The 70,433-nt window shown below is 42.1% G+C and overlaps 6 protein-coding genes across 13 annotated transcripts in view; 1 reads left to right on the forward strand and 5 right to left on the reverse strand.

Moving 5' to 3' along the window:
- The window catches only part of LOC117839185 (flowering locus K homology domain), a 5,170-nt gene extending 4,430 nt beyond the window's left edge, over positions 1-740 (reverse strand). The window contains exons 1-2 of the mRNA XM_034719461.2: positions 567-740; positions 1-91 (exon numbers count right to left, since the gene is read on the reverse strand). The exon at positions 1-91 is cut by the window's left edge and continues 409 nt beyond it. Of these exons, the coding sequence (XP_034575352.1) occupies positions 1-91; positions 567-726 (251 nt within the window). The 5' untranslated portion in view covers positions 727-740. The remainder of the gene's footprint in view (positions 92-566) is intronic.
- Positions 741-3,350: 2,610 nt separating this feature from the next.
- Positions 3,351-7,319, reverse strand: LOC117839785 (iron-sulfur protein required for NADH dehydrogenase, mitochondrial). Of its 2 annotated transcripts, none has more exons than XM_034720202.2 (8): positions 7,146-7,319; positions 6,897-7,020; positions 6,266-6,388; positions 5,355-5,452; positions 4,738-4,822; positions 4,524-4,609; positions 4,112-4,237; positions 3,351-3,820 (listed from the first exon to the last, which is right to left on the reverse strand). In XM_034720202.2, exons 1-8 carry the CDS (start codon positions 7,167-7,169, stop codon positions 3,650-3,652), a joined length of 837 nt encoding a protein of 278 aa, XP_034576093.1. In that variant the 5' UTR covers positions 7,170-7,319; the 3' UTR covers positions 3,351-3,649. The 2 variants fall into 2 exon arrangements, with proteins under 2 accessions (XP_034576093.1, XP_034576092.1); XM_034720201.2 differs by having other exon boundaries at positions 4,696-4,822; positions 7,146-7,316.
- Positions 7,320-17,610: 10,291 nt separating this feature from the next.
- LOC117841019 (calcineurin B-like protein 3) lies at positions 17,611-25,744 on the reverse strand. Its single transcript, XM_034721586.2, has 8 exons — positions 25,247-25,744; positions 25,041-25,123; positions 24,872-24,931; positions 24,208-24,316; positions 23,301-23,353; positions 21,969-22,049; positions 20,628-20,740; positions 17,611-18,040 (listed from the first exon to the last, which is right to left on the reverse strand). Exons 1-8 carry the CDS (start codon positions 25,365-25,367, stop codon positions 17,983-17,985), a joined length of 678 nt encoding a protein of 225 aa, XP_034577477.1. The 5' UTR covers positions 25,368-25,744; the 3' UTR covers positions 17,611-17,982.
- Positions 25,745-26,675: 931 nt separating this feature from the next.
- On the reverse strand, positions 26,676-34,973 carry LOC117841018 (lysine--tRNA ligase, chloroplastic/mitochondrial). The gene is made up of 14 exons (XM_034721585.2): positions 34,532-34,973; positions 34,180-34,392; positions 33,636-33,747; positions 33,006-33,114; positions 32,702-32,759; positions 32,323-32,391; positions 32,106-32,213; positions 31,466-31,558; positions 31,172-31,276; positions 30,662-30,868; positions 29,437-29,531; positions 28,078-28,168; positions 27,238-27,408; positions 26,676-27,102 (listed from the first exon to the last, which is right to left on the reverse strand). The coding sequence occupies exons 1-14, from the start codon at positions 34,757-34,759 to the stop codon at positions 27,010-27,012; spliced, it is 1,752 nt and encodes a 583-aa protein (XP_034577476.1). The 5' UTR covers positions 34,760-34,973; the 3' UTR covers positions 26,676-27,009.
- Positions 34,974-48,599: 13,626 nt separating this feature from the next.
- Positions 48,600-55,180, forward strand: LOC117840959 (protein DETOXIFICATION 33). The gene is made up of 7 exons (XM_034721504.2): positions 48,600-49,019; positions 53,084-53,625; positions 53,711-53,797; positions 53,941-53,997; positions 54,099-54,456; positions 54,629-54,715; positions 54,811-55,180. The coding sequence occupies exons 1-7, from the start codon at positions 48,819-48,821 to the stop codon at positions 54,961-54,963; spliced, it is 1,485 nt and encodes a 494-aa protein (XP_034577395.1). The 5' UTR covers positions 48,600-48,818; the 3' UTR covers positions 54,964-55,180.
- A 7,207-nt stretch (positions 55,181-62,387) lies between these two features.
- Positions 62,388-69,604, reverse strand: LOC117838883 (protein DA1-related 1). Of its 7 annotated transcripts, XM_034719073.2 has the most exons (16): positions 69,367-69,601; positions 69,036-69,171; positions 68,809-68,903; positions 68,287-68,432; positions 67,062-67,201; positions 66,520-66,610; positions 65,836-65,889; positions 65,321-65,486; positions 64,537-64,657; positions 64,376-64,459; positions 64,140-64,259; positions 63,689-63,901; positions 63,552-63,611; positions 63,329-63,447; positions 63,146-63,204; positions 62,388-63,042 (listed from the first exon to the last, which is right to left on the reverse strand). In XM_034719073.2, the coding sequence occupies exons 5-16, from the start codon at positions 67,167-67,169 to the stop codon at positions 62,720-62,722; spliced, it is 1,518 nt and encodes a 505-aa protein (XP_034574964.1). In that variant the 5' UTR covers positions 67,170-67,201; positions 68,287-68,432; positions 68,809-68,903; positions 69,036-69,171; positions 69,367-69,601; the 3' UTR covers positions 62,388-62,719. The 7 variants fall into 7 exon arrangements, with proteins under 7 accessions (XP_034574964.1, XP_034574967.1, XP_034574966.1 ...); XM_034719076.2 differs by lacking the exon at positions 68,809-68,903 and having other exon boundaries at positions 63,344-63,447; positions 69,367-69,603; XM_034719075.2 differs by lacking the exon at positions 68,809-68,903 and having other exon boundaries at positions 66,520-66,607.
- Positions 69,605-70,433: the final 829 nt, after the last annotated feature.

Below are 70,433 nucleotides of genomic sequence, written 5' to 3' on the forward strand. Positions count from 1 at the left end.
TATGGGTTTGGCTGTTCTCCATCGTAAGGATTTACAGCCATCCCGCCATCATCATGTCCCACAATGTTCTCTACTGGTCCATCCATGTTTTCTAGCCACAAACGAAAAAAAAAACAGTTAGAAATCACAAGTCATGTAAGTATCTAAGTTTTCAACGGACCCAAACATACAACCGCATCAAAACAGTCAGTGCCACCCGGATCAGAACAGACACAGCCACCTGTTAATCGATCAGAGTAGCAAGTATTGGGTGGCGGGCGCAAAAGCAACTCATGATCACCTGAGTTAACTCTGCCTGGACCTGGCATCTCGCCATGAGCCCATGAGCCCAAAATCAACGCGGGGTACACTCACGCCGAACCCTAAACCCCAAGCAGCGCGACGACCCGTCCCGGCAACAGCCTGTCCACCCCTTCGCCAAAATCGAACCCGCGCACCCACAAATCACGAGGCGCGGCGCTCGGAATCTGCCTAATCGCGTCCGCACGGGCACGAGCACCGGGCTCCAAATCACGAGGGGGCAAGCGACGCGGCGGGGGGGCGGGCGGGGGGGGGGGGGGGTGTACCTGATGGTGGAAGGGTGGGTGGGAGGGGAGGCCACGACCCCGGCGAGGAATTGCCGCCGGTGAGGCGGGATTGGGCTCTGGCGGCGGCGGATTCGGGTGCGACGAGGGGAGCGCTCGTGTCGTCGAGACCGGAGAGGAGTCGTCGTGCGGCGTTTATCATCGGCTAACGGAATAAAAGGTGGGATGTCAGGGTTGGTGGTTTCCCTGGCCGTTCGATCATGGCAACAGACGACCCTGATCCATTCCAAATCTTGAGCGTTGCAGTCTGTCTGTCAGTCTGATCAAAATTATTTCTGTAGCTGCGTGCTGACGCCACACCATTTTGGGATTCGATCTGGGAGTAGAGATGGATTCGCACGGATACGTATGGAATTCATTATTTACCGTATTTTAATTCGAATTCGAAATGAATATGAATAATTCTAATTCGAATACGAATATTGTCGGTGTCAAGAATCACGGATCAAGACTCCGGCAAGTAAATTTGTTTTCTATGCGCGTAAGGCTCGGATGGTTGCACGAGACGACACGAAATTTATACTGGTTCGGGCAGGAATAGCCCTACGTCCAGTGTTGGAGGCCGTTCGTATTACTCGTGCTAAGTTTGTAGTAGGGGTTACAAACGGGCGAGAGAGGAAGGCTGGTCCCAAGTCTCTGTGGGTGTGCACTGATGCTCGTGAGGTTGGATTGCGGTCGGGATCAGATCGTTCCGCTCGAGCGCCCCCCTTTCTCGGGTCCCCTGGTCCTCCTTTTATAGCGTAAGGAGGACACAGGAGTTACAATCGAGCCCGGAGTAAAGGGAAGTAAAAAAGGTAAGCAAGGAAGGTAAAGCACAGAGAGATGGGCTGAGCCACCGGGGTTGCTGCCTTCCCTTCTGATTTCTGCGTCTTGTCAGCATGGCCACCGAGGAGGGGTTGTTGCCGTTGGGTCCCATCGATGACCCAGCGGTCAGCCACTGTAGCCGAGCACGCGAGACGTGCGTGGCGACCGACCACTGTAGCTGTGCAAGTTGATGATGATGACTGGCCACTGTAGCTGTGCATGTCACGGGCGACGGGCGACCACTGTAGCCACGCGTGATGACCGGGGGGCGCGGCTGACACGCCCCTGCCGCGAGGCCGAGCGGGAAACCGGGCGGGCACCCTCCTTCGTTAGGCAGCATGGGCGATGAGTGCCCTATGACGAATGTCACAGGGGAGGGTTAGGACGGTGCAGCTGTAGCCCTGTGCAGTCGTGGCAACAGTGCGCCGTCCGAACACTCCGGCGGGTCACGTCGAGGAACGCGGGCGCCTCTCCGTGTGTCAGAGCCGTATTCTGGACATGGGCGTTCCATCGGTTGCATTTATGGCGAGATCGGTAGGGCCCACAAGATCTGCGCCCTCGTCTGATGGTCCGCGCACGTCCTTGGGCGAGGCGAAGCTCTGTCCTGTGGGTCGGGCGCGTCCGACCCCTTGCGCCTGGGGTCGGGCAAGGCGGAACCCTCGGGCGGTCGGGCGTGTCCGACCCTAGGACCATAGGTCGGGCGAGGCGAAGCGGAATATTCCCTAGTCATGCCAAGTCGGCGGAGGTCACTGTCGCTGGAGGTGGGCCTCGAATAAGGAAAATAACAAAGTCGTTAATATTTCTCTCGACAAATATGAATAGTTCGAATTCGGATACTTGCTCAACCTGACGAGTATCAATTTGTTTTATCGATGGTTTTATAATTATCGAAACTCATGTTACAAATAGTGAGTAAATTATGAATATAGTACATAATAGATATCTTATTGATAATAACAAATTTATTAATAAATAATTAAATATATCAAAAAAATATATAAAAATAAGCATTTCCATAAATATATTAACATCATTTAATAATAAAATAAGTACATTGATACGTTTAAATATAATTTATTCATTTAATAAATAATGTAATGTATTTAAAATTAATATGATTAGGCATATTAAAATTACCGAAACTTTATAATTATAAATCACTAGTAATATTAGGTTAACATAATTAATCATTTGTCATATAGACATTTTTTTAATAGTTTAAATGGTGTAAAAATTATTTCATTAGCAATATTAAAATATTTTTAATTATTATTTAGTGATATAAATAAGTTCTAGATGGTTTCATTAGGTACTTTATTCTTTGCGGATACGGATAATGTCGAATATTTTGCATTTTTATTGAATACGAATATGGAACCGAATAGAGAAAAATACGGAAAATCGAATCCGGATACATCCATCTGGTATCCATATTAAAAATGAATACGAATACGGATAATTTGGATTTCCAAACATCCATATCCATCCTTAGGTGGGAGGATTTCATCTCATCCTTTGAATCCAACCCTGAGTAGACTCAGTAGTAGTACCGAAGAAGTGAAGATATTCAGTCTAGTTCGGAAGAAAGTCTTCTACTCCTCTCATTTCAAATTGTCGATCGTTTTAGCTTTTTTAGGCTTATAGATTTCACTATGCATCTAGACATACGCCATATCTAAGTGCATAATAAAAATATCCATATAAAAAAGCCAAAACTACCTACAATTTGGGACAGACGGAGTATATAGTATCGGTGTATTCGTAGCTAAAGAAATGGGGTTCAATGTGGGCTGCTCATTTTAAATTGTATGGCTGAGATTATCACCATACGATGTGCTGTAAAAGTGAAAATGCTCATTTTAAATTGTATGTCTGAGATTATCACCATACGATGTGCTGTAAAAGTGAAAACCAGTTCACCTGGTGTTATAACAGCAAAATGTACGTCATAAACCCTAGCAGTGATTAAACAATTGAGTCACTTTGCCATAAATCAATGAAATAACCTAGGCCATGATGAAGCCAGAGGCAACACTGTGTACTCGGGGCATTTGACATCGCCCAAAGATATGCCAGCATTAATAAGTTAAAAACAGAGCTGGCACATGCTCGTAGGCACCAAAGCATTATTTGAGTAACCTTTCCAGTCCAACTACTTGCAACAACACTCTAGTCACCATTCACCACTGAAACCAGTTCAGTACACCATTCACCACTGTAAACACAAAATGGTTGGACAAGAAACAGGGCGGTCTGTATTCTCAGAGCAAGATTTCTGGACCCTTCAGTCGCTCATTTGCTAGCTCCTTGAGCCTCTCAGTCACCTTCTCAGCAGCATGTACGTATGCCTGCGCTGAAGCCGAGTTTGGTGAAGATATGACAATAGGGTTGCCTTCATCTGAACCTGTTCTGATGCTGATTTCAAGAGGTATCTATCAGGAAAAAAATAACAGTGTTGATCAGAGATCATAGTATATTTACAGACGTAACATAGATAAACTATTATCTCCAACATTCCATCAGATGTAGACAAAATTAGGCCAGTCACTCATCAACAGAATGTCCCCTAAATCATGTTCATGGATATCTAATAATAGTCAAAGCAACTGTTGCATGCTATAAAAGGATCATACATTTTCTAATATAAAAAAGCCAGAGAGCATAGTTGTCACAACTGAAGAAGTTTGTGCATATTCCAATCAATCCTGACAAGATTCACTCACCTCACCAAGCAATTTCATATCCATTTCCTCTGCAGTTCTCTTGGCTCCACCTTCCCCAAAAATGTACGATTTCTCACCACATTTGGGGCACTTAAAACAACTCATATTCTCTACTAATCCCAAAATCTGCCAAAACAATAAAGTCAGTTTAGCTAGGAAGACTAGACATGGCAAATGCAACATGAAACTAAATATTTTCCATTAGCAAAATGAAATAGGCCTCTTTTTAGGTGAATGTGTGATCCGTTCAATTGTTGAGCTTGTATAAAAGTGACTACAAAGTAGCATCTTGTTGAGTTTGGCAATGAAAAAAAATGAATAAGAAAGAAAATGTAAGTTGTAAGTTCAAAATAAAATTGTATCTGAAAACAATACTTAAAATACAATATGGACAAGCAGTTAAGAACTGTACAGGAACTTGGACTTTCCGAAACATGTTGGCTCCTCTTCTAGCATCGATTAAAGCAATATCTTGAGGAGTTGAAACAATTAAAGCACCTGCAGAAAACACATGTGAAAAAGAAAAATTCAAAATCTGTATATGAAAGCAACATTTGCAGCTTCATAACCAGATGTAGATATACCAGATAATTTAAGCCTTTGTGAAATTGATAGTTGAGCATCACCAGTGCCTGGAGGCATATCAACAACAAGAATATCAAGATTTCCCCAAGCTACTCCCCTTGTCATCTTCTCGAGAGCACTCATTACCTGATACCAAGAAAAAAAAGTAGCATTGAGAACGTAGAACTTAAACTTGCCAAAAGAACACAAAACTGGAAATACAAAACCACAGTTTCGTTTACTATACAAGTAATGGACTCTCCATGATCAATGGATTCCAAGATAGCATAAGTCAATGGCCATTGCTAAACAGTGCAACAAAGAACTGTTCTGTAAATATTCTGAGTAAACCAGTAACTAAGATAAGTTTGAATTAGTCACTTCAAGCATCTATAAGATTTCAACGGGAAAACATCTGTGGCATGGAATAAACAAAAAGGTAATGAAATTCTCCATGTCCACGTCCACGTCCACGCTCCCCAGAAACTATCCCCAGATCAGTTTTGTTGACCTAAAGGTACACAATGGAAAGCAAGACAAGCTGCAACAGCAAGTATACGACACATTTCAGTTGATGTTTCTTAGGTGTTAAGAATGCAAAACAAAAGGAAACTGATTTACAGGAAAAATGTCCAACAAGGATACTGAGAAGTTAACAGAAGCACATGGAAAGACAAACCATAGGACCTCTCCAAACAATTGGTGCATCTTTGTCAACCAGAAAACCAATAGACATGCATCGCACTCCATGGTTGTCAATTGGAATCATCTTCATGTCTGTAAACAAAATATAGTCACAAATTTACAATGAACCCACAAGGACATACCGTGGTTGCAACTATAAGCAAAATGGCACACTTGTAATTAAACATAAAAAATCCATTTATTACGGACATGTTAGTGCAGAATGCTTGTCCAAAAAGCTATATTCAGCTCATGGCTCGGGTAATATAGAGCTTGAAACTGTGACGAATGCAAAATGTTGTTGTCATGTAAATTTAGGAGTGCCTGGAGTTTAGTTATTGAATTGATACGGTCAGAAGGTAACAAATTTGATTTGCAGCTTCAACTAAACCAAACTACTGCAATGGGCTAAATTCAATCATTTAAGTAAACAGAGGTATCTGTACTTCTGTAGAGTCTAGTAAAAAACTTAAGCAACATTTAGTAAAATAAATGTTGGCACGGCTAAAGAAAGTAATTTGAATACTAAAAAAAACAAGTGAATTGTTTCACTTCACCATATCTGGACACACATAAGCAATCTGGCTGCAGTATGAGAAAAGCAGATTACAGAACATGAGAACAATAAATAACCACTAACCAAAAGTTTTGGAAACAGACTTCTTGCTGGTTCTTTCAGCATAGAATTAACTTTGTAATTTTACTTTACAAAGGTTATATCAAGTCAACATTTCTTCAATTTCAAGTATAATTCAGTCTAGATAAATAAAAATTGTACATGACAAGTGAACAAACAGCATGCTTGTTAGTTAGAATAGGGAGATGTGTCGCTGGATTATGATAAAAGGAAAGCTAAATAATTTTTGTCTACTCTATGACTTGGTTTTAAAGAGATTCAACTGATACCTTCACTTACTTCAGGCTTGGCATGGAGATTCATCATCGTGGGAACTGATGGACCATATATGTCAGCATCTAGTAAACCAACCTTAAGCTTAAACTCCTTGGCAAGTGCTACAGCAATGTTAACTGCACAAAAATAAGTGCCAAGGTGAAGGTGAAATTTTGAGGTAAAAAGTCCCACAAGCATTGATGTTTAAGCACGAGCAATATTAATTCATAATCTTTAATTAGATCTGTTCAATTGAGAAAAAAGTTGGCTTCCCTATGAGGGTGGACTACTGAAAAGAAATATGGCAATCGCTAGCCATCTAGTGATTACATTGTCCAGTTAAGCAGAAATTGTGCACCCAAACCGTTGGAATCCTCCCCAAACACCTCCTATTCATTGTCCACTTCTGATTTAATATACTCAATGGGAAGAGTCTTCAATCTAGCGCCATTTCTCCATCAATGCGAATTCACAAATCATGAAAGCTTGTCCTTACAACCTTGCCCACTAAGACCATGTTTGGAGTGGGGGTATTGCTTAGGAGACTTTCTAGATTTAATTGGAATTTTGTACAAATTCTATATATTTGGGTTTCCAAACCATGTTTCCAGGCAACTCCAGTGTGCAGAGAAGAAAAAATAGAACCTGCAGTGGTCGACTTGCCAACTCCCCCTTTCCCTGAGGCGACCGCGATGATGTCACCTACGCCGGCGATGGAGGGACCGCCTTTCGGTAAGGCGCTGTAGGACCTCCTACCTCCAAGCGAGACCTACACAAAATGAAGTGCAAAACTTGGAGAAATTGAGCAAACGATTTCGGGATCGAACGAGCACCAAAAAAGCTACGAATTTGCGGAGCGTTCTTGGAGAGTGGGAATCGAATCACTGGTCTCACCGCGCGAGAGGCGATCCGGAGCATCGAGAAGAGATTATTATTCCGCCGCACGGCGAGGAAGGGGCCACTCGACAGCGGCTGCCGGCGGCGGGGAAGAGGAGGACGTCCGGCGGCGGCGGCTCGTGGAGGAACTGGATCGGCTGCCCGCCGTGCTCCAAATCCCCCCTAGGTGGATTAAAGTCCAACGAGAAAAGCCCAGCCGGCTACCAAAACAGCCCAGCCCAATCCACCAGTGCCAGTGCTTGTACTGAGCTTTCCAAAGTTTCAGACTTCCAAAGTGAACCAGACACTTCAAACCTTATTGACTGAAGTATCTTTCCATCAGATGCTACCTGGAATGGTTGTTTGGAATTGAACATGGTGCACCCAGGAATTTGCAAGCATCACTTTTGTTTACCTGCATATACCTTCCTCTGCGTTTGATCCTACAGAAGATATGCACGAACTGAACTAAAACTGCTAACAGAGGACACGTATGTTTCACTTTTGCGATGAAATGGGATTGTGTTCCGGCAAGAACACGCATCTCTCAGTTCACTGTGGCAATGTAAAACTCACTGTAAAATAAAGCGTTGTAACCTTTGACTATCATGTGGGCCATTATCAATGAATCAGATGGGGCATTCTCTCCCCTCCCGTCGACGTTCAAAAAAAAAAAACTTTGCGATGAAATTAATTTTTCTTATCTGTCAGCCACCCAAAACAACTGATTTATCTCTGTTTGCATATCCAAGAACTGATTTACTGGTTAACCAAGCATACAAGGCCAGAAGCTAGATAGAGCTGCAGAACCAGTAGCAGGACGGAGCGTGACAAGTTTCTTCACTTCTATTTAAGTTTTTCTAGACCAAAAGCTTAATCTTCATTAATATCATGAGTGCAATTGTACTGTATCCATGATTCAACCAGAATGAACCCTGAAACACAAAGGAAGCTTTTTTTTGCAACCAAACGAGCAGCAAGCCAGCAAGATTACATCCTGGCCTCAAGTATGTAGTCAAAGTGAATAAAAGAAAAACTCTACTCATGCTAAGCTCTTGGATTTCCTAGAAAGTTGGCCAAATTGCTGCTCGGTGCTCTCAACGACTCCACCAGAATGTCACCAAGTTCTGTCAATCAGTTTTGACAACCACATTTTGGGCCAGGTGGGAAAATATATATTAATAACATCCAGCTCATGATTATACAAATAATGCTACTAAATACGTACTCCTTCCATCCCAAATTACTATTCGTTTATACATAGCAAAATTTATGCCTAGAAAAGCCAAAACGAATAGTAATTTGGGACGGAGGGAGTAGCATACATTGTAACGGACTGGAATGGCAACCAGAGATAGGTGGATGGGAGGATTTTTTTTGGTAAAAACACGACCTATGTCCTGAAACAACCCACAAACTTCTCTTTCTAGTGATTGTCAATCTCATGTGGTCATAACAGACCTATCAAGCCTAGAAGTAATGCTAGAAAAATCGAAAAACTGCGGAAGCAAACACGAAAGAAATTAGATAGAACCAAGCTAAAGGTCTTCCATGAAACTAGGAACTACCGGATTCTAGAGCACCAGGAACTTATGGATTCAAAAGCAACCTGGAACTGGCGAACGCTGTTTTTTAACTCGTTCATCAGTTCTGTTGTGCTCCATGTAATAAATGTGTCCCAGAATATAGCTATATTTAACTTTTTTTTAGGCAAATTAAGGAGAGTGTTAAAAGGCAAATTTTGGGACAGGAGGTACCTTGTTTTCTATAAGGGTTCACGGTGAACTGGTGGAGTATAGCACCATGAGAAGTGAGCATTTGTTGACAAAGATGAATGCTAGCTCTGTGCTTGCAGTCAGCATCGAAGATTTGTGAATTCTAGCAACTGTAGTTCTGCGTTGGTATTCAGGTCGGCAAGTAATAACTATAACGTCGGCAGTGACTGAAGTTTCTTCTTTGTTCGTAGATTGGCTTGTATGTTATTTACAGCTGAATTCAAAGAAGATAATTGAATATAGTGTGGATGAATAAGACTGTTGACCCCTTTTAGTGACTGTTACCTCCGATTAATGTATGCATTCCAATACTTTAATGTGTAATCAAGGACAATGGCAGGTGACCTCAAACCAATACTCTTATATATTTTCAACAAAGTGCATCATGAAAGTTAGCAATGCATACACATATATACTAACAACTTCGTTTTGTATAAACCAGCCGACATGCCCATACTCTGCTACTGGCCCCCAAATAAATTATCTATAAATTCCAAAACAAAGAAATATGCAAATTTCATTGTATAATGTAAATTCCATGCATAATGATCAGTTTTGTGACGGTTTAACTTGGCATAATGAAATTTCTTTTCAATGTACAAAGTCATTACATATTTGGTCAGTAGAGAGATGTTACTAGCATAGCTGCCTTTTGTAGCCATGTCATGCAAATTTGGCCAACCAAATAAATTGCTACAACTACATAGACGTTCTAGGAGAGAAGCCAAATAATCTTCAAATTCATATAATAAAGGTTCTGACTGTCACAACTGCAATCAATTCTTGCACCTGGAGAGTTGTTTTACCGGTCAACATACTTGGTCCCAGAGGTGCTTGTGCATTATTTGTTACTCCCTCCAATCCCAAATATGAGTACATTTAGCTTTCTCCTAGGTCAAAATTTTCTGCCTTTAACTATCAATAACTGAAAAATTATATGTATGGATTGATAACATGAGATTAATGTTGCTAGATTTGCCATTATTTTAAGATTGCTATTGCATTGAGCATGTGCTTTTACAAAGTTCGCTAATGACAAATGTGCATTTGCTGCTAATTACTCAATACTGGCGCGCGTGCTCTGTAGTGTGTGCAGATGCATGTATCTTCCTTGTAATTTTAAAAAGTAAACAATTTAAAAATTAGTAACTACTGCTGCAACAGTGGTCGCTGTTTCTTGGAAAATGACAACACATGACACGCTCGTATGCCGACATACCACACAAATCAGTTGACACTAAAAGTTGTCGTTGATGTTAAGTTTTTTTTTTTACAATGTATCAGAGCCTATATAAATAACAGAGGCTAACGGCAGCAATGTGCGCTTATGGAATTTTGGTGACCAATTTACACTTTCACGAGTATTTGATCGACATAAAATTCTGCCACAACAGGTTGGTATAAACAACATTAATGTAGAACAATAAAAGGAATATTAGTACTGCTTTCTGGGCAATAATCTTGATATGTTTACCTATGTTATAATTAATAGAGAATTTAAAACATTTGCCAAATCTGATCCAAAACAGGGTGCATGAAATACTTAGTTAATACTCCCTCCGTTCTTAAATATATATTTTAGAACAAGCAAATTAGTTCATTTTTGAACTAACTATATTGTCCTAAACGTCATATATTTAAGGATGGAGATAGTAGTTGTCCTAAACGTCATATATTTAAGGATGGAGATAGTAGTAGTTACATGAACAGGCGCATTAGACTGGAACAAAATAAAGCTCGACTAGATCAGAGTTTCTGATGAGCCCAGTGACAAAAAGAAAACCTAAGTTAGTTCCCCTGAAAACTTAAGTTGACCTCGTGCTCCATGCGTGATGAAAGACCCGAAACCCAAAGATACATGCATGCTTACTCTTAAATACATTTGACCTATTTTTATATAGACGATTTAGTTCGCCAAGTAAGCTGTCCAAACCAAATTATAGGTGGTAAGCTGCTAAGGGCAGTCTTAGTGGAGGTTTCATAAAAAATTTCATGATCATTAAATAACATGCCACATCAGCAATTTTGCTGATGTGGCAAGGTCATTATGAGGAGAGAGGAGAGGGAGTTTCATCATATGTGATAGAGTAAACATATACGGATAAAATTTTACCACAAAGGGACTTGAGTATCTATGCGAAACGTTGTAAGGAACATGGCCCCATTAGGTCATAGTTTGTGTATTTGGTGATTGAGTGACATTATAGTCATTGAAACTAACGTGTGTATCAAGAATGAGCACTTTGTAGGATTTCATAGGTTCAAAGGATGCAACATAAATAAAGACATTGAAGCTAGGACAAAGAGAGAAATGAATTGGACTTGTCCCATGAATAATTATTTATGGGTGGATCAAATGGCTTGAATTTCTATAGAATCATGTATAATACTTCACAAGCTTTTCATAGAGTCTAAGATTATCAAAATCGAACTCCGAAGTAGAAAGTTATGCCCAAAATAAGATGTGCTGAAAAATAGGCACAGGAAGGTCCGTGGTGCCATCAAACTAAGCAGAGGAATATCCAGTGCTTACAAAAATGCACTCAACGATTGATCTGGTGAATGTACAAGGGCATGCACCAAATCATCTGATGCTACCATCCGAGTTTGTATATTTACTTTGTCAAAATCTCCAGAGAGATGGACAAATGGATGAGGGGGCACTAGAAGAGATCTGACGCTTGAAAAATTGTATGCGTCAGACTTTTGAGGTATTAATCCTATGCTAATAGTTGATCAAAAGGTCTGGATTTTTTAAGGACATTGTGTAGAATTTCACAAGGTTTCCAACAAGTACAAGATTATCAAAAACTAAGTTCGAAGTAAAAAGTAATGACCAAAATACAAAGAGTAGCGACGTGGTGACCGGAAGGTCCGACTGTACCATTGGAATTTTAGCATTCATCCGGTGCTCAAAATGTGATTGAATGGTCTAGATTGTTTTAGAATCATGTGTAGAATTTCATAAGCTTTCCAACAAATACAAGATAATCAAAATCGGAGTTCGGAGTTGAGAATTATGGCCAAAATACGAAGGAGCATATTGCAGCACTGCTTATTCCGATGGTTCCATTGGACTAAGTGTCGGACGAATTCCTGGAGCTGTTTTTCTAGCCGTTGGAGCAATGGTTCTTTTGATATGTTGGGCTATTTATTCTCTACCCCCTCATTTGGAGTAGCTGGAGTGTGCAGAAATTCATTGGAGATCAAGACTTATCAAGAACACATCCAAGCTACCAAAAGTACATAAGAGATTAATCAAAGGCTTAGCACAAGTTTAGAAGAGTGATTAGTGCTGGGATAGGCCTAGAAAAAAGGGAGTGCAAGGTGTTGCTACCTTGTGATCGGTTCAAGGAGTGAACCACGGTCGTACAAGGGAGTCTTGGTGGCTCGCCGACAAGTCTTCGCCCCTCCGGCTTGGTGTGGAGCGGTGTCAACGACCGTGTGCGGGGGACGAAGAGACCCCTTTCTTGGTGTAGAAACTCCGTAGTGAAGACGGTGTCAAAGTAACCGGAAGAGAGGGAGTTGTGAGCCTTGCCTTAGTGGGAAACTCCTCATCTGGCTTGGCATGAGCCTTTGTGGCGAGTCCAAGACATTGACCGGGAGAGACTTAGTGACCGAGAGCGTATCCTCGGTGGAGCTCCAATGTGGACTAGGGGCGGCATTTGCCTACCGATACCACGGGATAAATCATCGTGTCCAGTTTGCATTCTTTCTAACCCACTCCTTTACGTTTCCGCATTTTATACTTGCAACTTGAGTACTTTACTAGAGTGCTTTACTTACTAGAGTAGTATCTTGATAGGATTGGCTCTAAGTTGCAAAACTTATTTTGGGTAGGAAGAATCACTAGATCAACCATAGATTGCACATCTAGATAGTAGGATCTAGTTTATATTTTGAAATAAATAGTGAAAGTCATAGGCTAAGGATTTTAAATTTGTCTAATTCACTCCCTCCCCCTCTTAGCCTATAAACACCTATTACTTACAAACGTCTATCGTAATTTCGTCAATCTCAATATTCATTGGCACAATCTCTTTAATGTGTTTGTAAGGGTAAAGTGTGCAGGCGTGCTTTTGTTGACAGTGCTGATTCGCGCGCGTGTATATAAAGCATCTGTGTTTGTAAAAAAAAAATCAGCAAGCTGGATTATACCTGGAACGCATGCATGCTAATTAACCACACGGGGCAACACATGCTAGCTTTGCTAGTATTGAAACTGCTGGTTACTCAGTACTTGGAAAAGCGCACCGTAGTGCTCGGTAATACTTCTTCAAGCATGCATGTAGAGAGATTATAGTTAATAATAAACTGTCAAAATAAAAAAGTGTCGGCTCAACACACATTGTTGTCCTGCTAAATGACACGCATAGTCACAGGACAGTAGATGGCACATATGACAGCATGCATGCTTGCAGATGTCCACTACTGAAAAACTGAGTATTAGTGAGTACCAGTTGATTTTTAACCCAGTATTAATATGAGCATTAGTATTGGGTCTAACGGGTAGTTCCTCAGGAGCCCCCCGTGATCCTATGGTTGACTTTAGTACCGGTTGGAGCCCCCAACCGGTACTAACTTCCCTCCTTTGAATCAGATGTCTTCTTCCTCCTATCCGAGATATTTCCTACAGCTCGAGCTTCATCCATTCATGGTGAAATAAGGGAGGTGCTACCAGATTTTTGACCATTTCGTGAGGATTTCACTCATTCAAGTATTCTAAAGGTTAGACACTTCATCCTCCCTTGATATCTGGTTAGATACAAAGTTTTATGCTTTAGAGTTAGAGTAATTTATGATTTTAGAACAAAGTACAATGGGGAAAGTTTTCATTTATATGCATGTGTTATTTAGAGCTCATATTTGTGATTTTTAGAATAAGCTACAATTTTTTGGATGCTATATGTTTCTTATTAGTCAAAGAAATTGATACGAGATTAGAGGAATAATTTCACAGTTTAGTTCTTTACAAATATGAGCTAAATAAATTACGGGGAAAATATAATTTGTTCATATTTTAGTCATTTGTAAATATGAGCGAGATAAATTATGGTACATATGGATAATAAGATGACATAGAGCTATGTAATTAGTCATTTTTAGAATAACCTACAATGGAGAAAAATTTCATTTATATGTTATGTTTGAGCTAAATAAATTGTGGGGAAAAATATAATTTGTTCATAGTTTTATCATTTGCAAATATGAGCTAAATAAATTATGGCACATAGATATGGCTACTGCTGTTGGAGGTAGTGGCGATGGTGGGGGCGATCATCGTTCCTCTCGTGGCAAGGGAAAAATCATAGTTGGCCCTCATGATAAGCCAAACAAAATGAGTACGTGGGAGAGAGCAATGCTTCGTTATTTGTAAAGATGTCATGAAGATGCTGTTGCAGCGGGTCAGGAATCTCCTTTTGGTGGTCATTATGCTCCACCGCCAGTCCCGGAGGTTTCAGGTCCATTGAGTACTACCGTCGCAGGAGTCACAAATAAACCACATGATGAGGCTGGGTCAGCGAAACCTTCATCTTCGCGGCCCAAGGATGTTTAAAGTCCTCCTAGAAAGTACTCATTGGATGGTTTGTCGTAGTGTATCATGTTGTTTTGGTATGAAATTTAAATTTGTGTATTCCTATCTAAACTTTCAGCAACATTTGAGTTTGTTGTAGTGTATCATGTTGTTTGGGTCTGAAATTTAAATTTGTGTATTTCTATCTAAACTTTCAGCAACATTTAAGTTTAATGGTATTTGTATCATGTTTGTTATGTTTCATGTATAATTCTATGGATGATCATAATATCTTTGGTTCAGTAATATTTTGTAGATGGATCGGCAATGGATGTACAACGCGGACAAACACTCCATGGAGTATATTAGTGCCTCGCGTGGTTTTCTCGATCTTGCAGAGTCCAACAAGCCGCCGTCTAGTTTCATTTGTTGTCCATGCTGAATGTGCAAAAATGAGAAGGATTACTCATCCAGAAAGACTATTCACGCCCACATATACAGTTCGGGATTCATGCCTAACTATTTCGTTTGGACCAAGCACGGGGAAAGAGGAGCTATGATGGAACATGACGATGATGAAGAAGATGGTAACTACATTCCTGACTAGACTCAAGGAGGTACCTTTGTAGATGCTGCAATGGGCAAGGCTGAAGAAGAGATGGTTGCAGAAGAAGGTCCTACCAACGATCTAGGTCAGGTGTTGCGAGATGCAAAGGAAAACTGCGAGAATGTGAAGGAGTCAAAGAAATCCGAGCGTATGTTAGATGATCATAAGAAATTGTTATACCTAGATTGCAAACAGGGGCAAAAAAGTTGGGTACCACACTGGAAATGCTGCAATAGAAGGCAAAAAATGGAGTTTTTGATAAAGGTTTTGATGAGTTAATGAAAATTATAAAGAACATGCTTTCCGAGGGAACGAATTGCCATCCTCAACGTATGAAGTGAAAAGGTTGTTTGCCCTCTGAGTTTGGAGGTATAAAAGATACATGCATATTCTAATGACTGTATCCTCTATCGCGGTGAGGAATATGAGAAATTGGAGGTTTGTCTTGTGTACGAAGCACTGCGTTATAAGATCAGGTGAGATGATCTCGGTGATGTTGAGGGGCAGGCCAACAAGAATAAAGTTCCTACGAAGATAATATGGTATTTCTCTATAGTACCATGCTTGAAGCGTTTGTTTAGAAATAAGAAACATGCAAAGTTGATGCGTTGGCATAAAAAAGAACGTAAGAAACATGAAATGATCATACGCCCCGTTGATAGGTCCCAATGGAGAACAGTTGACACCATCGCTACCTGACTACGACCGCACAATCGATTGCCCCACTCTAGGTGCTTTCGGAGTTTGATAAGAACATGTTTCTATTCGTCAAAGATACAAATCTCACCGCAGCTCAACTTCGAGGGGAGGATCACATCCCAAAACACACTAGGGTTGGTAAATGGAAATTTGAGTTAGGGAAAGAGCTTGTGTGGCCGCAGTTGATGGATCATCTTCCAACGAAGATGTAAAAATTGCACCAATGGTACATGGAGGTTTCAGCCAACAATTTACTCATGCTCGAAGTTTGAATTGGAGATCAACATTATTTCTATAGGGAAGATATTATAAATGTGCTAGTGGAGGAACTCTATTTCCTTTTATTGACGCACTTGACAAGTCACTCATCAGTTCCTGGGTTCTGCAAGTCTTTAAATTGCTCTAACTTCAAAATCCCTACTCTAATTATTGTGCGATATCTTAACTCCTATTTGATTTTGTATCATGTAGGATGGAGATTCAAACTTGCCAGAGGAAAGGATACTATGACATCGATTTCATGGACCCGGATATTATAAACGAGTCAACTGCAAGAGATATACCAAATCGGGTCTTGAAGAACATATATAAGTTTCTAGACAACCAATATTACAAGAAGTACATACTTGTACCGTACAACTTCGAGTGAGCGTATTTCCCATCTCTTTTCTTTTTGAACTAGCAGACTAGCTAGCAGTACATTCGTGCTCTTTCCAGAAGAGGTGCGCAGAATCAGCAGAAAACGGGCGGCGGCCGCTAGTCAGCGGTCAAAGATAAAAGGTCAATTAATTAGTTTCTAGCTAGTGCTGTCGGAGTGTGCATGCCGTTAACTCGCGAGTTAGACCCAACTGTGGTCATCATCAGTTACGTTATTGTGCCAACAATGCAGTAAATCAAAATATTTGTATCTCCATAATTTTTTTACCCGAAATATGTATGTGAAATCCCAACCTATTTTTTCTACATTTTTTTTATTTCAAGACCTATTTAATTCACATTTTGTGAGTAGATTGGACCAATTGAATTAGTAAAGTAAGGCTAAATTTTATTTGGGTTAAGCGGATAAAATGGATTGTGAGAAGTAAAATGTACTTTTTTTCAATTTTTTTAACTGTAATCATTGCACTTCAATTTTCTTGTGCACAATAATACCTCTAGAATGTATAGGACCTATTTTTGAAAGCTTGTGACCTTTTGCACCTGTAAACCGTATTTCCTTTTATCACTCTTGATCAATTGCAAAAATGTCAGTTGGGTAAATGTTGCAATTCCCTTCCAAGATCCATTGTTAGGAATTAGAGCTCAGAACAATCACATTAGAAACTCTAACGCAAGGTAAAAAAAAAATTCACACCAGAACATCAAGTAACTGGAGAAAATTCAGACCTGAGCTAAAATCATCACAACGAGCATGGAATTCCATTGCAGAGCACGAAATTGGGGCTTCGAGCAATGCTGCAAGATCTGCGGTTCTGCCATGGAGGGTCTGAAGAACAGCATATCACATAGTTCGTAGGTTGCATGTTTGCCTCCGCTAGATCGTCTTAAAAGTATTTTTTGCCCAACAAACAAGTTTAGCCTGGCATACAACTATCAATCGTGCAAAAGAGCAATGCCCCCCAGTTAGGTTTGACATCCTTGCCGAAGACAAGTTGTTCTTTGCAATCGAACACACACCAGAAGTTAATGAACTTACCGACCAGCTACTCCAGTGACCATGTCACGCACCCATCAGATCAGAAAATAGATTTCAACGCATCTGCTTACGAGCAGTCATGTACAGAAAAAATGACTGCAACCTTCAAATGAATTGAGCAGCTTATAATTACAAATCACAATAATCAAGCAGAACAATATAGATACCTATTCTAAAAAGGATAGCCACCATTGCAGGTAATGGTAACCAAATCAATTGAGTCAGGCTTGTCTCCAGCAGTCATTAATCATAAATATACAATATAATATTTTCCTGAATAAAATACAATTCACTAATGGGGAACTTTAACTGCAGCTTTGTACACCAAGAATTAGTCAACAACCAAATTAAAAAAAAACAGAGGGTTGATTTCAGCCAGAATTTTGAACAAGAAATGAAAAGGTGTTATTAACAACAAAGCTTTGACTTCTCGGAACGAACATACAACTTCTGAACGGTATGGCATCTGCTGAACCTTCAAACCAACATTGGAAAGCTTGCTTAAAAAAGCACTGGGACTACCTTCTGATGTTTCATTAGGGGCAAAAAAGGATCTCATAGTTTCATGTATCATCAACCTGAGAATGGAAGACAAAGCTTGGAAATGTAGTGGTGATGTCCCTGCCCAGCATCATTATGATTAGACTCTGAATGTGAACTTTGAGGTAGGCAGAGAACCATACAGAAGCAAACAAGAAGCAATTACCAAGACCAAGTTACAACAGAATATATAATTTATCATGCCTCAAAGTTAAAAATAAAAAAGTCAAAAAGATATGAGATGATGACTTGATAATGGTTTGACATGTCCCTCTGAACCAAGCACTATCAAAAAATGGTGTGGTTCAAACTGAAACATTAACATTAATTTCTAATTCATGATTCAATGTGCCTTGAGTGATAATTAAAGGCTTCTTTTTTATGTGGATGATGTTATGGCCATCGTTAATTACTTTGTCGTTGACTGAATTTGATATGCCAACAGAATCCTTCCTGTCTTTGACAGTTTCAGAATTACCAAATTAGAAAAAAAATGTTCAGCTATGCCAATCAGCTGCTTGTCTATAGGATTTGCTGCCTGCCAAAGTTGCCTAAGTGGAAAGGTGAATTACGCTCACTGGGTGGAAGGTAGTGGTCGAATCATTCCCTTCAGCCATGCCAATTTATCAATTATTAGCTATGAAAAATGCATAAATAGGTGATTAAAGCTTGTTTCAACTAAGTCAATAAGGACAGCAAGTCGCAAGTATTGCTTTCCATGGAATAAAGTCTGTCCGCCAATTGAATTTGATGACTTTGGTGTCCCAGATCTTTTGATAAATCATGGTTATGCACTAAGTTTGGGATCGCTGGACCGTAGTTCAAGCACACTGATAACAGAACATCCGATATTTATATTGAGAAAAACGTGGTTGTGCAGGACTACACAAGCCTCAATCATGGTGAAGGTGGGCAATGGGAGGACTACATTGTTTTGGATGACAAATCTGCTAGGTGAAGCATGTGTCAAAATTCCCATGCCATATTTTTGGGAGTTACTCCAGTAAGTAAAAATGTTCATCAAAACTAATCTGTTGCAGAAGCTCACTGAACATGCACGGATTCAAGACATTCATGGAGGACCTAAGCACGGTTCACAGCACTCCCAGTGGTATTTATTTCACACACGTGGAGCCCACAGCATTCACAGCTCTTTCCCCTTTTCCCTGATTTTCCTGCAGCCTCATTTCTCATTCACATTCTCTTTTTATCTCACCCGAGTCAGCGCGAGGGAGTCCTGGCATGATGGTGACCAGCAGCCAAGCCTCGCAAGGGCGACCCTCCTCAATGCGGCAGAGGACGGTCTCGTGGGGAGACCCAACGCGGACGCTCCACCACCTCCCACAGATCTGCCCCCTCCCATTCTCTCTAAGATCCGACAGATCTCAGCGACTGACAGCCTAGCGCGCCTCGCAGCAGGGATCGGGGACCTGGTGTCGTCGTCCCGCTGGAGGTCTGCATGTGGCCTCGGCGCTGTGTGTGTGTGTGTGGGGGGGGGGGGGGGGGGGGCAGGCAGTTGACAGGGTGCAGCGGCAGGCGGCTGCCAAGCAGCGCAACACGCTGCATCCTCAGAGCAGCAATGTGGTGCATCCTGAGCAGCAGCTTGGCAAGCTCCGTTTTATTTTATTTTTTCAATATTTCTTTATTTGTCAAAGATGTTCTTGGGAAATGTTGTCGAAAGAAGTTTCTCTGAAAAGTTTTCTGGCATTTTTTAAAATGTTTCCATGTCTAGAAAAGTTGTATAAGATGCAGCAGGTAAAGGATACTGCATAAGTAATGCAGAGATAACTCTAATGTGTTAGTAAAACTTTCAAAAGCAGACCAAAACTCTTACGTTATACTGATGTCATGGCCCATGAACAACTAGGTGTCTAGGCCCAATAAGTGACCCATCAGGGCCCTAGGAACTGTTAACCGGCGTGAACAGTACTATGGGTACTGTATCGCAGTCCCTCCCAGTCGGGCACGGAGTCTAATAATGAACAAGGATCTAGAGCCTAGTTGGATAGGAAGTCTATCTCTTGTAATGGAAAAGGATCCCTCTAAAATAAGGAAGGTTAGGATACTTGCAATCCAATTAGAGTCTCCTCAATATATATAGAGGCCTCCTGTACCCTTAGAAACTATAAGTAGAAGATCAAGGGCCTAGCCCCCTCTCTGCCCAGGGCTAGGACACCAGCACTCTGTGGCTGTCGCGCCCCTGCACTCCCCAAATCCTAGGTCGATGGCCACCTCCTGGGGCCGCCTTCCTCTCTTTAAGTCTTTATATCCCCCAATTCTCCCACAAATCCCCGCTCCAATCTCTAAAAATATGTGCACATAACACCTGGCCTTATCTCAAGTACTCCCTCCGTTCTTAAATATATGACACCGTTGACTTTTTACTCCAACTTTGACCACCAATATCTATTGAACGAGTTAGTTAACTAAAGTAAAATGTGTATCATTATGTCTATTGTCAAATGTACTTTAGATTTAACTTGTAGGTTTATCTATTTGCAAAAATATTTGTAGAAAAGACGAATAGTCAAACAAATGAAAAAAGTCAACGGCATCATATATTTAAGAATGGAGGGAGTATCATTCATCAACATCACTATCTAGTTTCACGGAAAACCAATTAAAAAGTAAACAGTCAACTGTGCACAAACAAGATAGTATTTCTTACTTGAGGTACTGAAGAGTCATGTTCTTTAATAACGAGGGATGCCTCAGTACTAGATTCCGCCATTCTTCTTTATCGATTTTCCCATCATGTTTTGTGTCTGCCTCCTCGAAAGTCTTGTAGCAAGAGAAAAACACAAATTTAACAAAACAATACAATAGCACGCAATGTGCCAGTCAGTTTGCAATGTGATAGCACTTGTTCAACAATTTGCTGTTACAAACCCACCTTTTGCCGCCCCCCCCGCACCCCCCCCCCCCCAAAAAAAAACATATAGTATAAAGTGTTTTGTTTTGGGGGCAACTAGTATGATTTGAAACTACGTCATGACTCAAGTCTGTTAACTCAAATCAACACTCAAGTCTGTTAACTAGTATGTTTACACTATAGTTTATAGTAACTAGTATGTTTTGAAACTACGTCATAACTCAAGTCTGTTAACTCAAATCAACACTCCAAATCAAATAGGCACTATTGGTTATAGCCATCCATTTGTGTTACCACAAAAAGTATGTTCAAAGTATCTACTAAAAAGTAACGAACACAAGCTAAGAGCTCTATTCAATAAGGATCGACATATATTACTGAGTGACAGCCTCAATTTAGCCTGGCAGCGGTAAAATCTTGTGTTGACAAATATTATTGAGTGACAGCCTCAATTTAGCCTGACAGCGGTAAAATTTGTGTTATCAACAGAAAGATTATGTTATAATCATTCATTCACAATGACACTACCATACAGGGAAAAGCCAAATGGCATTGCTTAAAGGAGGTTAGTGTGTAAGGAGTTCAAACATGCATTGGGGTGAGTCACTAGGGACTAATTCTTATTTCATCAACAAAAAGAATACAACCATAAACAATACTAATACTTTTATAACCTAACAAGTAGGTCCCACAGAATTATCAATTATGGGTTATATAGTTCAGTAACTTGACAAAATTAGAAGACATCAACTTCTACCAAGACTCTACAAAGCGTTCTACTAGGATAAACTCGTAACAAGACAAAAAACCCCAAGCTCCACTATACATGTTCATCTTTCCTAAATCTCTTCTTGGGCGAGTTAGACAGCATTAGAGCCACTTTATTGCCCTAGTATTGTTACATGCTGCCTCCCAACATACTTCTTCCACCAACCAGTGGACCACAAGTCCACAATAGTTACAACCAACCAGGAATCCTCTGCGGCCTTGCCACAAGGTGATGCTGCTGTCTGGACTCCTTTCTTAATCTAATTCCAAGACTCCTAATAAACTAAAAACGCTTAACTGGGTACGGATTCTAAATGGCAAAAATAAATAGCTAGGCAGGTATGTGAAAGCAAAACGTTTCAAGTGCACCTTGTCAATGATGCTCTCTATGACTTCATCTGAAAGATTCATTCCTGACTCAGCAAGTGTAGCAACAACCATTTGCTTAACCTAATAGCAAAAAAAAAAACGAAATCATTAAGATACAGCATGTAAAAGATGATGATCACATTTCTTTTATAAACAAGCATAAATTTGCACAGGAAAGTTATTTGGCTCAAATAAAAATAACAGCAATTTCAAACAATAAAAGGTATACTTCCTCAACAACAAAAAAAGAGAGAGAGTACAAGTGTAACTCTGCAACATATGTTTCATGAACCATGCCAATCTATTGCAAAAGAAAAACAATCTGACCTAAATTAGATTTTCACTGTCTGTTGGAGGCAAACTATTTCGGCTCTATACACATCAAGCTACTTTGGTAGACCAAACAAATTCATATTGAAGGGTCCAGTTCCAACAACTTTACCCAAGCCCACATCAGCACATGAGAGGGCTGGTTGGCCAAGTGACAGAAGTCAGATTAAGACCCAGCATGCTAAAGTTCAAACAGTGATATATTAGTGGGGATTAAAGTGACAAACTAGTTGTAGGGTTAAATCAAACTCTGACATATTTCCAGGTGAATTATTGCAATTTTTCCTTTATTTGTATACCAGGACCAAGCCATTGCGTGATTGATGTAAACCTGTGGTCATCCATTTCTTAAATCTTTTAACGTCTCCCAACATTCTATATTGACTGATTCCTACAAACCTCCCATGACAGGAACCCAAAGCTCCTACGGCTAAAACCAGTATACACGCAACAACAAAGTCTTGTCCCAGGCATGTTAGATAAGGCTAGAGACAAAGTCCAACAAGAAAAACAAGTAGTATATAGGATGGATGAAAAAGGCTGGTATCAATTTGAACACAAATCTGATTCATGATAACCAAATACATTGCAATAAAAGTTCGGTAGCAAGTATTTAACCAGATGGAATTGGGTGATTGTTTGGTAGTTCTGGCTATACATGACCAGCAATCACGGATTTTAAAGCGTTAAGGCGAGGCGAGGCGAGCCACCACCGCCTTATCGCCTAGGCGACGCCTAGGCGGGCTAAGGCGACACCTTAGGCGAGGCGAACCACCACCGCCTTGTTGCCTAGGCGACGCCTTAAAAACACTGCCAGCAATGATTAGAGAAGAAAAATGAAAAACAAAAACTGATCAAAATGCAGAACAAAAATAAAGAAAACAGAAAACAAATGGAAAATGAAAAGGCAGATATCAAGTGTGCCAGCTAATCACCCGGGTTGTTGGATGCGCTACCTAAAAACCCTTATCCTACCAACATGTTAAGTTCAGTAGCAAATACCTCTTGTCTTTCAATGAAGCCTTGTTGCTTAAGGTCATATAGCTGGAACGAAACTGCAAGGATTGTAGAGACAGCTCTAAGTTTTTTTTTCTACCCTCAGTTACAAACATAGAAGGAACAAAAGCAGGATTAATATAGATAAGGCACGAATATATGTTAAAAACAAACTTATGGAATTCCCCTGTTTTCCTACATTGCTGTGCAATATCAAAGAACCGAACTGGAGAGAGTTACAGCCCATATTGACATTTCCTCCAAGTCAAGAAAGACCAAATATTCACAGATAGCAAGATGGTCCACAGAAGGGAAAACTTCAGTATGGATTATGACTAGCAGCTTTTTGTTGCACTCACAAGTCTGAATTACTTGTTAAATGCACACAGAACAAGGGAGATAACCTGTCAATTCCTTTTGAGTTTCAGTATTGCGACCGTACTCCCCAGACTGTGGCGAATGCTTGACATGATTTTCTGCTAACATCTCTAATAGCACTATCAAACAAATAATGGACAGGGCATTTGGTGGCAAATATTGCATCAAAACCCTAAGGCCTCAGCATCTACATGCAAGGCAGAATCAAATTCATAAAACTGGATAGTACTTAACTACTTTTGCAAATTAATCACACTAGGTAGCAGTACAATGTTACTAAGCTTCACTTTTTGAGTTGTAGCGATGCAACTAGTGGTCACATTCTGGTAATTTATTAGTTGTTCAAATAACTAAATTTGCCATGCAGAGTGGAGGCAAAAATGAGTTGTTCTTCTATAATAAACCATGTTCATGTGTCCTTAAAGGTATCCTTTTGTATTGTTTTGAACAGAGCAATAGAGTGTGCGGCTGCTCTAGTGCACTGGTTGATTTTGGACTCAACCGTGGAATTGCCCTAATTTTTTTATGAACTTACAGTCAATCTTCTCATCAAGAGGAGCATTGGGATGGAATACTGAGAGAGCACGGGCAAATTCCTCAAATCCTAGAATTCCGTTGTGTTTTGTGTCAAATAAATCAAATACCTGCAAGAACAGGGGGTAATGGTAAAGACTATTGCCATACAAGATGGAATAAATATCATGTATCAACATCATTCTCACTTGAATACTTTCTTATTGGATACAATTACTGGCATATAAATGCAGCATCATAAATGATTATTGCAAATTCTGATTGGAGGGCATGGATCATGTTTTTTGTTTAGCAAAAGAAAACTTAGCAAGTGTAGCTTTATGTTCTTGGCATTATAGCTTCAATCCATAAATGATTATTTTTTTAGCAGCGCATAGTGGACATTCTACCTGCTGGTTTCACTGATAATGATGGGGGTGATGAGAAACAAATTACAAGTGAATGATGAAGGCACGAAAAAAAAACGCATTGCAGAGAAACCTCCTCCACTAATAGAATCTATGTGCCCAATCAACAAGTCAACTTTCCACCAACCCCCAAGATCTCGTGCTCCAGAGCATTGAGGACCAATAAATGATCATGAACAATATACGAAACAGCACTAATTTTTCATGCACAACTACACTGAACAAACAGTAAAACAGAAAAATACAATGTAGTCTTACACGATAAGCAAATAAGCTCTCCTTCTTACTAGTCTTGAACAACGCCAGCTGAAACTCCTCCTGTCATGCCAAGACAAGAGCATCAGGAACCGAATCACACCTCAAGATCATATGTATAGAGAAGCATCATTCTATTCCCCGAAAAATGGCTGGGCCTGTACCCACTAACCTTGTTGATCAGCCCATCATCAATCACGGCACTGCTGATCTTCTTGAACAGCTCATACAGCGCCTCGATCTCGCTCACGCTAACTGCAAGCACAGCCACACACGCAGACCATGCCGTAAGACAAAGAGAACACAACTGGAAATGGAATCGATTGCGCTGCTAGGAAAACGCGAGGGGCAGAAGCGAAAGTAGCAGCCTGAACGTACAGACGGTCTCCCTGGCGAGGACCTCCGGGTCCTCGAGGCCGTTGGGCTGCTTGAGGTCGATGTCGCAGCACTTGAGGAGCACGCCGCAGAGGTGCCTCACCCCATCCAGGCACTGCAACATGGTACCGCCACCGCCGCCGCCTCCTCCGCTAGCCAAGCATCGGCGGGCGGGAGCCGCGGCTCGCGGCGCCTAATATTCTGAATCCCCAATCAACGCCCGGCGGCGGAGAGTCCCGACCGGATTTTGGACGGCCCGGCGCGGGATCGGCGTGGCGGGAACGGATCGAGGCGCGCGATTCGACGGGTAGGGTTTGGAAGGTGGGGAGCCCGGGGCTCGTCGCGATTGGCCGCCGGAGGGGTTCCGGCAGTCGCCGCCGTCGTCGTCGGCTGCTGCTGCTGGTGGTGCGATCCGACGGATTGGGGAATGGGAATTTCGGAAGAGGAGGATGACACGGTGGAGGTCTTCGGTTTTTTTTTTTAGAATTTCTTTTTTTTTCTTTTTTGGTTCTCCTCTTCGGTCATCCACACTCTTCCCTGTTCCGTGCTTGGGTGCCACACTGCCTCGTGCTAATTTTTTTCCCCCGTGTTCCGAGGACGATCAGGTGCTCGCATAGGCGCATCAGGCACGTGAACCCGAGATGAACGGAGGGGGATGGGGCCATTCTTGACTGACTGCTTCCCGATCCAACGGCTGAGAGAGGGAGTACTTTTAATCCAGAGACCGGAAGGCGGTACGAAGCTCGATTAAGTTCTTTCCTTTAAAAAGGATGATTCATAATTCTCATTCTTCGTGTGCACATAATTAGTAGAAATATGAAAAATGGTATTATCCTTCTACATATTTTACATAATCAACTTGTGATACACCAGTAGACCACATCATCTCATCTAGTCTGAGTCTTCTCACTTCTTTAAGTTTCCATAATCACCTAAAATTTATCCTGTTTGAACTAAAGCTGTTGGAGATAAAAAAAAGTCCATTTCATCCTCCCTTTTTACATACGCGCCAAGAGATAATGTGGAGGTCTTAGCCCCACCTGTTTTTAGTCCCGAGTCCCGATTATGTGGGTTAGCCCAGTCTTAGTGCACAGTTCCATTGTACAGTTATCTAGACTGAGAATTAGGTAACTGTACCAGATGAGTGTTATGGGAATGAAACTCTTCTCTCATCTGATGAAACTCCCCCTATTAATTACCTTACCAAGTCAACAATTTTGCTGATGTGGCATTGAATTTAATACCACGGAACTCTCATGAAACTCCCCATTGAAATTGGCCGGACTTGCTGCAAGCAAACTGCTCCTATAAATTAAGCGAAAATTCTAGATCAAACATGGACTACATTGTACAGGCAACTCCATGAATCTAGAATCACATGACACTGCATCATTAGGAATCAGACATTAAGCAATACATTCAAGAGTCCATATATCAAACAATTTATTGAATGATAATTCAAGGTATTATGCATTGTGAGTCAAGAGTTTCCTGCTGTTTTGAATCACATTGATTGCATCCCACGAAATATGTGGAATCCATTATTGATTCAAGTGTTGACACATCTATCAGCTGTTTTTGCTATAAATATTGTCGGGACTCAACCATAGTACATCACAATTTATCGATTAATCAATGGCCATATCTATCAGCTAAAAGGTTAACAAATGTAAAATCAAGCCCAAAAAGGAACCTGCCGATGATTGCTTTGACAACCACACTTTCTCTTACCAATAGTGTATCTCTTCTTACCTAAAAGGAAGGATCTATTGCTGAATCTTCAAGACGGGAAAGGCAATAACATCCCTTATGCTGGCAGAGTTCGTCAAAAGCATTACTAACCGGTCGATACCCAGGCCCTGAGGTAAAGTTCCTAAAAAGTTAGTTACACAAGCGACATGTTCTTGATAAATAATTAAGTGAATAGTTCTAAGAACAATAGCAAATTAGCAACCACTATAACACACTAGCTGCAAGCAGTTGATCAGCCATACCATTCCTGATGCTGGTGGCATTCCATATTCTAAAGAAGTTAAGAAGTCTTCATCTAAACAAACTTCATAGGAATAATCATCCTCATCTCCTTGATCCTCAGTAGATTTGACCTTAGCACTTGCAGCACGTTTAGCATTGTGCTGTTTTATTTGATTTTCAAAACGGCTCCTCTGCAAGAAAAGAAAACATGCTGCTCCTTTGAAACTAAAGTGACCTATAAAATGATGATAGCTTGAGATAGAATTCAAGACATGGAGCTAAAAAGCATGTATGTGATTTCCAGCTATCTTAATGATCATCAAAAACATCCTATCACTCAGGGACTGAACTGTATCTTTTTTCTCTCTCCATTTTCCAGGAAGGAGCTTTTGCCGGGGAAATTTGATATCTACTTTAAGCTGTAAGGTGGTACATCACGGGCAGACTGTTGGAAGTTAATAGGACACCTTGGTTTGGCCTTGCTGTCTAGTTTACAAGCCTTTCGAGTATGGACCCACACTAATAGCAATAACAAGCTGTGTCAATACCCAGAAGTAACTGTTTGCTGCAGATTAGGTTTTAGTTTAACCAAGGTTTTGGGGTTCTTGCACATGGACCCAAGCTAGGTCAGAGGTCAGTGGGACAAAGAGGTTTTAAAGCAAAATAAAATAAAATGTTTCATACTACTAGACCATTCCATACCACATGTAGTTTTACAGCTTGTCAACTGCAAATAAATTACAAATATTTGCATATGATCACAGGACACAAACTTCTTTTCGATGTCCTTACCGAACTTCACAAAGAATGCTTCAAATGATGGTACTTAGGTATGCAGTAAGAAAGTGACACATTCTTACCTGATCAATTGGGTCTGTGAGCTCAGAAAATGCATTGCCAATCTCACGACCACATATAAAAAGTTCGAATCGCTCAGTAAGGCCAGCATAACTACAGCAAGAGAAACAAACTATTGAAGTGAACACAAAAGTTCATCATATATACAGACACTCTATTCAGATAACCAAAATAAATAACACAATTAATTTGTACCGAAAGGTCACTAGCATCCAGTAAAGAACATTATATAATCTGGAACTGTGCATGTGTGGAAAAGTTTTAAAGTTATATGAGCAGATAACCTATTAATGATCTGGCCTTTAGCACAGATTGCAGAAGCATCAACCGTTTCTAGAATGATGAGCGCAAATAGGAGCCGATGTGATATGGGAGTGGGATTTGGAAGATAGGTAGGCTAATTCGGGACAAGAGATAAACAAACTCGCCCTCATGATGCAGGCTCTGAGCTATTAAGGTTTATACTTGCTTACTTTTCCTGATCAACCTCACCCTCAATATATAGGGTCTGTGCAGTTACAATTCCATAAGCTTACAACTCATCCCAAGTCTATCTCTAACAAACCAGCCTAACAATCTTCAAGCAGAACTCTAAAAAAAACTCGACCTGCGGGGGGGTAAGACAGCCCCTGAGCATTTTGCTAAGAAGAAGACCTTCTCACGCAGGTCGAGAAAACCCCCGAACCCCTGCCCCACCCTTACATAGCAGCACCATAGCCCGTGTGAGACAACCAACGACCTGGGTCGGGCCTTAGACCTATGCTTTGGCGTGGGACAGACGAGGAGATTTTTTTTTTAACCCCAGCCTGAAATTCGCTCCCACGAGGAGTCGAACCCAGGACCTGAGGAGTGCTACTGGAGCCACCTAACCAACTCAGCTAGAGGCCTCTCCTATGCAATATCTAAACAAACCGACTAAGTCTATCTCTGTCTCAAGCTGACTCCTTGCTGTGCATATGTTGCCTGCCCACAAATGTGTCTACAACACGAGTCCAAATGGGCGTAATGCATAATAAAACTATTGTGTATTTGTGTGCACAATTTTCCATTAACGAGATTTTTTGTCATGGAGTTGCATATCTATCGAAAGCCCCTAAAAAGTGCTTAACCAGAAAAATACCCCTCCATATTGAAATAGTGAGATATAAGTTGTGTTTTGACTTTTTAATGCCCCAAAATGGAACTTAATGTTAATTTCTTTTATGTTATGTTGACAATAAACACAAACAATGGTCACAAGGAATCAAACAGTAAGATTTATGTCACTAAACTAATAAAATGTTTAAGAAGCATAAACCTTACAGTATTTGACCCTCAAAATATGTAGGCACCATGTAAACTGAAACAGGGGGAGTATTTACCTCCGATGTGGTTTTGCCAATGGTGATATCTCAACTGGGTAATCAAGCACAAATGTTGGTTGTACTAGAGTAGATTCAACGAAAGTCTCAAAAACCTGCCATTAGATGTAGAATTGTTAAATGAGCCTCTTGACAGCATGATATATAAGACACATTGAAATCTTGCAGTTTCGAGGATGGGGTGTTATGTTTGATTACAGCATGCTACTTAAACAACGCACTGCTGCAATATTTCAGAGCTACTCTAATCTAAAAGTCTCAAAAACCTGCCATTAGATGTAGAATTGTTAAATGAGCCTCTTGACAGCATGATATATAAGACACATTGAAATCTTGCAGTTTCAAGGATGGGGCGTTATGTTTGATTACAGCATGCTACTTAAACAATGCACTCCTGCAATATTTCAGAGCTACTCTAATCTGAACTTCAAGGCACATAGCTAGATACAATTAACAGGAAAGGCAAACCAAGAAAGCACAATTCTCACAGTAATCTTGGGTGTGCATATTCAACAAACTACACCATCTGTAAAATTCATTAGTAAACTCCTTACGCATAAATTATTAGAAATATTCCAGATAAGCTTTCAACATGCCATCCATATCCATGATTAAATTTGCAACAATATATTCATAGTTATAAGAAAGTAAGGAGAAGATAATTCTTAAATACAGAAATCAGCAACACACATTAACTAATAGCATGCTTACTCAACATACTACTGCCTCTGATCCCATAACAAGGAAGCATGCCAAGATCAAACCACCCACAAAATAGGAGATTGAGAGCTATATTGGCTGCCGGATTCCATGGAGTCTGGTATCTATCTAAAGGTCTTGTATGTTCTCTCCCTTCTTATTCTTTGTTCCTTTTCTTTGTCTTGTGTGTACTTATATTTTTACAAGCTTTGCATATAGTAGGATCCTTCCTAATGTTTTCCATAAAAATTAGAATCTAAATCTCGTCTTTCAAAAATGTGGGCATTTAGCTTCTCCAAACTCTGACAAGTGCATCAAGCGTTCATGCCACCTACAGTTCTCAGCTTCAACCTTCTACTGATGGCAAGGCAACAGCTAACAGAATATTTTTACTGACTTCTGTTTATGATAAATAAAAACTTCACTTTTTGTTTGTAGGAAAGCTGTCTAATTCCACTTGTTAAATAACCAAGGGATGACTCGTTACATTTATTGAAAACTAAAAAAAGTGTATAAAAAAGCCTACCTCATTGAGAACATGTCCAACAGATGAACAGGATTGCAGTGAAGTACTTTCACTGCTTCCTACTTTGATCCCTGGCAGTCCTCTTGCAGCAATTTTAGCAGATTCAACATCTTGGCCAAAGTTGTTGAAGTCAATTCCAGTTGCTTCTTTGACAAGAGAATGCATGGTTTCCCTCCTCCATGGTCTTTCGAGAGAAATTTCAGTTCCCTGCGTTTTATTGAACAGGACCATGTTAACTAATGGGTATAAAGGGAGAAATATATAGCTGTGCATCTTAAGTGTCAATGGGACTGGTTTCCATCAACATCTGTGCTACAAGGTAAGAATGAATATTCGATAGTAAATTGGTGAAATTGCACAAAAACAGGTTTCGAGGTAATATAGCAAATTGGAATAAGTAACAAATCGTGGCATGATTTTTCCATGATAAAGCATGCATTTCCACACAATTCTAAACAAAAGAGGATGTGATATAAACTTAAAATAAATGGCAGGATAAAAACTGATTACCTGATAATCAACCTTAAGCTTGCCATGAGTAGCCATAGCACATCGAGTGACAATTTCTTCGGCCATATTCATCATGCTTTCATAGTCTGAATATGCTTCATACATCTAGTTTGCAAATACAAGGCAACAAGCCAGGCTCAATTTTATGTAGCACATTCTGCCATGCAAAAAGGGAGGCAGACAAGGAAACATAGAATATATAGTGGCACGGATAAAAGTAAACCATTAATTACATGCATATTTGGAGAGAGTTTGGAGGGAGGGAGGGGGAGGGGTTGGGGGATAAACTCCTACCTCAATAGTGGTAAATTCAGGATTATGACGAGTAGAGATGCCTTCATTCCGGAAAATTCTTCCAATCTCGTAGACCCTCTCAAGCCCTCCAACCTGCACTTTGTCAACGGTAGTCATAACCTTGAAAATAAGAAAAAGATGGGTGCTGAGGCAGAATAGTTGTACAACTCTTCCAATGGACCCTTGGCACAGTGCATGGTCTCATTGGCACCCATCAAATGCTAATGAACGGCTAAAAAGGTGGGAGACACCAGTTATATAGCATAAAATTCTCAAAATGATAAATTCCTCTAAGAAGAAATATAATATGCCCCTAATTGTGTGACTTTAGTATTTTAGGAAAAACAATTGATATCAACCAGTAGAGAGACACATGTAGCTAGGAAAAACTACAAATCTTATTGATTTATAGTTGTGTTAACATGCTAAATTAAGATCAAACTGAAATTAATAGAATACCATTGTTGTCTGTTATATACTACATTTATGAAGATACTACATGCAGCATTTCCTAGCAATAGTCTTATCAAAGTACAGGAAAGAAATTGTATCACATAAAACGATAGTGTCATGGACTGGTTTGAGAATCAACTATGCAGTTACCGAAACTGAAGAACCGAAAACTGAACTGTAACCTCACCAACATCCTTTTCAAATGCAGCTCTGTTGCAATCCTCAGGTAAAGATCTCTTTGAAGTGAGTTATGGTAGGTTATAAAAGGCCTAGCTTCAGCACCACCTGCTGCTCCCTGTTTTTACCATTTTGATGTGTAATGTTGTAAAAAAAGGATCAGAAAATACAGTACTAACGATTCAAGCATAGTGGTACAAAAAGAACCTAATTCTTTCAGTATACACCTGTAGAACTGGAGTTTCAACTTCAATGAAACCAAATGATTCCATTGTCTTGCGGATTTCAGAAACCACCTGTCAAAAATGCAAATATCTAAGTTAATTGTAAAAGAAGTTGTCCTGAATTAGCCATTCCGGGAGGACCTAAGGACGTGTTCTTACAACATATACATTTTTCTTTCTCCATCCCATAACCTTACTTTAACCTCTAAAGAAACACGTGGTTCCTGTGCCACATAATATTTGAATGATATAGGAGTTCCCAAATCAGATAATAATAGTTGTAGTTAATAGCCCATCATTAAACAGATAACATTTTTGCTCTTACATCTCATCTAGTTCACAAGTTTCAGAATGCAAATTCAGCACTCCATGTAGCCAATACCTTTGCTCTAGTTCGGAATACATCAGCAACCTCAGGATTTGCAATCATGTCAACATACCTGTCATGGATCAACGATGGCACAGATGAATATTCCACTTTCCATTAAAAAAATGAAATCATTTAAACCAGGACCGAAGAAATAGAAATAAAGATGCTAAGACAGTAATTCTGAAGGGAGGGGTACTTTTTTATCCATTAGTCAACCTTGTACACTGATAGAATATATTAGAGTATCAAATGGGTACTAGTTACAATCAGAATAAAATCTGACTTAGAAGGTAGATGAAGCAAGGTGAAAGCCAACCTTTGACGATAACGTTTGTCCACATCAGTTAAACCATGATACTTGTCTGGTAGTGGCAGTAAGGATTTTGTGAGGATCTCAAAATTTTTCATATAAACAGATAGTTCCCCTACAGTGATATCCAACATGTCAAGAATATGGACAACAGGTAAACAACAAAATGAGGATAAGCAATGAATCAATATCAATATTATCAGGATTACACACTGAAATCAAGTCCTATAATCAGATATAGCCCTGGACTCTAGAAGCCCAGGTTGATTAATTGTGCAGTCTGTTATTTAGCTGTTTTTTTATTCTATCTGCTAAGTGAAGCAGGTTGCTTAACGTTTCACTATTCAAATTTAATTTACAATCAGGTGGTAATACTAGGAACTCAATCCACACAAAACAAATTCTTCTCCACAAATTTAAAGTTTATAAGCAGCATAATGCAGAAAAAAATGGGGAGTCTAAAGAGCAAACGTCAGGTTTGAATGTTTGCTCGGCCATATAAGAATAATACTGGCAACTCTGAGCAAAGTACTGTAGAAATATACTTCATGAAAGTCATTGATATCCTGTGCTTTAAAATTGAGGTGAATACTGACCAGTGAAGCCATAGAGAAATTAAATATTTAGTTACTGAACCTTTCTCTGTCTTCTTTATGGATCCACTTGCACCTAAGATATCACCAATATCAATAAATGCCTTCAGTTGCTCAAATTGGTCCTCCGTAAGGCTGTCTTTCTCACAGTAAAGCTATCATAGCCAAAAGAAAAAAAATGCTCAGAAACACACAATCAGTGCCATACAAGTTATCATATTTCTCTAGCTACTAATAACAATAAATTCAATTAAAACTGCAGAACATGATCTACCTCATTTACATAGTGGCTGAATCGTTCGAGAAAAAAGAATCATACTGGCAGAATGAAGATTATGTCATTACCTAATAGCGTTGGTGCCTAACTCAGCTGCTATGTAAAAATGCCTTACAAGTGCAACAATATCAGGTAGCATATCCACCTGATATCAAATTCTAAGGTGAAATGGTAACCATGATGAATACAAGAGAATCCTACACAAGATCACATTATAAATTACGAGTGTTGATTGCAAACATTAAGCTGACTGAAAAATAAGTTGGCTAACAAAAATACAAAATAAGGCAAGTCAGTTTCAAGAACCTACCTGAATAGTCCCAGTATCGTCTCTTACAGTCATGAAAACAAGCTTTCCAAATGCCCTTCGGGCAACAATCCTACCGGCAATGGAGACCGCTGCCTCCTCACAGACTTCACCATTCTCAAGATGGGTGTACTCTTCCTGGAGCTCCTTAGTCGTGTGAGTCCTATCCCACTTGTAAGCATATGGCTCAAAACCCTTTCCTCTTAGCTCCTCAACCTAGCAACCAGTCAAACCAACGATCCCAAGCATATCAGTAGCAGCACCGACCAAGAATTGGGGGGTAACAGAACGCTCGCACCTAACACTGCAGAACTGAAGACGCATAGCTGAAGACGCACAGCAAGGCAAACCTGACCTTTTTGAGGCGAATGGCGCGGATGGAGTCGCGGTCGGAGGTGGAGCTGGAGCTGGAGGCACTACGGCGACGACGGTCCTGAGGCGGCGGCTTCTGGTTCGTGGTGGCGGCAGCCGCAGAGCAGCAGCGGATGTGGAGTGGCCTCGCGGCGGAGGCGGCGGTGGCGGCGCGGGAGGCCGCGAATCCGAGGAGATTGGAGGAGGCCCTCCACGCCCGCAGCGCCTCCATAAGAATAAATGGATTTGTCTGGTGGCGTCTCCGCTGCTCTTCTCGGTTCGCTGCGCGAGTTGGAGAGGACGGCGGCAGACGACGCAAAAGGAAGAGTTGGAAAGGACGGAGGAGGTGGCCGGCGGCGCGGGAGGAGCAGGTCGTGGCGCGGGAGGGAGGACCAGGCGGCGGTGTCGGCGGCCAGCGGCGTGGTGCGGAGGCGGCGGCGGCGGCGGCGGTGTTGAGAAGATAAGGCTGACGGGTGGTGTCGTTGAGGGAGCCGGTTTCAGTGACGGCGTAACTTGCGGCCCCATATCCGACGTCCAGAATCCATCCAACGGTTCCGGCGTAACTTTGAGATTCTGATCAATTTTATATATTTTGTGTAGCAGAATCATCTACGATCAACTTCCCAAATTAACATTCGCGTTTTGATGTCTTTAGATACATAATTTTTCACTATAATTTTTTACTATAGATCCAGATATATATTATATTTAGATATATAGTTTTTTCGGAGAAAGTAATTATTAATAAGAACTTTTTACCTTAGTCCCGTTGGTGAGGGTTTATTTCGACTTCGGTTTCACCTGTTTTGCGCAAAACGAGGCACTATAGCATAATGCCGTTTTGTAAGTCGAGGGTAAAATGAACCAGAAGCTAGATAAAATCGTTATTTTTAACTTCACCGGCTTTAGCTTAGGAGAAGCCCCTCCAAACGGATCCTTTACATATTCACATCGAAATATAAGCACTCAAGAAGAAATTAACTATTTTGTGAGGAAGAACAATTTGAAAATCTGAACTTTGCATTATTCAGGTTCGTGGTGAGTCCAATTCACTCTTCGAGTCTTTGACTCGACATGAATGCTCGTTTTTACAGCTAATTATTCTTAGAATTGTAGCGACATATCTGTCGACGGTGAGACATTTGTGTAACTTCAATACAAGATCTACCAGCTACCGGAGGTGTTCGCGAGGGTAAGTCTACCGTGTACGGTGCTGCATAGCATGGCCATCTGTCTCGCTACTGTTTATATAAACGAAAAACAATTCATTTTATTTTGCGGGAGAACAATCGAAATGACTCGGATCATGAGGGGCGCTCTATACATCGTGCGGAAGACAGGAAGTCTTTCCGTCGCACGGCCCATCAGGCCCACGACAGCATTTCTTCTTCCTCTCAACACCGTTCTTCTTCTCCCTGTAGCACTGCGCCGCCGCATCTCCCTTCTTCATCTCCGTCCAGAAGCCCCCGCCGTCTCTACCGCCCCGCCCGGCTCCGGCGGCGCCCTGCCGCCCCCGCATCTTGCTCTGCCCAACCGGCCTCCACCACCACCGCGGCAGGCGGCGCCCCCACCGCCTCGCCGTCCCGCCCGCCCACCGCCACCACCGCCGGGCCGGCAACCACCCCCACCGCCGGGCCGGCAACCACCTCCACCCATCCCTTTATAGCCTCGGGACATGGAGCAATCCTAAACCCAACCCAATCCCTAACCCTAACCGGAATCCCAACGGGCGGCTCGTCGGCACAGGGGGTGGCGGCTCGTCGGTGCAACGACGGCGAGCGGTGCTGGAGCCCGAGTGTGCGGCGGCATCAACAGCATCTGGAGTGCGGCCGTGCGCGGGTAGAGGGGAGGAGAAAGGGTGAGTCTGCGCCATTGATGACTTATCCTCGCACGAATCTCAAAGTGGAAGATTGATAAGTTCCTCCCTCCCGGAAGATGGATAGGATTGCCGGATCATGAGAGAACAAAACAATGTTCGGGCCTAGCCCAGCCCAGTATAGGTGTACAGGGCTTAGCATCATCATCTCGTCGCCTGATTTGTGATGGTGGTGCTTCCCACCGGGCCGGTCCATTCGCAAGCAGGCCGTGTCCTCTCCATGGACGATTTGCCCGCTTCTATTTGTCGTCTGTCAGTGATCCCACTCCGGCCATATCACACGCGTGCAGCTAACTGCCAACTCTGGCACATGCGTGCTTTGAATGCACATGTACAGGACAAGTACTACATGTAGTCAGTCTCGTAGTTTGTCTCATGCAAAGTCACGTATAATTTTTGCTGATGTGAAGAAGAGAGACAAAGAAGAGAGAGAAAAGTTGTTGTCTCGAGAAAAAACAGGCTCATTGACAAAGTTTTCGCTTGATGGGACAACCTGACTGCTGGATATATAAGCACTTTTAGTTTTAATTTAATCCAGAAATAAATCATGAATACGATCAACAGATAGTAGATTAAACTAGACATGTCTACGCAAGATCTAGACAAGTCTATCATTGCAAATAGAATCATATATTCTACCATACTATCCAGTGCTATCAGACTGCAACAGATCATAATAGCTAGTATGGAAGATATAATTTGAGATAAGAGATCGTACGTTTCTTTCTTGATGAAGACCGGCTCCTGGACGACTACCGAGTACAGCAGGTGACGACGATCAGCAGCCTGACGTTGTTCGCGACGATGAGTGACGCCCGAGCAACGAAGAGGTAGACGAGCCGTGGTGAAGGAGTCGACGAAGAACTTGACGAAGCGGAGGAAGCGATCGAGCAGTCGCGCAGAGCGCTTCCCAAAAACCTTATTCGCCCTCTCCCGGTGTAGGATCGCTGAAGACGACGGTTCCGGAGACCTGCTCTCCCAATCTCCAGTGCACGCCGACAATCGGGATGGAGTAGACTACGGTGGCGGCGCAGCAGCGAGAGTAGGCAAAAACCTAACTAGTACAGACCACCTTAGGGATACCCTAACCTAGGGTCCTTCCCGTATAGTAGTCTATATTGCATCTTTTTCATGAGGGAGGTGGTCCATATATATAGGGAGGAAAAGCCCCAACACCCTCATCTATTAGCAATATGAGACTAATAGATGGTGTACCTCCTCTTTACGCTAATGGGCCTTTGAGATTTATTCAAAATTATCATTTATATGGGCCAAGCCCATATATCTAACAATCCCCCACCAGATCTCAAATATCCATTTAGGTGTTTTGCACATTTCTCACTACTGTTTGATATACCAGTATTTCAGCAAGGACTGTTAAGTTGAACTCTCGCCTAGAGCTTCAAGCTACATTCATCCACAACTTGAACAATGGACTAAGCCTTGAATTGCAAGTTTTGTGCGGACAAGTTTCACTCAAAGTCGCAACTAGTACCTGGCTGCCAGTAGCCTACCACGCGGGTGGAGCATATACGTCATACTGCCTGGTCTCTTCATGAGCTTACTAGAGATCACCCAAGTCTCACAGACTGCGACCTTACAACAGTCGGGCTCATATAGGTATATTTTTCCAAGATGTTCTGCAGGGCAACATCTTTGCTAATTAAAGCCAACAAAATATATTAAGGCAGTAGCCACCCTGCCATGCAGTGGTTTGAGAGTGTTGCATCATTTCTCGAGTGGGTTAGTAGGATACTCTCATGCTATCCAATGGCTTGTTCTTCCCAGATCCTACTTCATGGGATCTCTGATCACATAGGTTGGGTTACCACCATGGTGTAGCTCATATGGGTCTCATACCCATCTTCTTTGATGCACTGTCTATCACATTACGTGACAGCCCCTTAGTGAACTGATCTGCCAAGTTGTTATCAGTTAAGATGTAATCCACTGATATTACTCCGAAGTTTCTCATTTTCCTGACAGATTTCAGACGTCTCTTAACGTGTCTTGATAACTTCATATTGTCCTTAGAATTGTTCCCCTTTGACTATCACCGTTTAATTGTCACAATTCATAAGTATTGTCGGCATAGGTTTCTCGACAATAGGCAAGTCCATCAAGAGTTCACGTAGCCAATCAGCCTTAACTGTGGCTGTATCTAATGCTGCAAGTTTTGCTTCCATGGTAGACCTCGTCAAGATAGTCTGTTTGGATGACCTCCATGAAACAGCATCACCACCAAGAGTGAAGACGTATCCACTTGTGGCATACAGTTCATCAGCATCAGATATCCAATTTGAATCACTATAGCCTTCCAGCACCGCAGGATACCCGGAGTAGTGAATTCCGTAATCCATAGTACCAACTAAATAGCGCATGACTCGCTCAAGCGCACGCCAATGATCATCTCCCGGATTAGAGGTAAAGCGGCTCAGTTTGCAAACAGCATATGAGATGTCAAGCCTAGTAGCACTGGCTAAATACATAAGTGATCCAATAATCTGAGAGTATCTTAATTGATCTCTACCAATTCTCTTGTTTTTCCGAAGTATCAAGCTCGGATCATAAGGTGTGGGAGAAGGCTTACTGTCCTTGAAGCCAAACCGGCTCAAGACCTTTTCCACATAATGAGATTGCGTGAGAGTAATCCCATTCTCTCCTTTGATCAACTTGATATTCAGAATTACATCAGCCTCTCCTAGATCTTTCATGTTAAAATTTTGGCACAAAAATGACTTGACCTTTTTAATCACGTCAAGATTTATACCAAAGATCAGTATGTCATCGACATACAAGCACAATATAACTCCCTCACCCCCACCATGGTGGTAGTACACACATCTATCAGACTCATTGACAGAAAAGCCTGCTGATATGAGTGTAGTATCAAATTTCTCATGCCACTGCTTAGGTGCTTGTTTCAGGCCATACAAAGATTTCAGCAATTTACACACCTTGTTCTCTTGACCCTTTATTACAAACCCATCAAGCTGATTCATATAAATTTCCTCATCCAACTCTCCATTAAGGAAAGCTGTCTTAACATCCATCTGATGGACGAGAAGACCATGCGAGGCAGCAAGGGAAAGTAATACTTGAATACTGGTCAATCTCACAACAGGTGAGTAAGTGTCGAAGAAATCTTCGCCTTCTTTCTGGGAATAACCCTTAGCCACAAGTCGAGCCTTGTACTTATCAATAGTACTATCAGGCCTAAGCTTATTTTTGAACACCCACTTGCAACCCACAGGTTTACAACCATGCGGTCGATCAACAACCTCCCAAGTTCCATTAGAAAGAATAGAGTCCATCTCACTATGGATAGCTTCTTTCCAGTCATCTGCATCTGGAGATGCAAATGCCTCTGAAATAGTCTTAGGAGTATCGTCTACGAGATAGACAGTGAAATCATCACCAAAGGACTTTGCAGTTTTTTGTCTCTTGCTCCTCTTAGGAGCTTCACTGTTAACCTCCTCATGAACTGGCTCAAGTGTTTGTTCAGCATGATCAGGAAGCACAATAGGTTCAGGAGTTGTCTCAGCAATCATATCAGAAGATAGTCTAGACATACTATGCAATTGTTTCATAGGAAATATATTCTCAAAGAAAGTAACATCACGAGACTCCATCAAGGTATTAACATGAACATCAGGCACCTCTGATTTAACCACTAAAAATCTATAGGCTATGCTATGATGAGCATATCCCAAAAAGACACAATCCACAGTTTTAGGTCCCAACTTACGTTTCTTGTTGATTGGCACACTAACTTTGGCCAAGCAACCCAAGTGCGTAAGTATGAAAGTGATGGTTTTCTTCCAATCCATTCTTCATTGGGAGTTTTCTCCTTATTCTTCATGGGTACTTTATTCAAGACATGACATTAAGTCAATACAGCCTCCCCCCACCATGCCTTAGATAATCCATTGGTGTCTAACATGGCGTTCACCAAGTCAGTCAAGGTGCGATTCTTTCTTTCGGCAACCCCGTTTGATTGGGGCGAATAGGGAGATGTCCTCTCATGTATAATACCATGTTCTTCACAGAACAAGTCGAAATCATTAGAGAAATACTCACCACCACGATCAGACCTAATTCTCTTGATCTTTTTCTCAAGTTGATTCTCAACTTCAGCCTTATAGATTTTAAAGTAGTTAAGAGACTCATCTTTCATTTTCAATAAATATACATAGCAATATCTAGACGCATCATCTATCAAAGTCATGAAATATCTTTTTCCACCTTTGGTCAACACACCATTCATCTCGCATATATCAGAATGAATTAGTTCAAGTGGTGCCAAGTGTCTCTCCTTGGCCACCTTCTGAGGTTTTCGAGGTTGCTTAGATTGCACACAACTATGGCACTTAGAACCTTTGACAATGGAAAAATTCGGAATTAAACACAGACTGGAAAGTCGAGACATAGAACCAAAATTCAGATGACATAAACGTGAATGCCAAACACTAACATCACTCTCATTAATACCATCACAAATATAGTTCACAGACTTATTGCAATAACCTGATAAGGAAAAGCGGAACAAGCCTCCACACTCATAGCCTTTACCAATAAATTGTCCACTCTTAGACACGACAATTTTATTAGACTCAAGCACTACCTTAAAACCATCCCTACACAAAAGGGAGCCACTAACTAGATTCTTCCTGATAGAAGGGACATGCTGCATGTTCTTCAGTTCCACGATCTTTCCCGAAGTAAACTTCAGATCTACCGTACCAATACCATGAATAGAAGCATGTGACCATTCCCCATTAGGACGAAGGAATCCCGAGCGACCTGGTAAGATGAAAACAAGGAGGCATCAGCACACACATGAACATTAGCACCAGTATCAAGCCACCAAGTATTAGTAGACTGAAACACTGAAAAAACAGAAGGTAAATTACCATACCCACTATTTCCGTCTCCAGCGCTGGTTACCATGCTCACAGACTTCTGCTGTGGAGGTTTTCTTCCTTTGCGATTTGGGCACTTCTTTGCCCAATGGTCAGTAGAACCGCACACGAAGCATCCCTCGTTCTCCTTGTTCTTCTTCTTCTTGAAGGTAGTGGACTGCTTAGGCTTATTGTTCTTGCCCTTGCCCTTGCCACCATTGCCATTGTGATGTGATTGGTGCACCATATTGGCACTGGTCTGACCCTCAAAAGCTTTAGATCGTCCATCTTTAGCCCGATCTTTCTCCTCAACATCAAGAGACGCAATCAATTCTAAAACAGAAATTTTTGTCCTCTTGTGTTTGAGAGAAGTAGCGAAATCCCTCCAGGATGGAGGTAACTTGAAAATAATGCCCCCAGCCACAAACTTGTCGGACACGACAATCTTTAGCAGATCGAGTTCCTTTACCATGCACTATAATTTATGAGCCTGAGCGACTACAGATTTTTCATCAACCATCTTGTAGTCATGATACTGCTTAATGATGTACAGTTCAGTGCCAAAATCTGAGCCACCGTAGTTGGCAGTCAGATCGTCCCACAACTTCTTTATGACCATGTGATGAAGGTACACATCCTGCAGATGTTCTGCAAGTGCACCAATCACAGCGCCCAAGAAGATTGTGTTGGCTTCCGAATATTCTTTCTCCTTTTCAGGAGAGAGAACCCCTTTCGGCTTGCCATTGGACACCCAGAACACCTTCATGGCAGTAAGCCACAGTGTGGCTTTCACCTGCCACCTCTTAAAGTGCACGCCAGCAAACGGTGCTGGCCTCAGTGCATCAAGAAATCCAGCCATAAAACTAAAGTACCTACAATAAGGTTTTTGGATTGTTGGATATATAAGTACTTTTAGTTTTAATTTAATCCAGAAATAAATCATGAATACGATGAACAGATAGTAGATTAAACTAGACATGTCTACTCAAGATCTAGACAAGTCTATCATTGCAAATAGAATCACACATTCTACCATACTATCCAGTGCTATCAGACTGCAACAGATCATAATAGCTAGTATGGAAGACATAATTTGAGATAAGAGATCGTACGTTTCTTTCTTGATGAAGACCGGCTCCTAGACGACTACCGGGTACAGCAAGCGACGACGATCAACAACCTGACGTTGTTCGCGACGATGAGTGACGCCCGAGCGACGAAGAGGTAGACGAGCCGTGGTGAAGGAGTCGACGAAGAACTTGACGAAGCGGAGGAAGCGATCGAGCAGTCGCGCAGAGTGCTTCCCAAAAACCTTATTCGCCCTCTCCCGGTGTAGGATCGCTGAAGACGACGGTTCCGAAGACCTACTCTCCCAATCGCCGGTGCACGCCGACAATCGGGATGGAGTAGACTACGGTGGCGGCGCAGCAGCAAGAGGAGGCAAAAACCTAACTAGTACAGACCACCTTAGGGATACCCTAACCTGGGGGCCTTCCCGTATAGTAGTCTATATTGCATCTTTTTCATAAGGGAGGTGGTCCATATATATAGGGAGGAAAAGCCCCAACACCCTCATCTATTAGAAATATGAGACTAATAGATGGTGTACCCCCTCTTTACGCTAATGGGCCTTTGAGATTTATTCAGAATTATCATTTATATGGGCTGAGCCCATATATCTAACACTGACCACCGTTGTACGCCGCGTCGTTGCAAGGGAAGTCGATTTTTTCTCCTTGTCGGATCTCCTGCGCAGTTTCCTCTTCTCCGCGCTAAGCCTTCTTCCCTCCACGCGCAAAATCGATTTTGTAGCGTGAAGCTGCGTGCCATTTTTTCTATTGTTCATTCTTGGCTTATCATCTGCCGCCTCTCCCTGACATATAAAAAGAATCATCTGAATCTCCTCCTTTGCTCTCAACCCACGTCATCCCTCTCCGGCTCTCTGACGCCCTAGGCCATGATGGCGCTGATGGTGACCGGTGAGGTATGATGCCGTCGATGCCTGCTGCTCCAAATGGTGCACGTCCCGACAGTCGAACCCAGCACACCCCTCGTCGTCCCTGCCCACGAGCATGGCTCTTTAAGCAAAGAGGGCTGCAGCACCCCAGGGGGCATCTCCATCACCGGCACAAGCATCGAAGGCAACTCCAGATTCAATCGCCACTAACCCTACATGGTTGTCCATGCCTCCTGCCTTTGTACCCAACTGTTCTTCCCCAATGGTCAACTCAGATCTGAATGCCACTTACGCTGAACTAGGTTCTCACCCACCTGGTGGTTTCCTAAGTTACTTTCAACCATCAGACTACTCTCATCCTAAAGAAGTTCGACGTGAGACACCCATGTCACCTAATTTTGTTTATGCTAGTGGCCCTACTCCATATGCTCCATTCCAGGCACCACAACCATGGATGGCTGAAGGTTGGACATCGCAATCAGCCCCCAAACAAGTCACTACACATTCATCACTTGGCTCACAAGCTGCTCCTGTTGTCGATGTTGAAAACATTGATGATAATGGAGTCAATCCAAGCACGTTATCGAAAAAAGATGCTGGTGGAAGTAGAACTGGGAGGAGGATGATATGGACATCTGATGAGACCATGAGATTGGTAAATTATCTTTATGCTTCCATTTAGTTCTATAATTAAATCTCTAAATTATTATCCAATATTCTTAATGTTTCCACATTATCTAAGTTTCTATATATACAATGCAGATCAGTGCTTGGTTGAAAAACTCAAATGATCTAATTAAAGGGAACCGGAAGAGAAATGATCAATACTGGGGAGCACTAACTAGCATGTTTAATAGCACGACCCCAAGTGATCGTATTAGAGAAGTTAAGCAATTGAAAGAACAATGGCATCGTGTGAACAGAACTGCAAATGCCTTTCAAGGTTCTTGGATGAAAGTACAACGTCTTCGTGCCAGTGGAGAGTCTGATGAGCAGGTAATGGACAAAGCCATAGCTTTTTATGAAGAGGATTTCGAAGAAGGTCAATTCAAACTCATAGCTTGTTGGAAGGCTCTTCGAGATCAACCAAAGTGGCATGCCTACAATGAGGATCTTAATGAATCTAACAAAAGAAAGAATTCTGAGTCAGAGGCTGTGGACCTGACATCATCTCCTGATGTTCTCAATGATCTGCCGCGTCCAGTAGGGTGTAAGAAAGCTAAAGATGAAAGCAAAGGGAAAGGAAAGGGGAAGGGTTCATCATCAACTTTGGATGAGATTGAAAAGTTGAGAGAAGGTCAAGCCAAATCTAAGGAAGATCGCATTGAGGTGCTGGAGAGACACCAACAAATTGCCGCGGACAAGAAGGAATCAGCAAGACTGAACCACCTTGCAGCACGAGAGAAGAAGGAGGCAAAATTACTTGAAAAGGAAGGGAAACTGCGTGATAAAGAATCCAAATTGCTGGAAACATATAAATCACTTCTTACTTTTGACACAAGGCATATGCCTGAGGACTTGAAAGCTGAGCATATGATTGCTGCGAAGAGTACGAGGGAGAGGATTTTTGCTAATTTTGCTTCGTGATAGGAGGTATGTTTTCTTTTTCGAACTGAAATTTATGACTAAGAAACCAATTTGCTTGAAATCTCATGTAAGCAGGTCTTCTTTTTTTCAGGTTGTTTGAGAGGATGGTCCAGCATTGCTAGTGCCTTGGAGGGCTTGTTTTACTTTTTTCTGGTACTAGTTAAAAATAAAGCTGCACATTTAGGTAGCCTCGTATAAGGTTAGGTTACTGTTGCAGCTACGAGCTTACATATGTTTTGTTTTATCACTCGGGCCATTGGATATTTTTTTTAAAAAATTATTTGCTATCGACAATTCAATTGTTTTGGTTCAGAGTACTAGTCTGATTGGCCTAGGAGCAACATTATTTGTTAGTCAAGTCCAAGTCGGACTACCGTGCCTTGTGCACTTACGTCAGGTCCAAGTTGAGTCAGGATTGATTGCCGGCTTTGGACTCTAGCATACGCGTTGGATTTTCACTTTGCAATACAACTTTAGCATCCGAGTCGATTAAGCTCTGTATAATTTACGGCTGCTGCGACGTATTATTCACATAATCCGGTGCAACGAACAAAAGCACAAAGTGCAGCCGTAAGACTAGTCATAATCCAGTATGTCGCATCAATCAAGTTCATCTAGCTCCTCCAACTATTCTGATGAGTCGCTTGAGTCGTTGGACTTAGACGATGACTACAAAGATTTTATGGGCGAGCAAGAAGCTTTTGACTCTATCGCCGAAGCTTTTGAGTCAAAATTGAAGTCACAACATGAAGCAGAAACTATCGAAGAAGCAGCACTAGGATATACATATTGAGGGATCGAGAACATGCCCACGAAGAGCTTGTGTCCCAATATTTCTCAGAGGATCCCATCTACACCGACTTCATGTTCCGCACAAGGTTTCGGATGAAAAGGCTGCTCTTTCTACGAATCGGCGATGCCCTACGTAAGTGGTCTTAATATTTCACTCAACGGACAGATGCCAGTAATCGAAAAGGACTTTCACCATTGATCAAATGTACGGCCGCAATGCGTATGTTAGCATATGGCACCCCGCAGACTCGCTTGATGAGAACCTAAATAAATTAAGCTGCACGTTAGTTGCCTGTTGATTGAACAGCTCTAAATAAATTAACGCTATTGTACCAGCATATTCTGCGCGTCTCATATCTGCAGGGACAAAATCGATCTCCTCGATCGAACCATCCAAAACCTAACAAAAGAAAAAGAGAGAGATCAAATTAGTGCTAGACAGGGAGATCAATAGACAAAATTAGAGGAGGGATAAACAAAGAATTTAAGCTCAATACAGCCGCTTAGCAGCTAGCCGAATCAAAATGTTTCCCTGTGAATGCGAGGCGACGACGATGATGAGCAGAGATAACAACGCCAGTGCTGGCGTCATCATCTCTGCAGGGCCCCAGAAGCGGAAGAACAGGTGGAAATGGCATTATACTTGGCGGATCGACTAATCTATAATGAAGCAGCAGGTGCATTCTTATTAAGCCAGTCATTGTTTCAATGTACATTTATTAAGATTGGAAATTAAGCCAGTCATTGTTTCATTGTACAGTTATTAAGATAGGAAATTAGGTAACTCTACCAGTTGAGTTTCATCCTCTCACATATGATGAAACTCCTCCTTCTCTCTCCTCATAAATAGCTTGCCAAGTCAGCAAAATTGATGATGAAATATAAAAATTAATGCTAATGAAACTCTTCATAAAACTCACACTAAGACCGGCCTTACTTACTTACTAGGGCCTAGTAATCAGGTTAAAATAGTTTCCACGGATCGATTGATTGGCCCGTTTCTTCCGCGCACATTTCACCTAGAAATTAGAACTGGTGGCCACCTAGGTACAAGACTGCTCGTGTAGTCGCGTGGCACACAAAACTGATTGGGATGGCCGGCCATCTCGTTATCGAAGCACGGGTCCCGCTCGCGGATCCGATGGATCCGGCGCAAGAACGAACAACGCTTCCGGCCGGCGTGGCTCGAATTCGCCCCGCACACCGATCTTTGACGTTTTCGATGTTTTGGTGTGTGATGTGAGGTTCAGGCGCTGATGATCCAATGAATGATATATATGCTTCCTGCAGCAGTATTGCTCATCGGAAAAGGAGATGCTGCAGACGGCTTGTGTTGTGTCCGATCCTCGAGCAATCTCGCTCAGCAGAAGCGGCCGCCAGGAGAGGCGCAGCGTCGAACTCCGGAAGCAGGTTGGCGTCTCTTTCGTGCATGACGGGACGGCTGGTGCTTCGCCATCCTCTCCTCTCCATCCATCGCTACAGTAGTATGCGTCGATCGCTATATATAGCTAGCTAGCAGTACTGGTGACTGGAACGGTGCCGGCCCGATTCCCGCCCAACCCACCAGCAGCCCAAGCCATCAGCCAATGGCAACACCACTGCCAGGGCCCAGCAGGAGCACAGAAAGCTAGTGTGATCCGGCACGGTGGTGCGACGGGCAAGGGCGGCGCTCGATTCGTATGGCAAGACGCACAGGGGAGGCCGCCGGTGGAGCTGCTGGCCGGAGCGGCGGCGAAGACTTGGACGCATGTGTCACTGTTGTGCGGGAACGCCGGATCGGGTGGGCGCGATACCGGCCGGCGGGGCCAGCCCCCCGGCCGTCGCGTTCGGGATTCCTACCTAACCAACCGTCCACATCTGCGGTGACCGACCTTACCACGTCGGCGACGACTGACCTGACCGCCTCCCCCAGCCGGAGCAGCTAGCGCCTCTCACCGCCGGCGAGGGGCCCGGCCCAACCAACTCACATCGCCCTGAGTCCCTGACCCGACCCAACCCCTCCATCGAGCTGAGCCCGACCCATGTTTCCAACGAGCCGGACCGATCTTGTTGTCGATCCACTGTGCCACCTTGTGGTCCAATCCTGGATAAATACACAACGTGACGGGTCGATTTGGACGCATCAAAGTGTCAAGTTCTCATATTGAATTAATCAAATTACAAGTTCTTCACCCTACTTCTTGTATCTCAGATGTAATTTACTCTTCAATAAATTTAGTGTTCGAAAACCACGCATATATTGAAGCGAAGGTACTAACTATACATGTACAAGTGAGACAGTATATCATTTTAAAAAGATTAAAAAAGCGATTCCGTGTAAAGGTAACAAAATTAACTAGCACGTTCTATTGAAATAAAACATTTGAAATAAAGTAAAAAAATACCATGAACACATTTTTCATGATAAATTTAGTAGCATCCAGCTTGCATTATTGCTAACCTACATATTTTTTATATCGATGGTTGAAATTAAAAAAGTTTGATCAGCAGTGTCCGAAAAAGCAGACGTACTAATCATACATGGAGAGGAAAGTCCAACAGTATATCATTTCCAAAAAAAATTAAAAATTGTTACATTTAGACTAATCCCAATGACTTGTATCATAGGACTACTCACTAATAAGGTGCCACACGGGATATATGTTCTGATAACGTGGCAGGGCATTTAATAGGAAAAAGATGGAAACTATATCTACGATATAGCTTTGGCATAATATTATGGCATAAAATCTAACGATATGGCCCACTCTTATAGACAGAACCTCACAACAACAAATTACTTTGATACTGGAGTACAATACTACACACTTATGAGGGTGTATCTTTCTAATAAGTATCATATACTTCTCATCCCTATATGGTATTATTGGATATTGGAGTATGATATTGTGGATTATGATGAACCAGATACTCCAAAATAGGCCTACCTACTCTTTGTCTTTGCCCTTCTCAGCAGCATTTACTCCAAAATAGCCAGCCGGTGCCCCTGCCTTTACTCGCACAGTTGCAGCAGTAGTACATCCATCCACCAGAGACAGGGAGAGAGAAGCCTATATATAACGCCCAATCCTGTTAGCTGCAGAGAGAGCCTCTACCCTCCCCTGCTAGTGCTGGCAGCCGCTGGTTTGGCTGCTTCCATTGCATCTCCGCACATCTCCAGCCTAGGTAGCTACCATCAATGGGGAAGGCGGTGCTGAGCAAGAGCTGGCAGGAGTCGAAGCTGCTGTGGCACATCGCGTTCCCGGCCATCCTCACCGCCGTCTTCCAGTTCTCCATCGGCTTCGTCACCGTCGGCTTCGTCGGCCACATCGGCTCCGTCGAGCTCGCCGCCGTCACCGTCGTCGAGAACGTCATCGAGGGCTTCGCCTACGGCGTCCTGGTAATTGTTAATCTATCGAATTCTCCCCCTTATCATTATGCACGCCAACTAATTAACAAGTATACTTACTGGCTGCCTCTCATAATAAGGCGACGATCTGACCACATGCATCACTGCATATACATAGTAATACACGATAGCTCTGTATTGTATATGCAACGCTGAACAAACTATAGCTGCATGGAACGTAGCGTCTGCGCGTTCTTATCATCTCGATTAAAATCTTGGAAAGTAATAAACTTTTCATTATCGAAAAAAAATTCTTCCCACTTGGCATATATTCCCGTTGTCTTTCATCACATATATACCATTTTCAAGTGAAAAAAAATTCTGTTTTTTCTTTCTTTAGAATTAGGATACACAATTATGGTCGGATTAAGACAATGATATATCCGGGTAAAGTAAATATATGCTAATCCAGGAATTGCTGGCGGGGTGCAGTGGTTTGCACGTCTCCATCGCCCGTTCTCACGTATCTGCAATTTGTTCGGTTCCTTGTCATGGAGGGTGCAACGAGAGGACAAGGTTTTCTGGGGGAGGAACACATGCGCGCACAGCTAAAGAAACGCTCGAATTGATTCGTAAACTAACGCTGCCTCGCGAACCTTCATGTGCTCGAATATATGCTTTATGAAACAGAATCAAGAAACGCCAGCAGCTAGCTAATGCGAGTGAGTGCTTTAGTTTTCACGAGCCTGCTTGTCCTGTGATAATTTTGGCCGTGCATGCGTGTAGCTGGCGGTGATCCCACGCACTTCGAATGGAGAAAAAATAACCATGGACAATCTTTTCCGGTTGTTTTGTCAAATAAAAGGCAGTGCGATCGAACTTTTATTGTTGGGACGAAAGCGACTAGGATCACATGCGTATAGTATGCACAAAAAGGAGAAAGCGGATTGCATGTACATTGTGTGGCAGATGGAACACCAAGTAAACGTTTTTAAAGGTAAAAAACGAACGCCATGTGTAAACCTAACCACTAGCTAACGATGACCCGAGCACGGACCTACATTGGTAGCAAGTCTCGTAGTGATGAATCGGGTGGGGTGACCGATTCGATGGCCGACATTGCACCGCCTGTAAAAGCAATCAGGCCAAGATGATGCACGATAAAGCTGGAAAAAGGAAGCAACAACACAACGGGGAGATTGCGTCTCACCCAAAGTACCCCTATCTAGACCTGCCAAGCTCCACACTCCCCGGAAGTTGGTGGAAGCAACACACGCATGGCATGTACACCTGTTCGAGACTAGAACACAAACCGTGCATCTAGACAGATTATTAGCACCGAAATCACGCATGTTTTGTGCGGCAGCGCGGCGCTCTAAGTGTCCTCCGATCCGTCGTGCAACCACGAACTCATCATCATCGGTGCACGGGTCTTGTGGCTCCTTTTCCGTGTCTAGGTGGTCAAACTTGCGTGCACAAAATGTGGCGCGAAACAAGCTGCCTTCTGGCTGGTTGCGGCGTCTCATCTCTGGTGTGTGGCAGCGGCACCATCTGGGGAAAGGCCAAACTCGTGTGTTGACCAGCAAGCAATCGGCCGATCGATGGCGACGACACGTCGGGAGAGACGCGCGCCATCTGCCGGCGGTCGTTTTCGAATCGGTAGGTGACGCCGTGCCGAAGGATGAGGGAAAGTAGCTGGACCCGATGAGAACTAAGAGATCTCTCTGTCTCTCTCTCGATCGTCACCTTCTTCCCAGCTACTGACAACCAAGTAAGCCCTGTGTGAAGCTTTCCTGCCGCGCAACAATGCAGTACGGGACTCGGGAGCAAGGCAGCGCATTTCTCTTTTCTCGTTTTCTTTTCCCGTCTCATTTCCTTGACCTTGTCCACACGCTAATTAAACATAGTACATCTCGTCCAATATGCTTACACACTGTTACACGAATGCGTTCTTTGCTCTCTAATTCTTCCTTTTTAATATTAGAGGCACAAAAATTGTTCCTAGTTTACCTGATTCGAGAAGTACATCTACCACTATGTCGTATACGGTCACGAGCGCCGCCAATAGATTATTATGCTATCCTCTCTGGTTACCAAACAGACGTGGACATGGTCTTCAAAATAGATTTTCCCCCCTTTTGGTTTGGATTATTCGATATTATATGTTTCGGACCTCTTGTCATTATAATATTACTAGTCCATCAACCCGTGCTCCCGCACAGGCTACTATTTTTAAAATCTATTGTATTTGAAAATTATTTAGAAATTAAACTCCTAGCTATTAATCAAAATTATTTACCTACTACTCTCTCATGTTTTCAATACTTCAACATAATACTCATATAGATGTATACTTATCTTTGTCCAGTTATGATTGATTTTTAATTATCCACATTCACATTTTTTTCATATTGTATCGCAACTCCATGCATTGTGTTTAGCATAAAAATATATTTTTCATCACCTTTTCACATATACAGGTATAAATAGCCTATATGGTGACATTCATCATGCGTATATACCTTAACTTAGTATTTCTATATTAACAATAACATAAATAGGTAATTTGGAATCATATATTAGCTTAATTTTGGATATTTTTGTATGATGCGATGATAATTAGATTAAGATTTAGGTGTTTACTTTATGTTATTTTTAATTACAACATAAGTGGGTAACTTAGATACAAATTTAGAATGATATTTTAAGTTATGCTTTATAATGATATGTATGAGTAAATTGGATGAAGATTGTAACGTTACTTTAGATTATTTTTTATAATAGTAATGATCGGTAATTTAGATATAGGTTTAGGGTTTATTTTAGAATATTTTGATAATAATAGTGGTGGGTAATGTTTTAGAAAATATAATAGACCAATGACTATGATTGTTAGAGTTTACGTGATTGATGTTTGATGTTTTGATTTTTACGAGAATTTCTAGGATTTGTAGGTTTTTTCTAGTGTGTCTCGTGATAACCAATATGGAGTCTCCAATGGAAAAAAAAATAAGGTCACATTGCTACAAAACTATTACTTTAAACTACCTCTCATTTGTTAAATGTTCGAACATAATAATTATATAGATATATACTTATTACCTTCATTTGATTGTGATATATTTCATTAGTAATTACTCTACAATGTTTTCATCCACATTTACAATCCTTACCTTTTCACTTTTCACTTTGCATTGCAGATTTGTGATTGAATTTATTTAATACATCCTAAATTTGAGCTATAATTTTAACATAGAAATCTATATTCTCATCGCATCCTTTATATATTTATAAATGGTGACATACATCATGCGTATGTAACTTAATTATTATATCATATACCAATAGTGTAAGAAATATATGATTTAGAATCACATATTAGTGTATATTGTTAATTAAGTGTATATTGTTAATTAAGGTGATTTGGATTCAAATTTAGGGCTACCTCATGTTATTTTTAATAATGGTATATGTGGGTAATATAGATGCAAATTTTAGAGATTACGTTTATGTTATTTTTAAAGTATTAGTGGTGGACAATTTAGTTGCAAATTTAGGGGGTTATTTTAAATAATTTTTATAATGGCATCAGTGGGTAATTTTGATGAAGATTAGGGGTTACTTTAGGCTATTTTCATAATGGCATAGGTGGGTAATTTTTTTAAAAACAGATCAAATGGTCATGATGATTTAATTATACTTATTGATGACCAGATGTTTTGCTTTTTTTGAGAATTTATAGGATTTCTCTATTTTTCTACTTTTTTAAGAATTTATATAATTTCACTATTTTTCTAGAGTGTCCATTTAGGATCATAGGTGGCTTCATCGAGATCAGTAATAGTAAGATTTTGCGATAGAAGTTGCATGAACAAATTTGCACGAACCATAAAGTAGGTGCGAAAATACTGAAACTTCACTTGATTTGTTATCCTACAATGGCCGGATGACTTCGATTTATGACCGCTAAGGTTTGATCGATCGGATGACTTCGATTTATGCTCGCTAAGGTTTAATAATCGGATTAACAAATCTTGCGGATTCGAAGGTTGAACTCTATTTCCCGCCGGCTGACCGACGACGCTGTGTGTTGATCATCCATGGCACGCATGCAGCTCGGCATGGGCAGCGCGCTGGAGACGCTGTGCGGGCAGGCGGTGGGCGCCGGTCAGGTGGACATGCTGGGCGTCTACATCCAGCGCTCCTGGCTCATCTGCGGCGCCACCGCGGTGGTCCTCACCCCGGCGTACCTCTTCACGGGCCCCATCCTCCGCGCGCTCCGGCAGCCCGACGACATCGCCGCTGTCGCCGGGACCTACTGCCGCTGGGTGGTCCCGCAGCTCTTCGCCTATGCCGCCAACTTCCCGCTGCAGAAGTTCTTCCAGTCGCAGAGCCGGGTGTGGGTCGTCACCCTCATCTCCGGCGCCGGGCTCGCCGCCCACGTCGCGCTCAACTACGTCTTCGTCACGCGCCTCGGCCACGGCCTCCTCGGCGCCGCCGTCGTCGGGAACGTCACCTGGTGGCTCATCATCGTCGCGCAGATGGGGTACCTCGTCTCCGGATGCTTCCCGGAGGCGTGGCGCGGGTTCTCCATGCTCGCGTTCAAGAACCTCGCCGCCTTCGTCAAGCTCTCGCTCGCGTCCGCCGTCATGCTCTGGTTGGTACATCTGATTATCTCTGCTTAATTATTGAAGCAGCGGTTTTGGATTAAACTAACAAATTAATTCGTTCATTTTTCTTAGTTTGGAGCTCTGGTACTACACTGCGGTGCTCATCCTTGTGGGTTACCTGAAGAACGCGCAACTTCAGATTGACGTCATGTCCATTTGGTGAGCAACCCACAACAATAATTCTATGTGACTTATATATCCTCACATAGATTCAATTTATTTATTTAGAACAGGGTAATTTTGTCTTGAAAAACATTTAAAGATAATTTAACCAACCAATTGCATGGTGCGAAATTTTACAGCATCAATTACCAGCTCTGGACACTGATGGTTGCACTGGGCTTCAACGCAGCAGTCAGGTAATTAATCATCACAAGAACTCGACTACTCGAGCATCATTCAGCTCGGTATCTCAATTGAGAGCTGACGCCCAAATTTAAACTGCTCTGCTACAATACAGCGTGAGGGTGTCGAACGAGCTGGGCGCGAACCGGCCCAAGGCCGCCAAGTTCTCGGTGATCATGGCGGTGCTGACGTCGGGCTCCATCGGCGCCGTCTTCTTCGCCGTGTTCCTGGTCTGGAGGACCGGGCTGCCCCGGTTCTTCAGCGAGGACGAGGACGTGCTGAGGGAGGCCGCCAAACTGGGCTACCTCCTCGCCGGCTCCATCTTCCTCAACAGCATCCAGCCCGTGCTCTCCGGCGTGGCCATCGGCGCAGGGTGGCAGGCGCTCGTCGCCTTCGTCAACATCGGCAGCTACTACTTCGTCGGCATCCCGCTCGCAGCGCTCTTCGGCTTCAAGCTCAAAATGGACGCAATGGTATGTCAGACTGATCGAGTAGACAATTTTCAGTTTGATCAATGTAAACATCTGGATATTCGTTTTTTTTTCGAAACGAACCGGCAGGAGAACTACTAAAGAGGGAAAGCCTAGGTAGGCGAAAAGGATATTCAGAAACTATATGCAGTGACGTGTGCTTAAATTTCTGCAGGGGATTTGGGTGGGCATGACGCTGGGCACGCTGCTCCAGACGGCCATACTCCTCTTCATTTCCTACAGGACCAAGTGGGATAAACAGGTGCAGTCCTAGACTGACGAACTGTCAATTAGTCTGAGCTAAAGAGATTATTTTTATCTCAGAAAATTGTTCTGAACTATCTGAAAATGATGCAGGCTATGCGGGCCGAAGAGAGGGTGAGGGAGTGGGGAGGAAGGAACGAAGCCCTGCCGTCGGCGACGCAGGTTGCGCCGGCGACCGAAGATGCGGGCCGGTTGTCAAATGGCTCTCAAAACTTGGAGTTGCAACCGCAACAGAGAACAGGGTAGATTTTTTATGATTAAATATGTACAGATTGATTGGGTGAAGCAGGAGCTTAATTTATAGTGCCGGAACCTCCTTTAAAGTTTTGTTTTCAAGCTTGAACAACTTTTGCCCGTTTTTTTCTTTTGTCAGAAGATCATACGGTGTACCTAGGTTCAGTTTCAGTTTTCATATGTTTAGAAACATAATTTTGATTATAATGTTTTCCTTTTCTTCTTTGTACTTACTGGCAATGGGTAAATCCCCATCAGGTATGGCCACTTCAGACCCATCCCCGCCATAAAAATTTAAGACCACCAGAATCCCATACCCGCTATGGGTGGGGAATTTTCCCCAGACCCATACCCGGTCGGGTAAATCATACCCGGCGGGTCACCCATACCCGCCAATAGTTTATTCACGGCGTCGACGAGCTCAGGATCCAGCGGCTTCAGGCAGTCACCGTCCTCTGGGACCTCCACGATATCCCTTGACGCCATAGTGAACGAGCTGGTTAGTGTGAGGGAGAAGGACTAAAGGAGGCAAGGAGCACCTGGGCACCTAGCGCCTGCAAAGCATATGAAGGGGAGAAGGAGAATGGAGAAGCAAGAATCACCATCCGTTGATGCTTCCTTGCTCCATCAGTGGCATGGCGTCGGATGTGGCGGCTTCCTGGCGCTTGGATTTGGATGGAGTGCGATAGCGAGTCAGCGATGCAAAAGCAAAACGAGGTCACGAGGGGGGCGCAGCCGTGCAGGCGGCCAGGCGCTATTCACTTGTTTTTTTTGCGGTGGCCGTGGCGAGTAGGAGTAGCAACTAGCAAAGTGAGCGGCGTGCGGGTTTTTTTTTCGACGGCCAGCAGGGACCAGCGGTGCGCTGGTGGCTGGGTGTGATAGGGTTGGGAGGGGTGGGGAATGGGGATAAGATTATATAACTAGGGTTACCTTATGGGTTAGTGAGCTTCTCTACTTTTGGACCGGATATTTTTCACCCATGGGTTAACGGGTATGGGGACTGCTAGAACATACCCGTACCCACGTACCCGATGGGTGAAGGGTTTGGTCCATTTACGTACCCGTGGGTACTGTGTTTAGTCCATATTCAGATTCTAATGGAGTAAATACCCGTCGGGTATCGGATCGCGGGTCTCCATTACCATCTTTACTTGGAAGAGACTAGTATGTTCTCTGTTTTTTATTCCGAAGAACTAGCATGCAATTGATAGCTTGCCAAAAATAAAGGAAAGGTGTCGCACATATCCACAATCCACTGCAGGGAGTCATCACTTATCTAAGCATAATGCAATGCAATATTTTTCGCAATAGCAAAATCACTATAGTATTTAGCAGTATCTGGTGAAAAGTCACCAATCTGTTTTGCTTCTGTGTGCGGCATTGCCTCATAGGCTCATACTGTTTCTTGAAAGCCAAATGGTTAACAAAATTTTTATTCAAGGGACATGTCTGGTTAAAATGGGTTTGGTGTTGAACACCTGTATATATCCATGGCGTCACCTTGTGATGTAGTTGTTGATACCACTTGCACCATCTTAAGAGAAGTCAAAATGATGTTTTATGTTTACTTAGTTAAAGTCCTTGTGCTATGCAACAGTTTGCTAAATGTGCTAAATGGGGGATGTCTACCTCTGCTGCCATGGCTTTTGATAGCTATATTGACCAAAACCAGAAACCACTGCAAGATCAGATGATGAAACGCTTACAGAGAAAATGACGTAATCAATTGTGAAACTTATTTTTGCATCCACATCGAAAAAGAAACGAAACAAAAAAATCGAGGAATAATAAAGTTAAATTCAGTATTGCAATCCAGTTTGCAAGCAACTACCTAACCAGATCAAACCAGTACGTGTGTGGATTAAGTAATCAGAGACGTTTTCTACACTGGTTAACCTCGTCCATGAACTGCCCTATTGATGATCCAAGAGGTCGTGTGCATCCTCTCTACTCAGACTTCCCTATCAACAACGGAAAAATGAACTCATTTTTCTGGAGCAATCAAACTATACTACCTGCTCCGATTCTGGCGTCTCAATTAGTCCATCGGTTCTTCACGTTTCATTGGAACATCTCTACTGGCTAGCTCTTCATAAGAAACGTGAAAGGATTATTTCGGTTAATATCATGAGTATATGAGGATATCCATCCAGCCCTGTTTTTAAGATAATGAAACAAAATTCTGCGTTTAGCCACTTCATGAAAAAGACATGAGTCTAGCATTATTACAGAACGTAGCCAACGCTACCCAAAATCACCAATGGGTAAAGTTTGGCATTACGTAGCGAACATGATCCTATTAAGCCATAATTTGTGATTTTGGTGATTGAGTCCAACATAGTCATTGGGACTAATGGATTGTCTAGCATGTATCTTATAGGTCCCAAGTATACAAACCAAACCATGGCAAGGTCCAAATCATGGTATTCAAGTATCCAAGCTATGGTATCTAGGATTATTCTATGGTATTCAAGCATCCAAATGACAGAAAATTCTAGAGCACCACAATGACGGTATTTTCGGTGCTTGTATTGGATGAGTTGAAGAGAAAAAGAAACACGTTCCGATGGTCCACCTGAGAAGCGTCAGAGCAACCATCGGACGAAATGGTACAACTGCAGGCGGTCAAGACCACCGGATGTTCTGATGCCCTGATTTCTAGTAGCGTCGGATGAATTCTGAGGATAAGACTTGGAAGACAAAGAAAACCCTATAGCACCGGATGATCCGATGGTAGGCCAAGAGGAGCGTTGAAGGAAACATATTTACTTTGCGAAGTTCCTTTTGCTAGAAGCTCTTCAGCACCGAATGATCCAACGATACCATCGGATGAATTTTCGACGTGTTAGTGAAGAACTTGGGCGCGGGGAGGCCAACAGCTAGTAGCACCGGATGTTCTGATGCTACCCAAATGTATAGCATCGGAACATCCGATGGTACACTTTAACTAGCTATTGGAGCAGCGACTCTTTTATGCCTTGGGGCTATTTATACCCCCTCCACTTACCCATTTGAAGTTACTGGAGTGTGCAGAAGTCCATTGGACATCAAGGCTCATCAAGAACACATCCAAGCCACCAAAAGTGCTTAAGTGACTATTCTAAGGCTTAGCACAAGTTTAGAAGAGTGATTAGTGCTAGGATAGGCCTAGAGAAAGGGAAAATGCAAGGTGTGCCTACCTTTTGATCAGTTCTAGGAGTGAACCACACTTGTACAAGGTATGCCAGCGCCTTGGAGCCTTGGTGGCTCGTCGGCAAATCTTCGACCCTCCAGCTTGGTGAGGAGTGGCGTTGACGACCGTGTGCGGGGAACGTGGAGATCCCCTTCCTTAGTGGCAAAGCTCCTTAGTGGAGACGGCATCAATATGACCAGGGAACTTGACGTGAGCCTTAGTGGCCAAGCCTTTGTGGCAAGTCAAGGGGTGTCCCGGGAGAGACTTGGTGATCGGGAAGCAATACTCTTGTGTAAGTGATTCAACAATTTGAACTAGTGGTGGCTTAATGCCTACCGATACCATGGGATAAATCATCGTGTCAAGAGTTTTTTCCCCTCATCCCCTCCTTTACGTTTCCGCATTTCATACATGCAACTTGTGTGCCTTTACTTTCTTAGTGTAGTATCTTGCTAGGATTGGCTCTAGGTTGCAAAACTCGCTTTGGGATGAGGGTTTCACACTAGATCAACCATAGTTGCATATCTTGATAGCTTTATCTAGTTTAAGTTTGATGTAAAAGTAGTAAAAGTCATAGGTTAAGGATTTAAGTAGCCTAATTCACCCCTCCTCCTTTTAGGCTACAAGCACCGTTCCACATTATTATGAACTTCTGAATACGAAAGGCCATTCATGGGTGGCAAAAAATCAACTCCAGCTGATGGCAATCTTAAGTCATCAACTCCCCTTTGTTCATTACTTCGTTGTAATTATGCCCAGAAACATAGCTAACGCATCCCCTGACTAAGATCTGCGAAAACGTATCCAGCGATGGATACACATTTTTTTTTTTGCCTTACCAACTATCTCCCTCAAGTACATTGTATATATGTAAACATCCAACAGTTTAGTTTTCTATGCTGCTACTTGAGGAAGAATTTAGCAAGATCCCGCAAGACATATGGGGCATATTTTTGTGCCCTCTTCCAACTGCCCACGAACAGCTCTGTGCCTCTGTTTCACGCCAAATATACACACCAAGATCAATGTCAAACTATTATCTATTTCTTCGTACAGACCATTGTATCCACAGGAAGCAACTTGACGTAATCTGGCTTAGTTTCCGGCCTTGTTCATCTCGTCCTCTCACTAAACTTCTCACCCGGGCACTGGGGCACGCCCCCACTCGTCGACTTTGGATCTGGCTTGAAATTTTTTCATAGATTTTTTCTTCTCTTATGATATGGCGACCAAAGTTGTCAAGTGAGTAGGTAGCTGCTCCAATCACACATAGGTCAAATAGATGATGCTCTCTGTTCCTTGACAATGCATGAGCTAAGTGTGTTGCATAGGATCATAGCTAGGTTTACTTCATCATATCTAGTGCAAACCATCTGCCTCGTGCAATCTTGAGAACTATAAATCAAGACCACATGATGCTAATCCAATGGCTAGGTTTAGTGATGCAGCACCTTTTCCATGATATGCAAAAGTGGTCGGCGGGTGAAGGGCTTAACTGCAAAATAATCCTACCACTAACCCTATCCACTGGATTAGCATCTTATGGTCTTGATTCATAGTTTCCAAGGTTGCACAGGGTAGATGGTTTGCATGAGATACGTTCCCCTAAAACAAACCCACCTTTTTTGCCGGAAGCTTTTGGAGGAGGTTGTTCAACCAATAATGACCTGGTTTGTTGGTATGAACACAAGGTCCACCGGTGATATTCCTTCTGGAATGTATTTCATTTCAGTAACATATTGTTTGAGAAATTAAAAAAAATGCTAGAGTCGACTTCGTTAAGTCTAAACCACACTGAACCTCACAAAAACAATTCTGAACGACAGTAGAGCTAGATCTAAGCTTACTACTACTTGCATTTAATTAATAGATATTGATTGCTAGTGTAAGGGCAGTATGGTCAACAGTTTTAAGGGGTGTTTGGATTCGAGGTGCTAAATTTTATGAGGGTCACATCGAATGTTCGGACGCTAATTAGGAGGACTAAATATGAGCTAATTATAAAACTAACTGCAGAACTCCTATACTAATTCGCGAGACGAATCTATTAAGTATAATTAATCCATAATTAGCAAATGGTTACTGTAGCACCACATTGTCAAATCATGGACTAATTAGGCTTAATAGATTCGTCTCGCGAATTAGACTCCATCTGTGCAATTAGTTTTATAATTAGACTATATTTAATACTCCTAATTAGTATCAAATATCCGACGTGACAGGTACTATGAGTTATTATCCAAACACCCCTTTAATAATGTTGTATCCGGCAACTCGATTGCATGCTACCAACTCAGCTGCGTGGTCTGGTTCATGAGACTTGCAGTCTTTGAGGTGTCACCTACCCATCGACTGGGACATAATCCTAACACGAAAGGCACCGATTCTTTTTTCTAGGACTGCGCTGGTAAGAGCGTGAGAGCAACGCTACCGTGGCACGTACGACCGCTGGTCGCCGGAGTGATGGGCAAACGGCTACGGAGCGCTGGAACCGGAAGCGAGGCTGGCTGAGGCGTGATGCGGCAACCTGTTTTGAATTTTGATCCGTGAACACGATTCAGCAGAAAAATAAAATTATGTTGGGGTATCCATCCATCAGTGTTTAACTACTCTACCGGTAGAAAAATAAAATTCAGAGGTCACCGCGATTCACCAGATATATAGGATATATCGGGACAAATTCAATAAATTTATTTTTTTTCCAAATTTTTTTTGCATGGTTCCACTAGGAATCGTCCCCGATCCAATAAAGATAACAAAATGCACATAATTAAGAACAAAAAGATTATAGCGTTCTAGCACCCCTGCAGCCTGCAAAGCTTTGCCAGACAAAAAGAATGGGCCAAGGTCTCGATCGTCCTTCCAGAAAAATAAGGCCTGCCTAAGGGGCTTCTTCTTAAACCATTAGCGGCCTGGCCCATTAAGCTGCTTGGTTGGCAAGAAGAGAGCCAAAGGTCATAAAAGAAAAACAAAAAGGGAAGGCAGGCTTTGGCTGCAGTGAAGCACTCCTGATCTAGGGTCTCTTTAGTAGAGCTCCCAAAACGGCTCCACCACCGACTTCATCGGGAGCCCTACCAAATGGTTGTTTGCAAAATAGCTTTGAGGTTGAAGTCCACCTGGAACTAGAGCCCTTTTTTACTACGCGCAGGAAACTGAAAAATATGGCTCCCCGTAGCTCCTCCTCATCCCGGCATGCACAAGTACACAGTTGTCCCTCGAAATTGCAAATACTACAGCCAAAATGCCACTCACCGGGGGAGCGGCGCGCTGAGGCCAGCCGCAGGCGGTCCGTGCGTCAAGGGAGCAGTATGCCGGGCGTGGAGCGTGGCGGCGGCACGTCGGTGCCAGAGCGCGGTAGCTGGTCGGCGAGCAGCGGCGGATTCAGCCCACCTCGACTCCGCGTGGCTCGGAGCAGCGCGGCAGGTTGAGAGCAGCATGCAAGGTTGGAGCGGTGTGCGAGGTCGCCGGTCGGAGCGGCGCAGCAGGGCCGGAGCAAATCGACGGGACGAGCGAAGCGCGTGAGCGCCTGAGGATAGAGACGGGGAGAAAAAGAAGGATTGGATAAGGAAGAACGGAAGAAAAAGGGAAGAAAAAGGCTGCGGTACAAAAGAGAATGGAACCGGATATTGAGTAAAAAAAAGATGCGTTTAAAAAAATGGTATAGAATAATCTATAATTTTATTCGTTATTTCTTATTACATAGTATAAAATCATGTTATAATTCCATTTTTTTATTTTTTTTATTTCAAATGCATCATAAATTGAGGGAAAAATATAAACTTTACTCAATAGTTATGGGCATATTGGACATTTAACCTCTTCTACGTATTATAAAAAATAGAAGAAGCCATTTTGCCAAACGTTTTCCAAAACGACTTCAACTCTAACAGAGGAGCCGAAGCCGAAGTCATTTTAACCACAACCAGAGCTCTGCCAAACTAGCCCAGATATGCTTGTGCCGTGGAGGTGGGTCCATACATTTTCAAGTACCTCACCACCTGACTTCACTTATTACAAGAACTCAGCAGAGTTGGTATCATCATACGACCATGATGAGTGAAAAATCACCTCCTGAGTTCAGTTGATACTTCTGTTTCGAACATCGATGCATAAAGCGGGCACTCTGCCCCCCTTACAAAAACAAATTCAGAGCTGAAGCACCCTTTTACAAATAGTAGAAGAACAAAACGTCGAAAGATGGGAATCTACCACGACACAAAGAAAGGCAAGAAAGAGCCCTCAAAAAAAAAAAGGCAAGAAAGAGTAAAGGGGCAGAGCATCCAAGATTGCATTTCAAACGCAGCAAAGTATATAGTATGTTCGACTTTCTTTTGCATTAAGTGATAGCAGTCTACATGGCTGGTCAAGCTAAAGACCACTTAACTTCATGCGTGAACTGTGCAATTATATAATTGTGAAGGAAAATCAATACTTCTTTTTTCTGCAATGGACGGTATAAACTAAATCCTTATTTATCTTCTCGTATATACTTCGTGTACTGTAGACGATATATACCCTTTGCTATGCGTAACATGAACCAAGAGTTCTCAAAATACCTATACCCATGTTCGAACTTGAGGGGAAAACCCAGCTTCACTATGGAAAAGACCCCGTCAGCTTGATATGATCGAGGGTACTCCTCAAGCCATACCGCTCAACGGCTCGCATGCCTGCTCGAAACCCATCTCCGTAGGCCACGGAAGGATCTGTCTCAATCTGGTGCTTGAAGAACTCGCCAAGTCTCTTTTCGAATTCTGTCTTTGCACCCTTTTTTGATGAGGAGGATGTTGAAGAGGATGATGACGCAGCTGAGGTGGTTGCCATGCTACCAGAACCTGATGTGATTTCCGACTCAAGCCACAGGTGAGCTAGAACCTGACAGATGCCTTCTTCAACCTCTGGACTCAGGGTTCGGTATCCTACCAAAAATGGGGTATTAAGATGGTATATATTTCTGTTCTAGAAACATAGAAGTATGATGAGGATGCTGCAAATGAAAATAAATAAGCACAACAGGAGTACCTTTAAGTCGGAGGTAAGCATGCATCATTTCATGAGCCAGAATTGAGCCAGTTAGCAGCCTGCATGCAATCAAACCAATGAAAATGAAAACATGCAGGGCATTCCAATGGATTGGTAATAGGCATTCATCAAAGGAAAACAAAATCAATTGTAATTAGTTTGTTAAATAATGAAAGAAAAAACCTTGGCAGCCCGTACAGTATAAGAATTGCAGTCACTTCACACCGTCGAACTAGTTTGTATGGTCCTGTGATCATATCTATGATTCTGTTGCCTGGTCCAATTATTGGTCTTCTTAATATCTGTACAATATTATTACATTATCTTATTTTATCATAAATGCCCTCGAATTACAGAAAATCAGTAGATCAATTTAGCAAAACAAGGAAATGTTTTAAGATCTTACAGTTCTGACAATCTGCTCTTCAGATAGGCAGAGACCTCTGGTTTCAGGAAGGTGGTGTCCCTAATCAATAAGAGTAAAAGAATAATATTAGATGTGCATTATGTACACCACACGATAACGGACAGAATGTCACTTACAATTTTCTCTGCTTCCATGGCTTCATTTAGAGCTTGTCGCTCAACCAAAAGCAAGGGAACTTGTTGTTCTACTTTCATGTTCATACCCTCATAGAACTCCTGAATATCAATGTATAGTGGCTGGCACTCATTGGTGTCCATAATTGCAGTATGCAGACACTCCAAGCAGAGTCTCCGGCCATCATCTAATGTTATATATTGACTGTGCTTTGGCTGGGTTTGACAACAAAACAATAAAAGAAGGAAATGCCGTTGGAATCACCAGAGCCATGAAGATGTGCACTATAGGTGGCACAAGATTATACAATTCATCAAAATTACAGGTAAATTTCTGAAAATAGGCGCACAAATGCAGCTGTTGAAGTATTTAAATGCCATGCAGGAATGGCATTGGTTTGTTTTATATAAATACATCAATACATATATAACTGTACATAAACATAACACTAACCTCCATTCGCTCACAGCTGCAGCACCTAGGTGTACCATCATTTTCATGGGAAGGACAATACTTCTGCATCCAGAAAGGATGGGCCCGGTATTCAATGAGGCCATTTTTATTTGTGGGAATCTGGTTACCAAAATGCCATCAGTGTTAAGAAAACCTCAATGGATAATCAAGGTTAAATAATTAGTTTTTACTAAACTTTCAAGCTCATCTATCAAACTGAAGTGAAGAATGCTTACAAAGCTATTGCAAACATCACATTTAGGATGGAAACGCTCCTTGTAGCAGGACCTGTGGTATGCATGGTCTTCATGAACAGCAAACTTCCAAAAAGAAAGGTTGGTGTTAATTATCTTGTGAAGCTGAACCATGTAGATCAGGGGTGTTCCAGATTTTATACCTCATACTCTGATATTGGTATATCACAACCGTAACACCTGAAGCACTGGGGGTGCCAAACAGAGTCCATACAACTGAGAAACCGTCCCTGACCAATTGGAGTTTTGCATCCAGCACAGACCCTACAGAAGGCAGTGGTGCAACCACAAACATAAAAATTACAGAACGGAAACGCTTAACCAGAGAAAATGGAGAGAAATCTCATAATAAGATTCTACATCACAGAGTAGGATAAGGCTCAGATAACCAGACAAGACAATCGATCCATGTTGCATATCCAGTCAGGATAATTCTATACTATGAGACGTATAGGCTTCTGAGTATTACCCTCATGTATATAGCCTTATTTGAATACTGGCTCATTATATAATATATATCTCACCCAGGTAGCCTTTGATATATATGAGTTTGCAGCCATAACATGTTTTCAGAGCAAATGGTGCTTCTTCAAACATTTTCCAAACTCTAACCCTAGCCCTACCCTAGAATCCAGAGTTGTTTTTTTCTCCTTGTATATGAGAGACCAACAAGCTACTGCAACGGAACCAAGTCTAATACATCTGATGACTAATGTATCAGGATGGTTTTCCTCCTGATTATCAGACGTATCGTCCTAAATTGTCATTCACCCCAGTAGTGTGACATGCAGTGTGTTTATGCTTAATAGTATTTTGAAACGAAAAATAACAAATAAGTTTGTGCTGATTGGAAGGTAAGATTATGTCAAGGGGCAGAAGCAACTAGTGAAGCATCACATTATCTTAATGTACCATTGCGAGAAATACCTCGATCCATTTGTGGGGAAAACATATGGGGGCAAGCTACTTGCTGGAGCACTTTCTGAGTGAACATCTTCAATTGGAATATGCTGACGAGGAGGATGTTCATCATTCATACTTTCTTGCAGAGCCCGTGCAAGCTGTTCATCTTCATCTAGAGTAGGACTGGTATCTGGTTCATAATAATAAGACAAAGCATTAAAATTCCTGGTTCTGATCAACAGTACTCATTTTCATATGCTCATTTGCCAATCAAGAACTGCTATATGCTATTCTTTCTGTAATTACTAAATAAGAAAATTTAATATTACAGGAAAACACTGTCCCAAAAAGAGTTATGTTATTTTTGGTCCCTGAACTTGAGAATTCCATATTTAGCCCCTGAACTTGTATATGTGGTCAAGGCACGTCCAAGCCTTATTTAATTGGTAATTAGACATGAAATTGAATTTCAGGTTGATGTGAAATCAATGAACAGTTATCTGAATGAATATATCGAAGAGGAGGTCCATCATTCATACTTTCTTGCAGAGCCCGTGCAAGTTGTTCATCTTCATCTAAGTGGTGCTCCGTATCTGATTCGTAATTAAAATAAAAATAGAAAAGCATTAGAATTCATAATTCTGGCTAACCGTGCTTATTTGCACATGCTCATATTCAATCTAAAACTAGCTGTCTGATACTTCAGGTAATTACTAGAGAATAAATTTCAAAGTTAGAGAAAACCCGTGTCCAAAAATGTGTTGCTTTTGGTCCCAAACATGAGGACTCCATATGTAGTCCCTGAACTTGTATATGTAGGCAGGAGGTATGCCCTATTTAAATGGTAATTAGAGATGACATGTCGTTTCAGGTTGCTAATTCGACCTTGCAACCATCATGCAAAATCAATGAAGGGCTAAAATTTTGGATTTGCATGGAGTTATGATGTGCTTTAATAGTTTTCAGTTAGTGTTGCTTCACAAAAGATATTGTCAAACATTACCATTAATTAGAACAAAATGCTTTGTTATCACTGGTTGCTAAATTACGTCAGGTTTAGAACTGTTCTTACTGATAACAGTTTAGTAGATCTGAAATTCACTCTCAAGTTTAAGGACACAAGTAACGAAACCACACAATACAATAGGAATTTGCTATGCACTTTTTTTGTCTCTAAATTAGAAATAGCCAAAACATGCAAAGATGGGTAGAGTAATACAAACCAATGGCCTTTCCCTTCCTTTGATCTTGCTCTGATAAGGATAGTGCAATAGCATGATCCATGTCTTCGTCCTCATTACCATGCGCACCCTGCTACAGTAAGTTTTTGTAATAATCAAATAAGGAATAATTAAGTATGCAAACAGAACATCCAGTGCTGTTCCTTCCCTCTCAGGAGTCAGGACTGAGGAACATCCAGCATAGTTGTGAGTCCTAATATATATTAAAAATACTGCGAGTCCTAATTAACCAAGCACAAATCGATAAGTTGTTCGCTATTTATATTTTCTAGGCAGACATACCACCAATTGGCTTTAATCAACATGATTTATCAGAAACAGGGAAAGACCCATTTCAAATTAAGAGAGTAAAGAATTATGGGGAGTGCCTTGAGCAACTGATTGTATATAATATCAAGGAGCACACATTTTGATGAACTATGGTTCTCTTCATTTTTTTACAGTAGGTATTACTTAAAACTAACTTATTTGCATCAGTAAATATTAAGATTAAGAGGATAAGATGCAACTGAGCAGAGTGGTACATATGATTTAGTGTGTTGAGTTGAATAGCCTTCATGGGAGTTCCCGTTGTAATGTCCCCTTGAAACTCTATTTACTGAACCTTTAAATATTTTACTCAGCCAACCCATGTTTATAATCTGGAGGGTCAAGAGCCTTCTTCCTGCACAGCCAAAAAAAAAGAAGAGAGAATCATATTTAGAGGAAACTTGTGCATATGAGCTCTCCATATTTAGAGAAGGCAATTGATGGTCTGTCTATATCACATTCTAGTATTTCTTATGTAGCAGTTGACCCAGAGAAGGTTATTTCTATATCTAACATATTACCATGATACCATCTCCACAATTACTCCCTACCCCCATCCAAACACCCACCAGCCACCAAACCTATGTTCGATGTTGCCTCCCCTCCTTCAATACCAACTCTCTGTTTGCCTCTCCCCGACTCCCCTGTGGCCTTGATACTCGAATCAATACATAGGAAAACTAAAAACGTTCATATCTTGGGAACATAAACACATCCGGCAAAACAGGTATCAAGTTGGCTTTGCTGAAGGTAAGATGCAAGGCACCATTGACACTCACTAAGCAAGAGATGAAGGTGGAAGAATCTTCAAGCACATTCACAGGCTAGAAATTTGCTATGGTCCCCAAAAATTTTCATTGACTGCTTTATAGCAATTTCTTCTTCCTTGCCAATTTTGTGATGTGTATTCCAGTAGTAAGCACAGACCTCAGAGGTAGAGTGAATGCGCATGAATTTTCAACAGTCAAGCACATTCATAGGTTATAAATTCAACCATAATCATCAATGTTTATAATTCAGAAGATGTATAGCAATTCTATATTTTTATTTCCTTATTATCTTTTAATGTAGATCCCAACAGTAAGCGTAGATGCATACTGCAAGAAAACATCATTATGTTTCTAGAATTTATCACGCCTAAATTTTGGTTGTTACTTCTTCAGAGTGCTCTTTGCTTTGAAACTGAATATGATCAACCATGTAAAAAGGGGCCAGGCTCAGTAGTGCACTCTACATTACTTTAAAGGGTGAGATCAAAACACAAACAGGCTTGTGGGACACCACAATGATGAAATGTTTCAAAATTCCATATGCATGGCATCCCCAATGCAAAATGCACATAAGTAACCCCAAAGATTGTCACAACTAAATATTCCAAGGGCAAACTATCAGAAAGAACCGTAGTTACATTAGAACTGAGTAAGAGAGCAACTGGCTTACCTTGGGAAGGTCAGATATGCTCCAATGTCCTTTAATTCAGCAAAATACAGTTGGAGACGGAAATGGCATCAACGATGTTATGTAAACTACGACAAAGAGACCAGCAATTGATCACCTACACAGCTATATCTGCTGTATATTTTCCCCTGAGTTCATAATGGAAAAATGTAATCAATAAAATTTATTTATGCTGTAGAATCCTTAAATCGAAAAGTATACTGAAATTCAACAAAATAGCTTAGCATGTCTCTTACTGTCTTATATTTACTATACATGTAAACCCTTTGAGAACCTGGAATGCCAAAAAATGCAGATGCAGCCCTGCTTATATAAATATAAGTCGTGCGGAAATCACTGGTGACCAATCAATCCTTATCAAGTTGTCACCATGGTATGATGAATCTAAATTCCAATATCCAGTACCAAAAAAAAAAAATCTGTAGAGAGAAGGCAAGTGCACCTTCAAAGGAGAAGAGACTACAGAATAAACTAAAATGGCTAATGTCATTATCTTATCCTTACCTAGAAAGGATAGGGAGGATCTTGAATCCAGAGAAAAAATATGTACAACTTTATGCAGCAGGAAACCAAGACAACCAAACTATTATGCCTAATTCCTGTTCCGCAACAAACAAGTCATCATGAAGCAATACGGAGCACGAGAAAGGGGAACAATTAGAGCTTTTCCTCCCAAAAGTAGATGCGAACTAGTTGAGCACCAAAAAGGGTAAACAGCAAGGTATAAGTACCTTGATCTCAGCATCATAGGATACATAATTTTGACTGGGAGAACAGCAGGGACCGGTGTGGAGCTCACTGGGGTCTGGGGACAACCCCCACCTTATGTCCCCAATCAGGCAATGGCCACACTCCCAACTCCTGCACCTGAGCAGAGAGAAGCCATCATGACAGTCCCCACAAGGCATGGAAGTACAGCCACCGAATTCATCACAGTAATTCACCGCAAAAGGACATCAACTACCAAATTAACCTTGAGAACAGGTGAAGCAAGTAAATTACGGCAAAAACCGCCCAAGATCATCGTAATTCAACTAGAAGAAGCAGGGAGGAAAGACTCACCAGTTCAGAGCCTACGAATTCAGCAAAGATCCCCTCTTTCTGGCCTTCTTGCACCAGAACAGCCGGCCGGCCGGAGAGACACGAGCCGACAGAATAGAAGGGAGACGAAACGGGGAGAGACGATGGAGGTGGAGGAAAGAAAGCGAACAAAGCGTGACACGGACGGGAAGGCGGAGGTGCGGCAGCAACAGGGAGGCCGAGCCCGAGAGATGGAAAAAAGAAAACAACCATCTGAGGGTGACATCTCTCTCTCTCCCGCTCCCACTGTCACTCGCCCACCGCCCGCCCGCCCGCCCGCGTCGCTGTCGCGGCGACGTCAACACCCCCCATGCGCGTGGCCGGCGGGAGGGGGAGGGGTAGGAGGAGGCCCACGTGGGGCTTAGGCTGGCGAGCAGGCGCGGCGGCGTCTCGCGCACGCATTGCGTCGAGCGCCCTGCCTGCGCGTCCAGGAAATTCCCTGGCGGTTGGGCTTGCGGGGGTGGGCGGGTGATTGGGGAGGTGGAGGGAAGATGGGGACTTGGGTGACGGGTGGGAGGTCGCTGCCAGAGTCAATGGCAGAGCAGGCCAGGTTGTTTTTGCAGCAAACCCCTCTCTGATTACGGTATTAATCAATGCAATGCTTCTTCACCCATGAGAATGATAGCTAGAATGGGTAAATCTCTTATCTTCGTTTTGAGACGTGTACTCACTGTAGCGAACATGATCCCATTAGACCATAGTTTGTAATTTTAGTGATTGAGTAACAACATAGTTATTAGGATTAATGGTTTGTCAAGCATGTGCCTGTAGATTTTCTAGGTCCCAAGTATGCAAACCAAACCAAACCAAACCATGGCAAGGTCCAAATCATGGTGTTCAAGTGTCCAAGTTATGATATCCATGGTATCTAAGATTATTTTATGGTATTCTAGAGCATCCAAATGACGGCATCTTCGGTGTTTGCATTAGACGAGTTGAAGAGAAAAAGAAACTATCGGATGTTCCGATGGTCCACCTGAGAAGTGTCGGAGCAACCATTGGACGAATTGGTACAACTACAGGCATTTGTCTAAGTCAAGACCACTGGA

This window comes from Setaria viridis, chromosome 9 (assembly GCF_005286985.2).
Source record: "Setaria viridis chromosome 9, Setaria_viridis_v4.0, whole genome shotgun sequence".
Taxonomy (NCBI): Eukaryota; Viridiplantae; Streptophyta; class Magnoliopsida; order Poales; family Poaceae; genus Setaria; species Setaria viridis.

Excerpts from the sequence above, each read along its gene's own strand:
- LOC117838883 (XM_034719072.2), bottom strand. The coding sequence starts at position 67,169 with ATGGGTTGGCTGAGTAAAATATTTAAAGGTTCAGTAAATAGAGTTTCA. Across the intron at positions 64,460-64,536 it reads TACCAATATCAGAGTATGAG|TTTGCTGTTCATGAAGACCA; the intron begins GTATAAAATCTG and ends TCTTTTTGGAAG. Across the intron at positions 63,902-64,139 it reads GCAGCTGTGAGCGAATGGAG|CCAAAGCACAGTCAATATAT; the intron begins GTTAGTGTTATG and ends TGTCAAACCCAG.
- LOC117841019 (XM_034721586.2), bottom strand. The coding sequence starts at position 25,367 with ATGTTGCAGTGCCTGGATGGGGTGAGGCACCTCTGCGGCGTGCTCCTC. Across the intron at positions 24,317-24,871 it reads AGAGCTTATTTGCTTATCGT|GTATTTGATTTATTTGACAC; the intron begins GTAAGACTACAT and ends CTGTTCTTGCAG. Across the intron at positions 18,041-20,627 it reads ATGACTCTTCAGTACCTCAA|GGACATCACCACTACATTTC; the intron begins GTAAGAAATACT and ends GATGCTGGGCAG.
- LOC117841018 (XM_034721585.2), bottom strand. The coding sequence starts at position 34,759 with ATGGAGGCGCTGCGGGCGTGGAGGGCCTCCTCCAATCTCCTCGGATTC. Across the intron at positions 28,169-29,436 it reads TTGGCAAAACCACATCGGAG|TTATGCTGGCCTTACTGAGC; the intron begins GTAAATACTCCC and ends CTCTTGCTGTAG. Across the intron at positions 27,103-27,237 it reads TGCCACCAGCATCAGGAATG|GGCCTGGGTATCGACCGGTT; the intron begins GTATGGCTGATC and ends ACTTTACCTCAG.
- LOC117840959 (XM_034721504.2), top strand. The coding sequence starts at position 48,819 with ATGGGGAAGGCGGTGCTGAGCAAGAGCTGGCAGGAGTCGAAGCTGCTG. Across the intron at positions 53,998-54,098 it reads GGCTTCAACGCAGCAGTCAG|CGTGAGGGTGTCGAACGAGC; the intron begins GTAATTAATCAT and ends GCTACAATACAG. Across the intron at positions 54,716-54,810 it reads GGACCAAGTGGGATAAACAG|GCTATGCGGGCCGAAGAGAG; the intron begins GTGCAGTCCTAG and ends AAAATGATGCAG.
- LOC117839785 (XM_034720201.2), bottom strand. The coding sequence starts at position 7,169 with ATGCTCCGGATCGCCTCTCGCGCG. Across the intron at positions 6,389-6,896 it reads TGGCAAGTCGACCACTGCAG|TTAACATTGCTGTAGCACTT; the intron begins GTTCTATTTTTT and ends ATTTTTGTGCAG. Across the intron at positions 4,610-4,695 it reads ACAAAGGCTTAAATTATCTG|GTGCTTTAATTGTTTCAACT; the intron begins GTATATCTACAT and ends TGTTTTCTGCAG.